General features: G+C 40.8%; 1 pseudogene; it reads right to left on the bottom strand.

Annotated features, from left to right (window-relative positions):
- Positions 1–29939: 29939 nt before the first annotated feature.
- Positions 29940–30822, bottom strand: LOC105722031 (PRELI domain containing protein 3B-like; annotated as a pseudogene).
- Between the last annotated feature and the right edge of the window lie 19897 nt (positions 30823–50719).

The following is a 50719-nucleotide window of genomic DNA, read 5'->3' as shown; positions in this document are numbered from 1 at the left end:
CATTCAAAAAACCTCCAGCATTTGCCAAAAGGAAAAAAGAGAAAAGGAAAATATTTTATCAGTAATTCAGATTTTACTTGAAGTCCCTGGCTTCATGAACATTCTTTATAAAAACTGCAAAATTCTCAGGACTAATACTTACATTCTGACTTACAATTCAGGCTAGGGAGGTATATTTGTTACCTATTACTATGTACCAAATAATCATAAACCTAGTGGCTTTTAACAACACATATTTATTATCTCACAGTTTCTGTGGACTGAGATCCAAGCGCAGCCTGTGCGGCTCCTCTGCTTTAGGATGTCTCCTAAGGCTGCAATCAAGGTGTCTGCCAGAGCTGGGGTCTTATATGAAGGCTCAGCTAGGGAAGAATCTGCTTCCAAGCTGATGAGGTCGTTGGCAGGATTCATTTCCTTGTTGGCTCTCACCATTCCTTACCATGCAGGCCTCTTTGACATGACAGTTTTCTGATTAAAGCCAGCAGAGAAGAGAGTCTTCTAGCAGGACAGAAGTTACTACGTTATGTAACCTAATCATAAAAATGACATCCCACCCCCTTTGCTTTCTCTGCTGGTTAGAAGTAGTCACAAGTTCCACGCACACTCAAGGATAGGGGATTAAATAAGGTCACGAATACCACAAAACAGGGCTCATTGAGGTCCCTCTTAGAGTTGCCCTGTCACAGGCAGCATTTCCCAAATGGGGTTCCCTGAAGCACTACTGTGCCTCTGGACATTAACTGACACTTTAGAAAACAAATTGACACATGCTAATTGTTTTTCATCTCAATATTTCCTCAGACAGGGAAATCCAAAATACACTCTTATGTAATGACCCCAGATATGCAATAATCTGCCATATTCAAGAACACTTCTCTTGTAAGATTATGACTTAATATGAGAATGCAAAATGTTTACCGTCTATAGTGATGCAAAACAGCATTGATTTCAGGTTGATCTATGTCATTTATTCAGTGTCTGCCACTGTGTGTTATCTATCTTGTCTTACAATTTCAACATAAATGAATATTTAATGTTTCTTTTATATTAAATATTTATGCTACACAAATTCATCCTCCACAGATCTGTGACTCAAAGAAGGACGTTTTCAAACAACAAAAAAAGAGTGTTGAGATTCTCAAACTGTGTCACAATCAAGCAAAAGTTGAAGTACATCAAAATGAGGGCTAAGGCTTTGCTTTCTAAATATGCCTGGAAGTAAGATGAATTATTCCAGAACAATCTAAGTCAATGGTACCAAGATTTTGCAAAATATATAATTTGGGCTCTGTCTTTCCTTGTAACACTCACCATCTTTACGACATGACAGTTTTTTAGCTGGGCATGATGGCTTATGCCTGTAATCCCAGCATTTTGGGAGGCTGAGGCGAGTGGATCACCTGAGGTCAGGAGTTTGAGACCAGCCTGGCCAACATGGCAAAACCCTGTCTCTACTAAAAATACAAAAATTAGTCAAGAGTGGTGGCAGGCGCACGTAGTCCCAGCTACTTGGAAGACTGAAGCAGGAGAATCACTTGAACCCAGGAGGCAGAGGTTGCAGTGAGCTGAGATTGTGCCACTGCACTCCAGCCTGAGCAACAAGAGCAAAACTCTGTCAAAAAAAAAAAAAAAAAGACATGGGATTTTTCATTTTACTTTGCAATGAAAGGAAAATGTAGAACATATTAAAGGCTGCACTTCAAATTTGGATTTTAATTCAACAATATATCATTTCCAAAATTAGACATAAAACATTGTTTTTGTTGAAAGGGTTTGTTATTTTTTGATGTCACATTTTACATTAGCATGTAAAATAAGATTTTTATGTTTTCTTTTAAAATATTCCACTTTTCTAATTTTTGTGTGACAATTTTATAAGGAAGACAACAACTGTTAAACCTTAAATACTATATCCTTTCTCTTGTCACTCCTTCTAAAGAATATCACGTTTTATATTTAGCTCCTTGTACCTTTGTGGTGCTGATGGGATAAAAAGGCAAATTAAAGGTTGAGAGAAACCACACAAACATCAATGAGCTCATAGAAAAAGATCACAAAGAATGATGCAAACTTAAAGACAGAGCGAGTCATCAAAGTTTCGGAAAGACAGAAAGAAACTGGAAGCAGTATCTGTGAATAATGCAATTTGGTATTGAGAAAGAGGAAAAACTGCTTGGTTTTTCTCTGTGCTTTTCAATATAATTCTCTCTTTTTCTGCTCACAGAAAAGCAGTAGTACCAAAATAATCTTCAGTAATAATCATTATTAGTCTCTAAGGCTTTGAAAGCCAGACTTGTGTTTCTTTTAGATGTGCCATGATGCTTGTGTGGGCCTTACCTGGGGCACTCAGAAAGTTGTCTCTCTCCACAGCATCCTCTATGGTTGTTCTGTGCTATGACAGTTCTTCTCCCGATTTCCATAATATAAAATCCACTCCACAGGGTATTAGTGTGCAAGGTAGATTTTACTGAAGATTTCATAGTGCATCATAGATGATTTCATTAAAAAATGTCCCTTGGGTAATTGCTCTCCAAGACTGGTCTACCGTGCCAGCTGCCAGGTCTGCGTATCCCTGTTTCCCCATCTGCCTTTCCCTCCTTCCCTCACTGATATAGCCTTCCAGTCCTCCAGCTCCTTGAGATCTACTTAAGTATATTCAACACCCACCCCCGACCCACCCCATTATTCCTCACATGGCAAACAAAATACTCTCTCTAGAAATCCATGAAAGATTAGGTAGAAATGTTTTTTCACTGTCATATAATGTTCAAAAAAAGAAAAAAAACTGATAAAATTTTAATCATTTATGATAGCATTGTTTTTGTCTGTCACTTTTCTGGCATAAATAGAAACCAAGTCTCTATCTCCTGACCTTTTGTCAATGCTCTGTCAGTACATTCTAATTTTAAAGGAATTTTGATGTCAAAATGGTTTGGGAAATTTTGCAGTGGAATATATGGTAGGGAGTGGTGTCTCTAAATCCAAATTAGGCAGGAGGATTCAAGCAAAACTTGGGTAAAGTGATCACTTCAAAAGAATGAAGGATATACCATATGTAGAGGGAGAGGCTGAATATTCATTCATTCACTGAGCATTTGCTGTACACCTACTGTGAGCCAGACACTAAGCTGAGGGCCAGTCTTACAATAGGAAACAAGGTGGACATGGTTCCCACCCTCATGAAGTCTGTGGTCTGGTGGGAGAACAAGTAAATGATTAAACAAGCAACTTGAATACAATGTGCATAAGTTGCAGGGGAAGTATAGAGTGAAATGGGACAATATTCCCAAATCCCCTAGCACATGTATTTGTTTATCTAGGATAACTAGGGAAGGGGTGGGAAGGTGAGAGTGGGGGTCTTTTGAGCAAGGGTAACAGCAAGTTCAGAGGTAAGGAAGTAGAGCAAGCATGGGCAGCTTGAGGAGTGTCGAGAAAGGAGCTTATTTTATCTGGGTGTGGGAGGGGCAGGGCAGGTATAGCCAAGAAGAGGCTGGAAAGGAAAGTCCCATATCCTCAGGTTTCTACCCTTCGGCAACAAATTCCGGTTTCCTTATGCTCAGCTGAAACCTAATCTCAGTCTATGCCTATAGTTTGACTGCATCTCTTTCTCCCTGGAAGAGCCCAGAGTTTCTGGGTCAGGGGGCTGCCCTGCAGCATTGCAGCATCCCAATGGCACCCCTCAGCCTCAACGTCAACTCTCTAAAGTTGGGACATGCAATCAAAGTGTGGTCAACTTTACATCCCTCACCTTAGTTACGCTGCCTATCAGAAAAAAAGGGGAATTTAACAAAATATGTTTTTTATTGATATCAAATAAATTAATTTTACTTTAAGAACTTTTCTGAGAATTTCTTGACCAATCTTCAAAATAATTGTAACATACTGGCATATTACATATTGGATTTGAAATTATTTTCACTAATCTGAATATTACACATTTTAGAGATGAAAATAATTAATTAACCCAGAATTCATTGGATAACTAGTAACAGCCATGTCCTAGGAGTTACATAAATAAGAAAATGTCTCTCCAAATTGTTCACAGTCTAGAAAACATACAAGGAAACTCTATAAATTCCTGTGGTAAAGAGAGATGTAAAGGGCATTATTACAACCCAGACCCAAGGCATGGAGTCCAAACAGTGAGTGGCTGGGTAAGACTCACTGAGGAGGCGATGATCATATCGGGGATGATACAGTTTGTCCTCTCCATATGTCACGTTGAAACGTGACCTCCAATGTTGGAGGCGGGGCCTAGTGGGAGATGTCTGGGTCATGGGGCAGATCTCTCATGAATGGCGTGATGGCCTTCTTACAGTAATGACTTCACATGAGAGCTGGTTTTTTGAGGGAGCCTGGCATCCCCTCTCTGCTCCCTTTCTTGCCATGCGATGCCTACTCCTGCTTTACCTTCCTCCATGAGTAAAAGGTTCCTGAGGCCCTCACCAGAAGCAGATGCTGGTGCCATGCTTTCTGTACAGCCTGCAGAACCATGAGTCAAATACATCTCTTTTCTTTGTAAATTACCCAGTCTCAGCTATTCCCTTACAGCAATGCAAAGTGGACTAATACAAGAAAGAACTGTTTCTCTTTGCCTTTTTCTTCTTTTCCTTTATTGCATGATTGCTGCTATTCACTCAGGCTTTCTGGAACCATATCCCCAATTACCACACCAATGTAGTAATTAAGTAAAAAGATTCCATAATGAAAGCATTTTGGACATATTAAGCTGGGGCTTGTTCTCTGTCTCAAGCCCCTCCTCACATTCATCCCTTCTCCATGAGTTGTTGGCCCATTTGACCAAGGAGGTCTTCTCTGATAAAGAGGCAGCTGGGGGCTAACTATGTTCCTAGATACCCCAGCACTCACCGCCCCAACCCAGGAATTAATGTCCAGAGCAGACAGAGCACCTAACTAGAAAACACCTGCAAAAACACATGGAGGCAGAGACCAAAAGATACAGAACTTAGCATACACGGGAAGGGAAGCCCACACAAATTATACGAGAGGAAATGTACAATGTCAAGAATAGTTTGTTCTAAAGTTCTCCACTAATTTTTTTTCAAAACTTGGACTCTTAATGGAAAATAACAATAAACACGTGGGGTAGCGAAGTAGAATCAAATGATGCTTGTTTTTTCTTCTCATGCACCCTGCAGTCAGTAGCTGAGGACCCACATTGAGAACAGATCACCCTTTGAGTGTTGAATAGGAATGTTTGAATATTAGAGGTATGCTTATTTATCAGTAGTAGTTATCTTTTCCACTCATTTCTTCGCTTATACAACAAAAGTAGATAGAACCCCCACTTCATGCCATATACTTTGGATCCAAAATATAAATAAGACCAAGTCAGTCTAATAATGAAAACAGACAAGCACAGCACAATGACTAGAGTGCAGTATATCAGAGAACAATGTACGTCTCCCAAAGAGCAGGGACTTTTTGGGAATTTTCATATTTGCCATTCAGAATTTCACCCCGAACACTTAAAGCAACACCTAACATATAACAGGTCTCTTTAAATATGTGCTAACTGATGTGTCTATGTGTCCAATGCACAGTGTGATATATAGCATGGAAGCAGGACACATAATCAGACAGGAGTGGTGGGTGAGGAAAGTTCAGCTGAGTTTGGTGTTCACACATAAAGTGATAGCATCTGCTTCATAATGTGATTTTCTGCAGCACTGCTCATCTGCTTGATTATAAGTGGAATCATTGGATGATTTGCATGATACAAAATAAGTTTCAGAAGTCAAAATATACAGGAGTAGAGAGGTAAGAGCCTTCCTGGAGAGTGACTGAAATAAATAACCATAAAATCTAGGAAGGATAGCTGGGCGTGGTGGCTCACGCCTGTAATCCCAGCACTTTGGGAGGCTGAGGCAGGCAGATTGTTTCAGCCCAGGAGTTCAAGACTGGCCAGGGCAACATAAGGAGACTCCATCTTTACAACAAATACAAAACGTAGCTGGGCATGGTGGTGTGTACCTCTTGTCCCAGCTACTCAGGAGGCCGAGATGGAAGGATTGGTTGAGCCCGTGAGGTTGAGGCTGCAGTGAGCTGTGATTGCACCACTTTACTCCAGTCTGGGCAACAGAGCAAAACTCTGTCTCAAGAAAGAAAAAAAATCTAGGTGGGCAGAGCAGAGAATAAAGAAGCTCCAAAGGGATGAAAACAGAGCAGTCAAAGCCCCAGAGGTCTCCATGAAATTTAAAGACTAGATAGTGGGGATAAGCATGAGGAAATAGGACCCATAGGTGAATATTAATGTACAAAGCTGAGATACTGATGTTTAAGATTTCCGAAATAGAGCTGTTTAGGGTAACGTTCTTTTCCAGTGGGGGATGCTGAAGTCAGGTGGAAGCCATTTAATTAGAGAAGATCAAAGCAGTCAGTAATTCTGGGTAGATGGATGGGGTCATCCTTGCTGTGTAGGAGAATGGCAGAGGAGGAGAAGAGCCAGAGGCCAAAGACCTCAATGGAGCAGTGGCGGGGACATCGGTGAATGACAGCATTAGAAGGGGGTGAGCTTCACCAGGGTTCCTCCAGAAAGCAGAGCCCGAGGCGATGGCTTGCATGCAGTCAGTTGATTTGAACACAAGATCCAGGTGAGTAGGAGTGAGGGAATGCGGAGGGTGAAACAGGAAGGCAAAAAAGTTAATGCAAGGGTATGTTCTTGAGTGAACTCTGCTGTGAGTAAATCGGGCTCTATCCTGCCTTCAGAAACTTCTGAGCCATGTAGAATGAACCTCAGAATTTGTCCACTTTCTTCTTCCCCTTTCAGTCAAACGATGTCTTAGTGGGGCTTGAACTCCCTCTTGTGAGGCTGCAGCAGTGTGAGTGCCAGGCAGGTTTCCACAAGCGTACCACCCTAAGGCCTCCGAGAAGCCCCAGGTAAAAATCAAATGATAACAAGCTGCAGCTGAAGGAGCATGCTGTCAGGTTTACACCTGCTTAGAGCTAGTTGTCACTACAGCAGCTGGAGTAAAAACTGGGCAGGGAGAATGTGAGATGGGGCACCAGAAGGGTCTGTTACAATGGGTAAAGGAGTCATTGTAAGCAGCACGTAGGAGCAAATGAAAGCCAGAGTAGGCACAGGCATGAAAGGTACTGCAGATGGATGGCTTTAATGACCACAGTCCAACTGGAGCCTTGTCCTAGAACTCCAAAAAAAAGTCATCTTGCAGGTGAGCAAGACTAAATTCTAAGGAAGGGGGCTAGATGGGAAGATCCATGCTCACTTGGGCTTCCCCTACCCCAAGTGTGTTTAACCAGATACAGAGCATGGTTGCTTGGAAAAGCAAGCTGTGGCCTACTCAATGGCATCAATATATCAGGAGATACAATATTTGAGCTCACAGAAGTCTGTTCTGAATATGGGGGGGAGAGAGAGAGAGTGAGAGACGAGAAAAAGAAATAAGGCGGCACTTAACTTGGCCTTGAATAACTGACATATAAAGATATAACTTATCTGTTCCACTTGGCAGTTTTATTTAGCAAAGTAAACTAACAAATTGGCATTCTGATTTAGATGTAGCTCTCTTGGGAGTTGGTTTAGCCAGTTAAGCTCCCTGAGCCTGAACAACCCTGGGCTTTCTAATAAATCAAGTGTAAGGATCTCTAAAGCAGAGGGTCACATCCTGGGATTCAGTGACCACAGCAAAGAACTGATGCCTATGCAGCATGCAGTCGTATGTTAGTATCAAGCTCATCCCCTTCTCTCATATTTTAAAATTCACTTTCTGACTTCAACACACTACTTCTGGTACACATCATTGTATGGAAATAAAATGATGTCTTTGTGGCATTAGTTACCTTTTGCTGCATAACAACTTATCTCCACACTTAAAACAACCCATATGTATTGTCTCACAGTTTCCATGAGTCAAGGGTCTGGGCAGACCTAGTAAGTTCTTGCATTCAGGGTCTCTCACAGACTTGCAGTCAAGGTGTCAGCTGGGATGTAGCGATCTTAAGGTTCAACTGGGCAAGGATCCATTTCTAGGCTCACATAGGGGTTGGCAAGATTGAGATCCCTGTGGACTGTCAGACTGAGGGTCTCAGTTTCTTGCTGGCTGTTGGCTGGAGGCCCCCTTCAATTTCATGCTACATAGGCAGCTCCAACATGGCAACTTGCATCATTAAAGTCAGCAAGGGAGAGAGTCTGTTAGCCAGAGGACATTACAACCTTTTGGAACCTAATCAGTGAAGTGGCATCCCATCATCTTTGCTATAATCTGTTGGTAGAAGAGAGTCACCAGGCAAGCCCACATTCAAGAGAATGAGATTATACAGAGGTATGGATACCATGAGGCAGGATCATTGGGGACCATCTGAGAGGCTATCCAGACCACTGTGTATCATCATAATGGGGACTGTGGTTCATTGAGGATACAAGCTAAGCTGTTTGGATATAGAAGTCCAAATACAGTGGCTTAAATGGGATAGAAGTTTCATTGTCTCTAATAACACCCTGATCTGCAAACAGTGCAGGGTGGAGCCGTAACTGTAGTTCCTTTTATCCTGTGGCTTATCCCTTCCCCAGAATGCTGTTTAAGTCCCTGTGAAGCTAAGTGGTTTACCACCTCGTTTTCATTCTAATCCCTGGGAATGAAAAAGAGGAAAATAAGAACTTAATCAAATTTCTTTTAAGGAGGTAATGCAACAGGGAAGTTGTGCAGATCACTTCTACTTGCATCTCGTTGGTGCGAACGTGGGCACATGGCCCCGTATAACTAAAAAGAAGCTCTTGCTGGTCAGCCATGGACCCTGTCAAAACTTGACAGGGGGTTCCTATTAAAGGAAGATAATGGGGAACAATCAGCAGACTCCACCACACTGGCCAAGGATGAAGGGAGAGTTAAACATTTAATTTGTTACTTTCAGGTCATGCAACAGATGTTTCTTTGTCTCAATTCTGACACTCTCTTCATACCCATCAAGGCCACCTAGAGAATACTATATGCTGTTAGACATGGCTGCCAATCCAAGATGAGCAATTTTCTGCTTGGTTAAAATATTAATTCCAGTCCTAATGAGGGTCAAACAAGTGAGACATTTTCCTAAACTAGGAAGAAAAAGAGCATTACAAATGACCTCAAGCTCTGTTACTAGCTGTACCTTCTACAGCTATACTTTGCTATTAAAACATCTTAAATGCTAAAATTCAAACTTATAAGTAAAGTATTCAAATTAGTGGACAATTCCTAAGAGAACTCTTCACTTTTTATATATTTCAACATCATAGTTATCAAATCAAGAGAACTCCTCATGCATTTACTTTAAGAGATTAATTTATTGAAAAAGAAAAACTCTTTATCTCTGTATTGATATAAAACAAACTGGTGCCTGACAAATTCTATTGGAAATATGAGCACTGGTAAGGCTGTGATTGCCATGTTGTCAGTACCTAAGAGGCATTTCCAGCCACTAATAGTAGCTAATCCCAGCTGACAGGAGAAGACTGAGGATAATGCCCAGTTTTTGAGTTCTTCTAACAAATGTGTTAACTCTCAGAAACACACTTACTTTACAGTGTGTAATTTCTTCTCTGTATAAGAAAGAAAGACTTGGATTTTCTAGGAGATTTCAGGGTATACTTATATCAAAAACATTCCTATGCTATGTCTTTTGATAGTGCCAGCATAGGTCACTCTACAGCTAAAGAATTCCCATGGGCCGGGCGCAGTGACTCACGCCTGTAATTCTTGCACTTTGGGAAGCTGCCGGGGGCAGATCATGAGGTCAGGAGTTCAAGACCAGCCTGGCCAATACGGTGAAACCCCGTCTCTACTAAAAATACAAAATTTAGCCAGGTGTGGTGGCATGTGCCTGTAGTCCCAGCTACTTGGGAGGCTGAGGGAGAAGAATCGCCTGAACCCAGAAGGCAGAGGTTGCAGTTGAGCTGAGATAGCGCCACTGCACTCCAGCCTGGGTGATAGAGTGAGACTCCATCTCAAAAAAAAAAAAAAGAGAATTCCCATGGACGTTATCCACCCCCAAACTTGTCACTAGAACCATTGACCAGGGATACAACTGTTGGGCAAATCAGATCCACCAGAAAGTTAGGATAAGTAAGTCACTGGGCTAAATTTTCAAACCTCTCCATTTTCTTCTTTAAATAGGTATCCTGGTTTGATGGTATTTTGCCAGAGGTATTAAGAAATGCAGATGCCATCTGTGATCTTTCACCAGGTGACTGACAATTCATAATTTATAATTTATATAAATTTATAATTATATAATTAAATTATATAATTTATAATTATACCATTTATAATTATATAATTATATAAATCGCAGATTTTTTTCCCAAAAGGCAAAATATAATTTGAATGGTAAGTCTTCCTTGCTTCTTCTACTTCCTAGCGTGAAGATTCTCAATATGGATTCCATGAAATTGCTTTGGGAGTTCTATAAAACTCTTGAAAGTGTCTGTAAAATTTGTATACATGTACAGACTCTTAAAAGGGTGTTTGATACTAGGAAGCTTCCAGTGATTGGATGGCACAATAGTGAAATAAAACCTAAAAACAAAAGAATGATGATTGTCATTTATTAACTCCTACATGCCAGGTATTATGCTAATTATTTCACCTAAAACACATCATTCTATCCTCACAATAACCCTGTTAAGTATGTAGTAATAGGCCTCATGCAGTGGCTCACACCTGTAATCTCAGCACTTTGGGAGGCCAAGGCAGGTGGATTGCCTGTGCTCAGGAGTTCAACACCAGCCTGGGCAAAAGGGCGAAACCTTGTCTCTAATAAAAGCACAAAAAATTAGCTAGGCATGGTGGCACACACCTGTTATCCCAGGTACTCGGAGGGCTGAGGCATGAGAATCACTTGAACTGGAGAGGTGAAGGGTGCAGTGAGCTAAGATTATGCCACTGAATTCCAGCCTGGCTGACAGAGGAAGACTCTGTCTCCCAAAAAAAAGTTGGGGAGAAGGCAAGGCATGTTTTAGCAGGTCACATGAATAAGGAGTTGGGCTGTACAGATGGACTGAAGAGGAATGAGATCACAAAGCCGAACTTAAGTTTGTACAAAATAGAAGCTCAAAAAGATTCACTGTCATGTGGCTAATAAATAGCAGAAGCCAGATTTTAACTCAGGGTGTTCTCATGCCAAAAGCAGTGCTCTAATTCTGTGACTCTCACCTCCTGCTGTATTGAGAGGTGCAGGAAGAATTTGCCTTATGTTGATGAGCAGTATCTACACTAAGAGCAAGGGAAAGGTGTGGGGGCTGGAGTTTGTCTGTCATTTGTTATTGATTGCTTCATTCATTCATACACGTATCAAATATTTACTGAGCACCTAGCTTGTGGTAAGCACAATACTAAGTACTAGGGAACTCAACATGAAAACGCATGTCCCTTTTCTCAAAGGGGCTGACAAGTTAGTATGGACATAGTCCTACTAACTCACAGCAACACTAGAATGAAAAGGAACCAAAGTGAATTTGTGAACATGCTACAGTAAGAACATAGGAAGAGGGGTGCTCCCCAGGTGAATCTGAGATTATTTAAAAGATGAGAAACTCTTGAAATGAAAATTTTAAAAAGAGGAGTGTTTAGGAAGATAAGTAGGGGAAGCTGCAGATGAGAGAGAGGGAAGAGAAAAAAGAGAAAACATGGCATGTTTAGGGAGTGTCACATGCCTTGACAGTATAAAAGCAGGAAGAATGAGGCGGATACAGAGGTGTGTTGAGGTAGAGTTATAAGGTTGCACTGCAAGATGTGCCTAAGAAAAGCCAGGCAACATGGATGATAAAGCCACTGACACCATTTGAGCAGCAGTGACCTGCTTTCACAAAAGTGTTAGAAGGATCACTCCGGCAGCACTGGGGAGGAAGGATGGAGGAGGCCTCAGACAGAAGGCTGTCTACTTACTAGAAAGCTACAGAATCATCTGGGTGACTAGATGGTGTTGCCTTGGACTAGGAAAGTGGCAGTGGGGATAGATTTAAAAGAAAATTGGGATGTAGACTCACTAGGCCCTGATGGCCAATAGGATATGGAAGATAGGAAGGAGGAGGAAAAAGGTTAGGATGACTCCCAAGCGTGTGGCTTATACAGGTGGTAGGTGATGGTGATAGTCACAGTTGGGAACACAGCAAGAGAAACAGATTTGGCAAGAGGAGTATCTGAGTTAAGTTTTGGGTCTGTTAAATATGAAGTGCCTGTAAACATCCCGCTGGAGAAATCCAAAAGGCAATTCCCTCCTGTGCCCCTGAGACTTCAGGCTACCTCAGCTCCATGGAGGTTTGTGGTAGACTCGGGAAAAGTCCTCCCCTCTGTTCTGTGTCTTCCTTTGCCTGTAGGCCACTAGAGCAAGGCTGCTTTTGCTCTAAGTCTCAGAGTATCGTGAAAATTAGCTCCTCTAGCATCTGATTCTTTCTAATTCCTTTTTTCCACAGTGGTTCAGAACCATTAATGGGACCCAGCAGAGCATTCCCCACGCCATATTCTCTATTGTCCTTTTCTCTTTCCCCTGGGTATCCATGTATATTCTCTTCTTTCTTCTTTCATCCAGAATGCTAAAGTCTCTGTGCACGTGGATAACAAAACACAAACATATGTCTGGCTGAGCGTAAGGAGATGTCCACGTACCCAGTCTTCATTAAGGAATTCCCCATCTCTGCTACACATATGTATGGAATAAAGTGTAGGAAATGAGTGAAGATGCTGACAGTGGTTTATCTCTTCATGTGGTGCGATGCTAAGTAGTTTTGATATATTTTTGCTTCCCTTTGTTTTTAAAGTCTTCTATTTGTTTAACAACAAAACATCAAAAAATACAGATTTTGTAATTTCCTCCCTTTTGTCCTCAGGGCCTGTGCCTGAGGTTGTCTCTGTGGTAATGAAGCAAACCTGCTCTGGATGCCAACCGTTGATTCTGCACACTCCAGTTTTTAATTTCTGCTCAGTGCCTGTTCTGTGATCAACTGGAAATCACATGTTCAGTGAAAGGCAGAACCCATATGAAAGAGAGCTGATTACTGCGAGCATTCGCTGTATTATAGTGAGTGTGAAAAGAGAAGTGTAGCAGGCTATAATCAGAGTGAAAAGGAAGCTCCATTCCTCATCAGCCGTGACGTCGTCGCACATCAACTGGAAACCATGGCAATGAGTTAGTAATACAAAACCGTAGTTGCCAGAATGCTGCAACTAAGACAGGGTGGAACAATGGAAAGGTAGCAGGAAGGAACAGTGTCACCCAGTACAAATGTCAAACACTGGATCCTGGTGTAATTAAAGCTGGGCCCTCAGGAGACGTGACAAAGGCTTACAATGGTGCCACCACCCTGTGGTGTCTGTCAGCTGACACCCCAGCCTGAACAGGAATATCACCTGACACCATAGAAACACTGTCCTCTGATTCAGGACTCACCAACGGAGAAGTTAAAAATTAACCGTGGCATTTATGCTACCCCTACGCACACCTTCAGACGTCAGAAATGGCTCCTGGCAGAGGCCTCCATGGCCTGCTGGTACTGTACCCTTCATATTGTTTTACTGTCTCTCAGCAAACAGCAACACTATTTCTGAACTGTGGCTGTTTCTACAGAAAGACTGACCAGGAGGGCCAAGGCTGTGTTTTTCCCAGTGTCGTGGGGCTCTAGGATATTGTGACAGCCCTGGAAAGTGAGCAGCCCTTCAGTGACTGGACTTCTAGAATCTGCCTCGCCTGCCTTCCAGCTTCCCTGGGCCCCTTCTGACCAGGGTATGTTTCCTTCCTCACAGCCATTTCCACTTGTAGCTGAGTGCTCTATATGCCTAGATTTGGGGACACCAGGAAAGGTTCTCTAAGTCTCCAGACACTTTAACCATGAACTAATTCAGGCTTCAAATTCCATAATGAGAGTCACCACTGTCTTTTGGCCATGGTTAAAATTCAATGAACTCTACAAGCAGAGTACAAAAAGGTGAGTGAAGGCAATGACATCCTCTTCTTCTTAATCCAGTTCCTGCAGGTGCATGGAATTCCCCCAGATATTTTCACTTACCATGGTCTTCCCCGCTTCTGAATTCCTATAGAGTCTTTGTGCACTAAGCACCTTAGTGCCTACCATATTGCATTGTTCTCTAGTCCACTGATTCTCTAGTTGGGACAATTCTGTCCTCCAGGGAATGTCTGGCAGTGTCTGGACACAGCCTGGGAAGGTGCTACCAGCATCTAGTAGGTAGAAAGCAGGATAGCCCCTGCAACACAGAATTAACCAGCCCAATACGTCAACAGTGCTGAGGCTGAGAAACCCTGCTCTAGTCAATGGATGTCGCCTCTGCATTTTCAGTCATATTAATAATATTTCAAAGAAAAAATTGCAATTAACCCTAAAATGAAAGTATTAATCCTTGTCAGTTATCTGACAAGTATGGTATGAATACCTTTAACAGATCTTTTGAGAGAACAGTTTTAATAAGTGGAGGAAAACTATTTGGATGCTGGTGTGAGGAAGTGAGAGTAGGTGGAAACCATTCCAAATTGAAACTTACAGAGGAAATGTCACTTCCCTGAGATCGATGCCAAAAGATTACTCTCTGATTACTTGGTTTCTTCTTCTAATGTAGTTGGCTAGTTTAGCAGCGTATACATCAAAATCCCCTGAGAAGCTTTTTCAAAATTAATACGCTTAGTCCCCATCCCCAAAATATGTTTAAGGACTGGGCATGTGCTTTCAAGGCACTCTGCAGGTGACGATGATGTACAGCCTTGGTTTCCAGCCACTGTGCTGAACACAATTAGCTAGTATGGCCACCGTGCTCTTTTCCTTTCCAAACATGGAAGTTCCATTTTAGAAGAACGAACCATGATTATTCTGCTGCACGCCCCCTGTAAATTAAGATGGAAAGACCCTTCCTGTCCGGGCTTCAATCCTCTTGTCTTGAGAAATAATACACCCCCCCATCCCCCCTGCCGCAGGGCCATCTCCATTAAGTTTCCATTACCAGGCCCTGCAGCAGAGGCAGTGCTACCTGACATATAACTTCTACTCCGAACAGTTTCTGAATCCTGAAGATTGAACACGCCTGAGAGAAGGAGCACCTCCCTGGGCTCTCAGTATCTTGTTCATTATGCAGGGTTTCAGAATTTCAAGACAACTCACTTGCCCTTTAAAAAATGTCCTCTTTTATTTATGTGCTCACTCATTCCATCAGTCAGCCAACAGCTGTATTTTAGACTGCTTGTACATAAAATTATGCCATGTGTATTTGAGATCATGATATTACAAAAATAGTTTCCTTGGAGGAACTCACAGTCTATTAGGGGCACAAAATGAAAGAAAAACCATGTGAAACTGAAGAAACAAACAGAATAAAAGAGAAACTATTTAGACCCTGTTCAACAAGTCATTTATCTTTTGGTCTCAATTTCCTTGTCTGTATGACAATAAGGTTGGATTAAATGGTCTTTAAAACCCCTTCCAGCTTTCAAATTCTCTAAATTTGTAATGCTGTATGTTTGACCTGAGTGTTTATGTATTTATTGATAGAGTTGTAGCCCCAAGAAGGATGTCAAATAAGGGAATGAAACCCCTCCAGGGAGAGACCTCCAAAGCTCACCTATAAATGTCAACCTCTGCCAGCCCTTTGGGATGAGGCCATGAATGCCCTTCTCTGATGGAAAGCTTTGCCTCTGCAGTTAGTGAGTCCGTTGAGACATGGACAGGATATAGTCCCTCAGCCTGAGCCCACTCACTGGTGGAATTTGGACTTATTCCATTCTGCTGCCTCAGACCCATGAGCCGTCATCATCCTAAGTGCCTGCACACCTCCCCAACCCTGACCTGCTTGCCCTGCCCAGGATTCACTCAGTCTGGAAGGCTTGACTTGGCTTTCACTTTGTTTTCTTCCATTTGTTCATCCATCAACTATTAGGTGCATGCATGTTCGTATCAGGCACTACTCTTGGCACCCAGATACAGACATAGACATAAAAGCAGGCCCTGCCTTGCAGAGCCCACAGTCCAGCTCTGCCTAGCCCTGGGCTTTGGGCAGGGCTCAAAGCCCACTTTGCTGGCTGTGATTCTGCTGTGGAGGAATGAATGTCCAGAATCTCATGGTCAAGGCTTTGGCTGACTCTCCTAATTTGTCAATTAGACCCCTGCTGATATGGATGCCTGACTATATCTCACACTAGTTTACCTTTCTCTTTTCTTCTGGACCCCCTGCCTGGGCCTCCCCAAATCCATGTGGTCAACTAACCTCTCCCCACCCTGGACCCGGTCCTGATTTCTTCCACTAATATGACACTCTGTTCTTGAAATGTCAGCTGTTGCCATTTCCACCTGAGTAATGACAGGATAGAAGAATCAAGTCACCCTCACTGCTCCAGTCCTTCATAACTAGGAACGCTTTTATTCAATATGTTCTTAAAGCATCTTGTTTGAGATGTATCACAATTAAAAACAGAAGCCTTTTAAACAGATGTAGTAATGGAGCATTAATGGCATTTAAGTGATTGCTAAGAGAGTTTCCCACCGCACACAAATGTCTAGAGCCATATTTTGCAAAAACTGAGTAATGGGAAATGTTCTGCCAAGACTCATCAGTTTGCTCTTTCTCTGCAGTCATGCTGCAAGTGCAGGGATGATGCTGGTGACAGACAAACCCAGCTTTCCTTGGAAATATCAATCCAAAGTTTCTGTTATCTGTCCCTCTGCATTCCTCTCCCCGACAACACCCCCATCCTAGAAGGAGTTTAATATGCAGCACATATGTGTTTCTCTTTTGCTGAGGTTGGGACTTTGCTCTGGAGCCTGTAAGGCTGCCTTGCAAACATATGGGCAAATCCTCTTTTTCCAGCCTCCTCTATGCCCAGAATCCCCTCCAGCATGGAGAGGGAAGGCAACACAAGCTCACGCCACAATATGGAGATGTTTATCCAGAGTCACTGGCTTAGTCTTCACTCTAAATCCCTAAACACACTGTCAGCAAAAGGTCAGTCTCAGTTTTCTTTAAGCAAGAAGACTTTGAAGCTGCTATTTCCCAATCCAAGGAATTCCAGAGGAAAGTTGCAATGGAAATTGCTGTGACCAACGCAGTGGGCTATTAATAACATTTTAAAGTCAACGAGCATGTCGTCATTTGCTCTCATATCATTTCTTTCAATCCCCATGGTCCCATACACTGCCAGATGGGTAGAATCTCAAGTCCTGGGCTGGTAACCCATGGTTCCCTCCTCAACACTGAAAGTTACAACAAAGACACAAGGAACTATTAAAGAACCTCTACATAATCACCTCCCTCAAACTCCTAAAGTATATGCTAAATTCCAAGTCATCACTGTCCAGCCTAGAGAAAGAAGAAAGCCAACTGTTAACTGTAGCTAAATAGCTAGATTTCCAAATAGTCTTTAGCCAATTGTGTCTGTCTTTCTCCTCTCATTTTTCCCCATTGGCAAAATGAGGATAATACTTTAGCTGCCTAGTCATATAACTAAGATTTGAGAAGCGCTTTGAGATCCACAGATAGGCAAGAGCTAACACTTTGGAGCCCTCCCGTGGGTGGGTCTTCACTGGCATTCCTCACACCTGCTTTGTGAATTAGATGTCATCTCCAGTTTTCAAATGAGGAAATCCCATTCCCAAGAGCTCAAGAATTTGACCCAGGTCACACAATTGGTAAACTGAGCTGGGAATCTAACCCAGAATCTCGTCACTCCAAAGGCTAATAGCTAAAATAATTTAATTTCCCCTAAAATCGGCATATGTACTTATTATAAATTTGTTTATTCAACAAAGTAATTATTGAGCATCTATTATGTGCCAGATGTTTGCAATAAGTCAATGAACAAATTAAAAAAAATTCTTGGCCTCATAGAGGTTATCCTCTAGTGAGCAGAAAAAAAGGAAGCTATTTCAGGGTTCTTTTTGCTTAAAACTCCAAAATGTGTATTGCTATTGAAAACACAAGTAGACACTATAAAAAATGCTGCATGAAGAATGCAATATTCCTAAATGAAGCTAAACTGATTACAATGACCAAACCAAGGAAATTTGACCATTAAAATAAGAAACCATAATAGTGAAGAAATGGATTTCCATTCTTACAGTAGATGGCTGACAACTGTTGAAATTCTCTATCATCAGTCAGCTTTGTATACCAAACCACTTATAAGGATGAAGTGTCTGTCAATTGATGACTTCTTGCCATAACGTTCAAAGATTTATACTTCTACACATATTTCATGAATAAAGACAAAAGTACTCCAGGGGATAAATTGCTCAAAGTCACTCGAGATCATTTCTATAATGGCAAAGTACAGTCCTGAGTAGAAAATTAAATGACAGATTTACCAGTGGAGATGTGAGAAAAATTTGACGAATGCTACAAGACATGCTCTTTTTTTAAAATTTCATTTTAAGTTTCTGGGTACATGTGCAGAATGTGCAGGTTTGTTATATAGGTAAGCATGTGCCATGGTGGTTTGCTACACCTATCAACCCATCACCTAGGTATTAAGCCCCACATGCATTAGCTATTTATCCTGATGCTCTCCCTCTCCCCACCCCGCCCCCAAACAGACCCCAGTGTTTTATTCTCCTCCCTGTGTCTATGTGTTCACATTGTTCAGCTCCCTCTTATAAGTGAAAACATGGTGTTTGGTTTTCTGTTCCTGCATTAGTCTGCCAAGGATAATGGCTTCCAGCTCCAACCATGTCCCTGCAAAGGACATGATCTCATTCCTTTTTATGACTGCGTAGTATTCCATGATGTATATGTACCACATTTTCTTTATCTGATGGGCCTTTGGGTTGATTCCATGTCCTTGTTATTGTGAATAGTGCTGCAATGAACATATGCATGGTTACATCCTTACAATAGAATGATTTCTATTCCTTTGGGTATACACCCAGTAATGGGATTGCTGTGTCAAATGGTATTTCTGATTCTAGGTCTTTGAGGAATGGCCACACTGTCTGTCAAAATGGCTGTACTAATTTACATTTCTACCAACAGTGTAAAAGTGTTCCTATTTCTCTGCAACTTCGCCAGCATCTGTTGTTTCTTGACTTTTTATTAATTGCCATTCTGACTAGCATGAGGTGGTTTTGATTTGCATTTCTCTAATGACCAGTGATGTTGAGCTTTTTTTCATATGTTTCTTGGCCACATATATGTCTCCTTTTGAGAAGTATCTGTTCGTGTACTTTGCTCAACTTTTAATGGGGTTGTTTTTTTCTTCTAAATTTGTTTTCTTCTAAATTTGTTTAAGTTCCTTGTAGATTCTGGATGTTAGACCTTTGTCAGATGAACAGATTGCAAACATTTTCTCCCATTCTGTAGGTTGTCTGTTCACTCTAATGATAGTTTCTTTTGCAATACAGAAGCTCTTTAGTTTAATTTGATTCCATTTGTCAGTTTTTGCTTTTGTTGCAATTATTTTTGATGTTTTCATCATGAAATCTTTGCCCCTACATATATAAGACATGCACTTAACTTTCCCTGCTTCAAGCAATAGGAGTGAGCATTAAGCGACACCTATGTGACAATCCTACAGAAGACAGACTTTCCCTCTTAAAAGCTCTGGCTTCTCCTTTAGAATGGATAGTTCTGATAATAGGAGTCCCAGAAGGTGGGCCACCTAGTATTTCTCTACTGCTCAGCATAGAAAAGACAAACGACTCAGCCTCCCGAATGTGACATTGTAGACCACCTTCTAGGACTCCTATTAACACAACTTTCCATTCTAGAGGAGAGGCTATAGCTTTAAGAGGGAAAGTCTGACTTCTGAAGGATCTTCACCTAGGCATCACTTATCCTCACTCCTATTGCTTGAAACAGACAAAGTTAAGAAAATGTCTTGTAACAGTCACTAAATTTTTCTCACACCTCTGCTGGATCATGTAATTTTACTTTATCAGAGCATGTTAAGATCCAAAAGATGTTAGGTGATTGTTTTGATGATCACTTTACTTTTGGCTGTTGTCATGAGTGTTTACCAGCAAGTGGTACCACTAGCGGTTCAAATTCTGACTCTGCCACTTAGCAGTTGTGTCATTTTGGATATATTATTTAACTTCTGTATGTCTTGGTTTCTTCATCTAAAAAGTTGGAATAAAAATGGTACCTACCGGCCAGGCACAGTGGCTCATGCCTATAATCCCAGCACTTTGGGAGGCCAAGGCAGGTGGATCATGAGGTCAGGAGTTTGAGACCAGCCTGGCTAATACTGTGAAACCCCATCTCTAATAAAAATACAAAAATTAGCTGGGTATGGTGGCACGTGCCTGTAGTCCCAGCTACTCGAGGGGCTGAGGCAGGAGAACTGTTTGAACCTGGGAGGCAGAGGTTGCAGTGAGCTGAGATTGTGCTACTGCACTCCAGCCTGGGCAACAGTGAGACTCCGTCTAAAAATAAAATAGTACCTAACTACCTCATAGGGCATTGTAAGGGTTCACTGAGTCAATACATGTGGAAGCACTGAGTTAATTCATGTCTGGCACCAGAGTAAGTACCCCATAATGAAAGAAGTTATTATTATTTAGGATTGTGCATCAAAGTGGAGTAACAGGGCAACATTCTGACTTAGCCCGTTTGCTCTGATAGCATTTGAAATTCTTTTTCTTCAATGGTGGTTGAAGACATGTAGAAACAACTTCCTGGCATGTTTGAAAGATTGTGAGATAACTAATAGAGTTTTTTTGTCTATCTCAACCAAAAAATAGGAATAAACTATCACGTAGTCCATCAGGTTATCAGGCACAGAGGCATCCACACAGATGACTGAATACTGAATTTCCTTTGGCTGGTTTGATTGCCCTGTGTAGACCTGACCTGAGAGTGCTGACATCTATCAAGGCACAGACCAGGCAGTCACGATGCTTCAAAAAGAGCAAAAGAACTAAGTGTTGCTGAGCAGAACGCTATGCCAACCTGGAAATAACAGTTAAGAATCCTTTTCTATTTATATATGGGGTAAATTTCAGAGGCTGAGTTAAGAAAGGACATTACACCAAATTGCAATGATCCAGTTTCAGCTTGGGAAGAAAGCACTCAGATGAAATATTTGTTTTCTCATGAGAGATGATTATCTCGGGCAGCCTTCTGAGTGATTTGTTAAAATGGAACACAAACCAAAAGATGAATCTGATGAGACTTCATAGTTGTCACAAGTGGGGCAAGGTATAAATTGTGAGGCTGACTGGCTCTTTTCACATGTACTTGGGCAACAGCATGGGTGTCCTACGGGCAAAGAAGGAAATAGATGGCTGTTGAAGGAATATCTTTTTTTATTTTTTAATATCACAGCCTGAGTTCCAAATAATGACCTTGATGTGCCCCTGACAAAAAAAAAAAAAAAAAAAAGGAGACAAATGTCTTGAGCACCTTGAGTTTTCGGTTCTGAAACAAAGTTTTCACTTGCCTCTGAGAAAGACCTTCCCTTTCTAGATGGAAATCTGTGCAGACACCTAGTTGATCAAGATGCTTTCTTGTAGCTTCAAAAAATGATCAGGCACAGAAAGATAAACTTCACATGTTCTCACTCATTTGTGGGAGCTGAAAATTAAAACAATTGAACTCATGCAGATAGTGGAATGATGGCTACCAGAGACTGGGAAGGGTAGTGGAGAGGGGAAATGGGATATGGGGATAGTTAATGGGTACAAAAATATAGTTAGATACAATGAGTATGATCTAGTATTTGACAGCACGACAGAGTGACCACAGTCAGCAATAATTTGCTGGACATTTTAGAATAACTGATGGAGTACAACTGGAATGTTTGCAACACAAAGAAATAATGAATTCTTGAGGTGATGGAAACCCCATTTACCTTGATGTGATTATTACACACTGTATGTCTGTATCAAAATATCTAGGGTACCCCATACATAGAGATATCTACTATGTACCCATTACAATTAAAAAGTAAAAAAAAAATGATTAAAACATGCTAGGAAAAAGAGTTGGCAGCCCCACTACCTCCACAGAAAAAAGAAAACAAATTTTCACTCCCTCAGCTCACCACAGAAAGAGTCTTTCCAAGAGTTTATGATAGTTAGCATCTTATTGAAAGACTCATTAACTGAGTAAATGTCCAACAGTAAAACTGAGTAGACAATAAAAGTTTATGTACATGCTATTGTATAAATTAAAAATTAAAACAACCTACTGATTTCAGCAAAATGCATATGTTTCCTTGGGCATCAGGGTATTTCAGTTCAAAATATTTGAGGGCCTGCAATGTCTACAAAGTATCTTCAACTAGCATCTTCAATTTGCTAAGAGAAAGCCTAGTTTTAACATATATATAAAACTTTCTAGATTTATTTCCATTGTTTTGCTATATATTTACTCACAACTTGCTTGGTTGCCAAAGAAACTTAAAAATCCCTTGTGGGCGCCAGGTGCTGTGGCTCACGCCTGTAATCTCAGCTCTTAGGGAGGCAGAGGCGGGAGGATAGCTTGAGCCCAGGAGTTCAAGACCTGCCTGGGCAATATAACGAGACCCCGTTCTCCACAAAAAGACAAAAAAATAATAAGCATAAAAAATCCCTTGTGGCTTTGTATTAATTTAATAATCAAAAGACAACTACAGGTTTTATTAAATGTCTCACTGTATACTACTTGGCTATAGTTTTTTTTTTTTTTTTTTTAAGTACAAGGACTGAGCCTGAATGTAAAAATAAGAATTATGATTACTACTACTAATGCTAATATTATCAGTAGGAAAAGTCTCCATATTTATTTAATCAAATATATTTTCAGGGGGTAAATTTTACCCTAAAAAATGGCTGAATATTATGGAAAATGGTGTGCTCCTACTATAAAGCATGAATAGATTTCATCACTGTCAGTGAATGGACCTAAGAGGAGCACGGCAGGACTCAAGCTGGGAGAATCAACCAGAAAAGTAGGACTATAGCAGATCTAGAAGCAAAAGGACACAAAGAGTAGGCACTGAGAAAGATGCAAACCTACTCACAGGTATTAGAGAGCTCCCCAGCACAGTGTCAGGCCCTGCCCCCAGTGCTTCACTGAATGTGTAGGGTGAGATTTGTACCAGCACAGATACATCTTCTGGACCTGGCTGTCAGAGATGCAGGGGCTGGGCATGGCTGAAGCAAGGCACGAACTGATGGCCACTGATTCAGGAAGTATCTGCTTGTCACCAGGATGGCAGGTCAAGTAAGTTGGTTTGACCAAATAACCAGTTAATTTGATATAAAAGTGTCAAACTGGCGGTTTGAAATTCTTAAGTCTATATTCGAAGCAAATAAAACTATAGCCTGTATAAAATTACAAATAGGATTTAGGCCCCACAATCAGGGTAAAAGAGCTGCAAAATACATCTGAAAAGTAATAAAGCATATACAAATATCAAATATTATCACTATGCCATTATTTTCCTGTACCTCCATTATTAGATTCATTTATCGTAAGTATCACACTTCCAGTCTGGGCATGAAAGCTAAATTACAGTATTGTAGAAAATGTACATTTTGGGACCTACCCTGGGCTGTTTTAGCATGCAAATAAAACCATATTAATTGCCATTGTTGGCAGTCATGGATTTCTTAGGACTTTTTATCTGCAACCAAACTAATTGGTTTTGAATCCATTCTGACAACATTTTAATTATTCACTCGTTAATAATTCCTAAAAGCAACTTCAATATTAAAATGTCTTTAAAAGCATGTACAGAGCTCTTCAATTCCAAATAATTTTATACAATATTCATATCAACCTAAATATTCTCTGAGATCTTTATAAATGTATGTAACATATTTCTCTATTCAGAAAATAACTTTAAAATTATATGACTGTCTATAACACCCTTTGCATGATATGTATGCATATTCCCCAAACACCTTGTTTTTTCACATAGTTTAAGTTTCTCTGATGTTATTTTTTAAAAAAATTGAGAAAGCAATTTTTTTAAAGCCCAGTTCCTACTATTTGTACAACTATACCATGGAGAGTATGAAGAAACACAAGTACTACACTCTGTTGTAGCTCTGCTCATATCCCCTAAAGAAACCTTTCTAACAATTCAACATAGGAAAACAATTGAAAGCAAATATATGTGTATATATATATAGCACTAGACAATACAGATTTGTTTCCTGACTTAAGTTGGGCTCCCCAGATGACGATTTGTGTGAAAGTGATTTCAGGAGCAGGGAAGTGGGGCCAGGAAGAGAAATCCCATGAAGGGTAACCTCGGCTTAGTCTTGCAGTCTTTGGAGACCATGTTCTGGTCAGGGGCCAGGGAGCTGGGGTAATTATTCTTCCCATCCATCAGCCCCTAATATGAGGCACCCTGGGTTGTGGGTGTGGTGGGCAGTTATATTAAATAAATTTCCAGGCATGTGGCTGTCTGCACTAGGGTTATCACTGCTTAAAAGCAGCCTTACAACAGTGAGATGTGGGTGCTTTCTCTAGAGAGCGGAAGCTCACCAGTGTGCATGTCAATGTGATCAGTGTGCCTGGAAATGGCCAAGCGTGCTAATGGGACATGAGTAGAGCTCTGAGAGCGTCTGACCACCTCTACTATGGTGGATTGAGGCTGGATATGATCTTGCCAAATTAATTATATAGGCAAATATTGCTGTAACAGATCAGAGAACGAAGAGATCTGATCACAGAGGCATGTGCCCAGGTCCCCTTACTATACATTTCACAGGGACAGAGTTGCCTAGTTCATTGCCACCTGAGACTGAATAAGTCCACCTACTTCTGGGGTTTGGTGTAAAGAAGACACTTGCCCAGAGATATCAATCACATTCGACAATAATGTATTATCAGTATAAAAAAAAGGTAAATTTTGATCTCCATCTACTTTACTCTCTATATATTTCTTAATTACTTCAGTACTCAGGTGAGGAAATGGAGTGTTATTTATTGGACCTTCATGAACCTCAATAAATAATAATAGTTAACATTTATTGAGAGCTATGTGCCAGGAACAAGTCTAAGTACTTTACAGAAATGGTCTTATTGCATCTTTTCAACAGACCTATGACATAGGTCCTGTTTGCACTTTTTTAATTGTGGAGAGTGAGGCACAGAGAGGTTAATTATCTTGCCCAAGGTTACACTGCTGTAATAGGAAATCAGGATTTTAACACAAAGTCAATCTAGGTATGAAGTCTATTCTTTAACCACGAGGTTAAAGACAATTGAAGTGAGAACAAGAAGATGTACAAGGGCTTCTGTAGCCAGAGGATAATGACTGTACCACAGAAGGCACAGGATAGGTTTTTTAGTGAGGACCATGATGGAGAATTAGAATGTAAAGGTCAGTGAGACCTAGGGCAGGCTGAGATCACAATGAGAACCACAGGCTTTTAACCCAGCTGAAAGAACAAACCAGAAGTTCGCTAGCCACACCTCAGTGGACACTAGTATAAAGAGACACACAGACCTGACCGACCAGAAATCTATTACCTGGGACCAGAGAAGTCTGAGAGGTGAGTTCCAAGGATAATCAAAAGGCACCCACTTATCTTCCTCCAATCCCACAAGGTCACACAGGGACTCACCACTCCCAATAAATCCAGATTTCGCATTGGTTATTTTACAATATGTCTCAAAATAACTGTTCATTCTGCTTTGGATTCACAGGGCTTCTCAAATTGGTGGATTGATGCCTTTCATCAGTTTTGGAATACAGTCATACATCAATGAATGATGGGGATACATTCTGAGAAACATGACCTTAGAAAATATTGTCATTGTGTGAACAGCATAGAGCATACTTACACAAAGCTAGATGGCATATAACCTACTACACACCTAGGCTATATGGTATAGCCTATTGCTCCTAGGCTACAAACCTGTGCAGCATGTTACTGTACTGAATATCGTAGGCAATTGTAACACAATGCTAAGTATTTGTGTATCTAAATATAGAAAAGGCACAGTAAGAATATGGTATTATAATCTTTTTGGACAACTTTTGTATTTGTGGTCTGTTGCTAACTGAAACATTTTTATGTGGTGCATGGCTGTATTCTCAGCTACTATCTCCTCAAATGTTGCGTATTACTCATTCTCACTCTCCTGCCCTTCTGGAACTCAAATTAAAATATTTTAAGTTTTCCTTCATATAAATATTTTCATTTATTGTTAATTACTTTTTAAACATATTGTAATATTTGGGGATTTTCTTCCATTATAGCTCTAGGTGATTGTGGTTTCTGTATCTGATATGTATTGGTTTTTTTATATTAATATTGTGCCCTTCTACCTTGCTGAATTATTTTATTGTTTGTAATAGTTTTGCAATTGATTCACCTAGGTCTTCATGTTATCTGAAAATAGTAATAGCTCCATCGATAGATAAATGGATAAAGAAAATATGGTATATATATATACACACACACACACACACACACACACAATGGGTGTGATTCAGTCATAAAATATAATGAACTCGTGTCATTTGCAGCAACCATGGATGGAACTGGAGGTTATGTTAAGTGAAATAAGTCAGGCATAGAAAGACAGATGCCACATGTCCTCACTCACACATGAGAACTAAAAAATAATTGACCTCATGGAGATAGAGAATAGAATGATAGATATTGGAGGCTGGTAGGAGTGTTTGGTGGGAGGGAAGATAAAGAGAGGTTAATTAGTGGGTACAAACATACAGTTAGGTAGAACAAATAAGCCCTGATATACAACAGCAGAGTAGGGTAACCATAGTTAGCAACATTGCATAGTATTTTTGTTAGCAACATTGCAAAGCATTTTTCAAAGTAGCTAGAAAAGAGGACTTGAAATGTTGACAACATATAGAAATGATACTCAAGGTGCCAGCTACCCAAACACCCTGACTTAATCATTACACATTCTATGCATATTTTGTATCTATTTAAAAAATAATAATAGCATTACCTCTTCCTTTCCAATTTCATACTTCTGTTTTTTTCCTTTTTGCTAATTGCATTGACTAGTACCTCCTGCACAGTATGAAGTGATGATAGTGGGTATCCCTGTCATGTTTCTGATATCAAAGGAAATAATCTCAGTTTGGGGCCAAAAAAAAAAAAAAAAAAAGCTTTACCTCATTGTTTTAAGGATCTGTCTTTTCCTGTCACACTGAGTTTTGTTTCAAGTCAAGAATGGTTGTTGACTTTTGCCAAATGCTTTTCAACATTTATAGAGATGATCAATAGTTTATCTTCTAAAAACTATTAATTTGATGAATTATATTAATAGATTTTCTAGGGCCAGGCATGGTTGTTCCCATCTATAATCGCAGCACTTTGGGAGGCTGAGGTGGGCAGATTACCTGAGGTCAGGAGTTTGAATCCAGCCTGGCCAACATAGTGAAACTCCATCTCTACTAAAAATAACAAAATTAGCCAGGCGTGGTAGCTACTTGGGAGGCTGAAGCAGAAGAATCACTTGAACCCAAGAGGCAGAGATTGCAGTGAGCCGAGACCATGCCATTTCACTCCAGCCTGGGCAAAAAAAGAACAAAACTCCTTCCAAAAAAAAAATTTCTGAACTATTCTTGCCCTCCTGAACTAAAATTTTACTTGGCCATAATATTAATTTAATAATTTTATGGATTATATTCTCCAGTATTTTATTCAGGATTATTGCATTGACATTTATAAGTGGATCTGATCTTTAGTTACACTTGTTTCTTTTTTAAAAAGAAAGTTTTTATTAACAAAAGTTTTTCTTAATTCACATTTCAATTTTAATATTAAATAGTTGAAGATTTTCATTTATGAACATTTTATTCCAGTTTAGTCCTCTTAAATTCATTTGCTTGCTGCGCATTTATATTTAACAAGTAAAAGCTATGAATTACCAGCTATTTTTTCAAAAAGGTAATTAACTGCACTAGAAAATAAAAATTTGTAAAATTGTAACATTAGATCAGAGTTTTAAAAATCAAACAAAGGATAAGGATTTGTTTTAAAATCTTTTATCATTAGTGCATTACACATTTTTCAGAACAAGGAAAATTTGCAGAAATTATACAAGGTAACTTTTTATCAAATATCAATATTTAGCAAGGTTTTATTTAGCTGAAATGTGATTTCACTGGTGAAAACTATCTCCAGTTACAAAAAAAATTCAGAAAGCTTATTAAATTTAACCTGCTTTTATAAATGTCCTAAGCAGTCTTAAGCTAAATAATATTTTAAGTAAAAAAACAATAATTTTAAAATATTATCTATTAAAATAGTTTTTTATGCTGCTTCTGTGGCTTATGTACAGATATTAACTGATCTCTTTGATAGGAAACATGACTAAAGTTTATCACATTAAGCACTCTAAAATAAAGGCGAGAGCTAATCATCTTCTAGCAAAAATACTTTGTATGCGACCACTGCAAATGTCAAAGCTATTATTTAGTGGCTGATTATTGCCTGCTACAAAATATGAAACAAAGTACATTTACTGGATTGTTTTTCAGTTTGTAGCTGCCCTCTAACCTCCCAAACAAGGGGTACCCATAAATAAAAGCTGCAGTGCAATTCACTTAGTGGTTAGTTTTCAAATGATGTACAGCTCCTTCATGTAAAAAAGATGTTTTGTGGTTACAATTACTTCAAAAAGTAATTATATTCAAATGACCTAACATATCATGCCTTAGCAATCACAAGCCATGATTTCGACATATGCCAATTTTTTTTTTTTTTTTTTTTTGAGACGGAGTTTCGCTCGTTACCCAGGCTGGAGTGCAATGGCGTGATCTCGGCTCACTGCAACCTCCGCCTCCTGGGTTCAGGCAATTCTCCTGCCTCAGCCTCCTGAGTAGCTGGGATTACAGGCACGCGCCACCATGCCCAGCTAATTTTTTGTATTAGTAGAGATGGGGTTTCACCATATTGACCAGGATGGTCGCCAATTTTTAAGTTAGGTAAATGTGAAGTGCTAAAAGATACGAACAGCTGTTCTTCTGTTTAAGTTAGAGTGCTGCAAAACTCAGGTAATTACTTTATTTTTTCAATTAGCATAACCAGCCCATGGTCAAGCAGACTAAATCATAAAGTACAAATCCAAGTAAGATAATACCTTTACTAAGTTACAAAACTTTGGCAAATCAATATAGTACTCTTCAATATAATGAAACCATACTTTTGGCTTGGCGCAGTGGGTCACGCCTGTAGTCCTAGCACTTTGGGAGGCTGAGGCGAACAGATCACCTTAGGCCAGGAGTTCAAGACCAGCCTGGCCAATGTGGTGAAACCTCATCTCTACGGAAAGTATAAGGATTAGCCAGGAGTGGTGGTGCGCACTGGTAGTCCCAGCTACTCAGGAGGCCGAGGAACAAGAATCACCTGGGAGGAGGTTGCAATGAGCCGAGATCACTCCACTGCACTCCAGCTTGGAGGACAGAGCAAGACATTGCTTCAAAACTAAACAAAACACAAAACTATACTTTTGTTGGAGTCATATGTTACTTTAACGATAATTTTCACTCCCAAAATATTTAAGTGCCAAATCAAAACACTGGTTTTTAATGGTGGTTTATAGCAGAGCAAGTTACTTTACACAAAATATAGTTGAAAACTACACAATTTCTCCTTTTAAGCGTGTTCCCCTGTGCAAGCTGTTGAAGTGTACAGCAGCAGAGCAATGGGCATCCATAGGAAATGGCTCTGCTCTGTTCTGGAATTGGTCCAAAGGCAGGTGGAGTTCCAATGTATTTAAAGCTTTAAAATTCTACCTTAAGGAGATTTAATGCCCATACCAATTTCCAAGGACTTCTTGTTAATTTTTTCCATAAATACTGGAACCCTCAAAATCAGATAGTAATTTCAAACAATGTTAATTTCAGATGATCCCTTTTATTTAGAAGCCCTTCTGTTTTGATCAAAAGTCACGTAGCCAGCTTATCAAAAAAAATTCTACCTAAAATATAATTGTAATTTTAAAATGACAAATAAATATATAGTCAGCTTTGAGAGACCTGGGGTATCCAATGTTGTCTACCAACTTTCATGATCACTTCTCTGCAAATGCTGCTGCTGCCACTGGAGTCCTTGTGCTTCTTCTTGCTGAGGCTGTCAATTCTTCAATCTCAGCTTTTTTTTTTTTTTTTTTTTCGCTCTTGTCACCCAGGCTGGAGTGCAATGGTGCAATCTCTGCTCACTACAAGCTCAGCCTCCCGGGTTCAAGCCATTCTCCTGCCTCTGCCTCCCAAGTAGCCGGATTACAGGTGCCCACAACCACACCCAGCTAATTTTTTTTATTTTTTAGCAGAGATGGGGTTTCATTATGTTGGCCAGGCTGGTCTCGAACTCCTGACCTCAGGGATCCACTTGCCTTGGCCTCCCAAAGTGCTGGGATTACAGGCATGAGCCATTGTGCCCAGCCCAGTCTCAGCATTTAATTTGTATATTACCCATTCCATTGCTTCACCATCTTTACTAGCACTTGAGGATATCGTACTTGCCATCAGTCCTTCAAGGTAACTGCAGAGGCTAACTCCTTTCAAGGTGATTATGGCTTCTTAGGTCAAAATGATTATTTCTGGATCCTGAGGATGTGGTTTGTACATAAGTCTCTCATCTACTGAAACCATATTTGTAAATGAAATGTTAGTAGATTTAAGTTCCATCGCTTTCTCTACAGGATCAACAGAATGTTCTTGCACATATGTTTTGGTTCTTGCTGCACCAATAAGACATTTCACAATGGACAGCAGTCCCTACTCTGTGCTGAGAAGTCTGTGGCTGTGCAACTTTCCAGAGGGATCTACGTGTCTGTTCAACACATTAACTCCAACCACACTTGGGTTCATAGGGTTTGGGTATTTCTGCATTACAGCTGTCATAACAGTTTCCCATGAGTGGTCAAAGACATGCTCTGAAGTCCAGGTCTTCATGGTGCTGGCAGCTTGAGCAATGTCCGGTGGCACCAGGGGACAATGAGGCACAGAGGTTATACCTGCCCCCACCCTGACCCCAGCACCCCAGCCAGCCCACAGAATACAGGTGCCCTCAGGCCAAACACCAGGGATCTCCTGACATGTGGCCCAGTTATATTTGTCTCATAAAGAGAATATGGAGGTTTTGATATAGGAGTGCTGGGAACGGAACAGTGTGGGCCCTTTAAATGATAGGGAAAGGGGGAAGGGAAGTGCTGGGTAGAGAAAGGCGGGTCTCTGGCTAGGGCTCCACCCCCATGGACCTAGGTGAGGACAGGCATTTCCTGCCCAAATGTTGCAATTCCTAAGACCACCTTCGACTGCCATGCCCCCATCCTGGCCCTATAAAAACCTGAGACCCTAGCAGGCAGACACAGAAACAGGTAGGCGTCATGAGGAACACATCAGTGGAAGAAGACACACACAAGCTCTGGTTACTGAGAACCCGCTGGCAGAAGACGGAAGAGCAGCAGCAGGCCATCAACTGGCAGAATAGGTGGTTTAGCCAGAGCAGTCAGAGAAGAGTCAAGCTGCTGCATGGTCTGACTGCAGGGGAAAATCATCTCCCTTCTGGATCCTCCATCTGCTGAGAGCTACTTCTGCTCAATAAAACCTTGTATTTGTTCTCCAAGCCCATGTTTGATCTGATTCTTCGGGTTTACCAAGGCAAGAACCGAAGGATACAGAAAACCCTCCATCTTTGCAATAAGGCAGGGGCCTAATTGAGCTGAGTAACACAAGCTGCCTACGGATGGGTAAACTAAAAGAGCACACTGTAACACACACCCACTGGGCCTTCGGCTTTAGACATTCACCCCTAGACACTGCCAGGGGGTCAGAGCCCCACGGCCTGCCTGTCTGTATGCTCCCCTAGAGGTTTGAGTAGCAGGGCACTCAAGAAGTGAGCCATACCCCATCACACATCCTGCAAGAAGGACAAGGGAACCTTTCCCATATCAACGGGGAGCTCGTCCAAGATAGCAGAAGGTGAGTGTAAGCGAATGTGAAACTGTCCTGTCTGCCTCTCTTCCAAAACGCTGACACCTCTCTCTTTCCTTCGAGTAAGAGGCTCTGTTTCTCTTCACGGAGTTTTAAACCACCTAACCAGTCAGTCAAAACCCCCAGACTTTTCTTGCTCTCACATGGTTTGAAATGGCTCTTTTACCTTCCTTTATAATGTTAAGAGTTTTGCTACAGGCTGCAGCAATGTTACTAAGTAAAATGAGCATTAGGCTCAGCTGTCAAACGTGCAAATCAGACCACCTATTCCTGGAGGTGGCATGTATGCCTCAACAGCAGCATGCCCGCACAGCTCAGGGCATCTCTCCTTACCCTCTCCCCTCCCAGCTCAAGCACCTAGGTGGGTGGGAGAAAGCTGTGATGGTAGCTATGATCCTACAGCCACAAGGCGGGTGGGAGAAAGCCGTGATGGTAGCTATGATCCTACAGGGCCAACAGACAAGCACTTCTCACCGATAGAACTTTTTGTCCCTGGCCAAGGAATTCAAGCCAGTTTGGGAGAAAAGATGTAAGGATTAGAAAGGCTCACTTGCACTAAGCAAGCGGTTCCCCCAGAATCTCCCCCTTTCCCCCCTTAAACTATTTTTCTCTTTTTTCCTTTTCTAAGTGAGAGCCCCACCCCACCCCCCCAACACACACACACACACACACACACACTCTCTGTTTTTGATAGGGAAGTTAATGAAGGAATGGCCCCTGCTGGCTGTGAACTGCAAATTCGATGGCACATTTGAGACACTCTAAACAGATACAAACAGCCTCTAAAATGTCTTTTCAGTCCCAAACTCAATTCCAACCTTCAGGCAGAGGCCTTAGACAGAAAAACCAGGTCTGAGGGATCCAAAGCCAAGCAACAGGTACAACGTAAATGGGCAGGACCAATTCCTGCTGACCGAACCCTCCATCCTACAGAAGGAGACCATGCTTCGTGGCATAAACAGGCCCAGGGAACTCAAGTTTGCGAACAGCAGGGAGATATGGAGGCATAGGTGAGGGTGGTTAATTCCTATTCCTCAGGTTTTCCCTCCTCTCTGGGTACATACTGCATTGGTACCTATGGCCAGCACTTGACAAAGTCTCCGGGGCTCAGGGATAAGGGGTGGAGAATGAAGGGAGGACTCCCGCTTTCTCTCTCCATCACACCCTGAGTTTTTGCTGAAAGAAGGAAGGGAATGAGGGACACCTCTATTCCCCATCTTTCAGAATGGGCAACCAGTTCTCTTCACCACCCCCAGCTTTATACGCCTCTCGAGTGTATCCTGAACCATTGGGACTGCTTTGACCCTCGGAATCTGGAGGAGGAATGTCTCAGTCCTCTGCACAAAGGTTTGGCCAAATTATGGAGGACTGAGTTAACCCCAGAAAGCAACAATTCATGTTAATACCATCCAGCAGTTGGAACTTTTCTGTAGACGTGAGGACTGAGCCCCCATATATGCAGGCTTTCCATATCTTGCAAGGCAATCCAGACCTTTGCCAACAAGGTAAGATTGATCCAGCCCTCCTCTTTGCTATCTTAGGGAAGACTGCAAGGGGCAAGCCCAGGGAATTAAAGATATGAATCCCAGAGGCACCCCCAGCAGAGGAGCCAGCTCCCTCAAGCACTGCTCCTCCAGGTCCACCCCTACCTCCCTATCCAGCTTCAGCCTCTCAGTAGCCCCCTCCTAAAAATTCTCAATCTAAACAAGTCCCAGTCTCATGCTTGCCCCTCCAACACATGCCCAATGAATTTGGGCCCAGTAAAGTCCAGGTCCCTTCTCCTTACAGGACTCAAAGCAAATTAAAGGGGATCTTGGCAAGTTTTCAGATGACCCTGATAGATACATAGAGGCCTTCCAAAATTTCACTCAAATATTTGAACTCTCCCGGAGAGGCGTTATGTTACTTTTGAATCAGACCCTGACAGACACAGGCTGCTCTGCAATCAGCAGAGAGATTTGGGGATGAGCTTTGTATCAAATACAGCATCAGGAAGGGGGAGAACATCCAACCAAAAGAGAAATACCAGTGAATTACCCTAAATGGGATCCCAATGATGAGATGGAAGACTAGACGGAGACACTTTCAGGTGTGCTTAATATAAGGCTTAGGAAGGACTAGAACCAAGCCTCTCAATTATATTAAGTTGTCCCTGATCAACCAGGGATTTGATGAAAACCTCACTGCCTTCCTGGAAAGGCTAAGAGAGGCCTTGGTAAAGTACACCTCTCTACCTCCTGATTCAGTCGAGGGACAGTTAATCCTAAAGGATAAATTTATTACTCAGGCTTCCCCCTGATATCAGGAGGAAGTTGCCGAAATGGGCCCTGGGACCAGAAAGTACATTGGAGGACCTCCTGAAAGTGGCCATCTCGGCCTTTTATAATAGAGACAGGAAGGCCTGGGAAAGAGAGAGAAGATACAGGTATTCCCAGGCTGCACCTGTTAACTGCTACAAGATATGGCAAGAATAGTTATCTCTCTTCTAAAAGTTTAACCGCTCCCATACAAGGTTTAATTTCTTTCACCAGGGTGAAATAGCTCAGGGTACAATGTCGTCGTTAGTATATTTCACTTCTTATTGCTGTAATCTTTGGCACTTAATTCTTGTATAATACACATGTTTTTATAAAAGTTTGCTCTTATAAGGTTAAGTATGCATGGGTTAAACATGTGAGCCGAGATCGCGCCATTGCACTCCAGCTTGGGTGACAGAGTGAGACTGCGTCTCAAAACAACAACAAGAACAACAATAAAAACTTACCTTTTTTCTCTCACACTTAGAAGCCATTAAACTGCAAACGTTGTTTGGAGCCTCAGTGAAGAGAACCGGAGTGTCGGATGATGGCTCCCCTTTGCTAGGAACCCTTAGATAGACCTCTGGGAGGAGTTTGACTGCCTTTTTCCTCCAAAACAACACCCCTCGTCAGTAGGAAGCAGCTAAGACTGGTCATCAAACATATTCTAGCGACAGTTAGATGTTCCTCTTCAGAGTGGGGAAATGATACGGGAGTGCTGAGAAGGAAAGAGTGTGGCCCCTTTAAATGATACAGAATGGGGGAAGGGAAGCGCTAGGTAGAGAAAGACGGGTCCCTGGCTAGGGATCCACCCCCATGGACCTAGGTGAGGGCAGGGATTTCCTGCCTAAATGTTGCATTTCCCAAGACCACCCTGGCCTGCCACGCCCCCATCCTGGGCCTATAAAAACCTAAGCTCCTAGTAGGCAGATACGGAAGTGGTTGGATGTTGTGAGGATCGCGTCGGTGGAAGAAGACGCAAAGGGCTGGTTGTTGAGAGCCTGGCCTGTGGAAGAGCTTGCCGACAGGCACGACAGGCACGGCAGGCCGGCAGGCCATTGACCAGCGGAAAGACACAGACTTTGGCTGGAGTGGTCAGAGAAGTCACGCCGCTAAGCAGCCCGACTCCAGGGGAAAACCATCTCTCCTCTGGCTCCCCCATCGGCTGAGAGCTACTACTACTCAATAAAACGTTGCAATAGTTCTCGAAGCCCACATGTGATCCTATTCTTCTGCTACACCAAGGCAAAAACCTTGGGATACAGAAATCTCTGTCCCTGTGATAAGAAAGGGGGTCTAATTGAGCTGGTTTACCCAAGCCACCTACAGACAGCAACCTAAAAGAGCACCCGCCCACTGGGGCTTCAGCTGTAAACATTTATCCCTAGACACTGCCATAGGTTCAGAGCCCCACACCCTGCCCTAGAGGTTTGAGCAGTAGGGTACTGAAGAAGCCAGCCACACACCCCTTGCACGCCCTGCAAGGGGGACCTTTCCCATTTCAGTTTCATTTCTTTTTCAAGGTGATAGAATTGTTTAAAAGCCACCGGAGGCTGGGCACAGTGGCTCATGCCTATAATCCCAGCACTTTGGGAGGCCAAGGTAAATGGATCACTTGAGGTCAGAAGTTCAAGACCAGCCTGGCCAACATGGTGAAACACCATCTCTACTAAAAATACAAAAATTAGCCAAGTGTAGTGGCATAGGCCTGTAATCCCAGCTACTGGGAAGGCTGAGGCAGGATAATTGCTTGAACCCAGGAGGCAGAGGTTGCAATGAGCTGAGATTGTGTCACTGCACTCCAGCCTGGGCAACAGAGCAAGACTCCATCTCAAAAAAAAAAGCCATTGAATTATTTGCCCTTTAATGCCTTTGTCAAATTCATCTGTAACACAATCTGGTCTTGTTGCCTTGATGGGGGTGTAACTATTTGAAAGTTTTCCCTATTTTTTCTATAAAAATCAGACTGTTTAGATTTTCCAACTCTTCTGGAGTCATTTTTGAAAAATGTGGTAAATTTCTAGAAAGTTATTCATTTGTATCCAGGTTTTAAAATTCATTTGCATGGAGTTCAGCCACCTTAAATGGTTCTTCTAATGTGATTATTTCCCCTTTATCGTTTTGTATTTTGTGAATCTGTACTTACTGTGTTTTTTTTTAAAGTTTCCTAGGCTGTTTCTCAATGTTGAATGTTATGTGCCAAATCTTCTGGAAGCTGGAATTCCAAACCAATGTCTAGGTACAGACCCAGGTATGTTTTAAAAGTTAGTTTAGGATAAAAGTGACATTTTAAGTCAGCTGAAGAAATTTACCAAATTGCATTAAGAGAAATAATAATTAATATATATTTGGGGAAAAAATAGACTCCATACCTAATAGCACTTGCTGAAAGAAACTCCAAATAAATTTAGAAGTTATTCCTGAAATGTATGTGAGAAGAAAATATAGTAGGATATTTTTCTAACTTTGGAAAAAGGAAATCATTTCTAAACAAGGCAAAAAAAAAAAAAGGCCATAAAAATAATTGAAGATTGGATCAATTAAAATTTCAATACAGTAAAAGACATCATATGTAAAATTAAGTTACATTACAGGGAGAAAATTTTGCAAGATACTTAACCAATAGTTAATAATCTAGCATACATTGAATTCTTACAGATTAATAAGGAAATGCCGAATAGCCTATTTAAAACATGGACAAAGAATGGAAAGAAAATTTTACAGAAAAAAGTATAAACAGAGAATAAATAAAAGGATATCCAATTTAATGTCATCTGAAAAGTACAAATTAGAACAGTGTACCAATTTTGCCTATCAGAATGATATCAATTAAAATAATTGAAAATATTAAATGTTTGAGCAGAAATGGATAGGAAATATAAAATATAGAAGGGGTGAATCTGAAAGATCACTTTAGAAAAATGTATATACCCTGTCATTCAGCAATTACTCCATTCTAAAGAAATAAGGTAGCTTCACAAAGATGAATATACAAGAACATTCATTATTGGTTATATAGGGAAATGGTCAAACAATACATATTATATGCATAATACGAAATACTGGTTGTAATTATAAGAAGGAACTAGAGCTGCCTGCAGTGATGTGTGAAGCTCTAAAGACCTATTGTTAAATGAAAAAACAGTTTGAATAATAATCTATATATTATTATCACATGTGTAAAACAAATAGCAAAACTGTGTGTGTGCAGTGCATAGTGTATATGCATAAATGCATTTTTTTAAAAAGACCAAAGACCGAAACATGCTGTCTTAGTCTGTTTAGGCTGAAATACCTTAGGCTAGGTAATTTAAAAGAAAATAGAAATTTGTTGCTCATAATTCTAGGCTGGGAAGTCCAAGATCGAAGAACCAAAGTGTTAGGGATTTCTCGGGTGTTAATTTCTCTGACTGGAAACCTCTGTGGCCATGGTGCCTTTGCCCAAGTTCTTGTCCTGCATCCAGACAAGTGAAGGATGAAGAAGAGTTTTATTTAGTGATAGAACAGCTCAGAGGAGTGGGTAGCTCCTCTCTGTAGGCAGGTCATCCAGTCGAGTGTTCAGCTCTCAGCAGAGAGGAGGCCCTGGAGAGGATGGCTCCTCTCTGCTGGCAGGTCATCTCTGCAGCTCTCAGTGGAGAGGGTACTCCTCTCTGCAGCTGATCAGCCTATCTCTCTGCACTCTTCGTCCTCAGCGATCCTCTGCTCAACTCTGGCTGAGACCAGGGCTTTTACAGACCTCAGAGGGAAAGAAGTGTGTGCCCATTAGTCCATGGGCGGAGATGGGTAGGCAGAAGCGGAACCCTGAGTCCCCACTCTGGTGGGAGAAACTAGCAGTCTAGCCCCCAGCCTTCAGGCCCTCCATGGCCTTAGGGTGGGGCCTTACTGGGGACCCCTGCTCCCTTCTGCCCAGGACTCTGTCTGCTTCCTGCTGCCATTCATGGCCCCAGGGCTTGGCTCCCAGATCAGAGAGGGTGCTGGGAGCCAAGAGAGGCCAGACAGTGGGAGCAGACACTCCTGAGCCTGTAGGGACGGGGGTGAAGGGGGCCTTCCTGGGGGGCCCAAGGATGCCGAAGGGTGCAGGCTACAGAGATGCCCAGGTCCTGCGCCTGGGAGAGCAGCGACAGCTGCACTGGCAGCTCCCGCCTTGCCAACTTGGAAGGGGCAGGGCTCCAGCTTGTTCCGGCTCCTGCCTGCTTCCTGGAGCCGGAGGCCCAGGTCTGCAGCCACAGGCGCCGCAGCTGCAGCTACACCTGCGAGGGCAGATCCTGCCTGTTCCCAGCTTCCCCAAGAGCACAGGGAGGCTTGGATCCACAGTTGCAGTCTGGGCTACTCTAGCCCCGAGTGGGGCTCCTGCCTGCTCCGTAGAGCAGAAGGCCTGGGTCTGCGGCTGTGGTTTGGGGAGCTGGAGCAGCACGGGGAGGTCCCATCCCAACTCAGAAAGGGCGGGGCTCCCACTTGCTCCATGGAGAATGCAGCAGCCACTGCCATCAAAAGGATTCAGTGTCTGTGAGGGCCTGTTCCTCATGAGTAGCACCTTCTTGCTGTGTCTTCACAGAAGAGGCAGACAGGTTCCCTCAAGTCTTTTATAAGGGCACTAATCCCATCTCTTAAAGGGCCCTACCTTCTAATACCATTACCTTGGTGATTAGATTTCTTTCTTTCTTTCTTTCTTTTTTGAGACAGAGTCTTGCTCTGTCGCCAGACTGGAGTGCAGTGGCGCAATCTCGGCTCACTGCAACCTCCGCCTCCCGGGTTCAAGCGATTCTTCCGCCTCAGCCTCCCAAGTAGCTGGGACTACAGGCATGTGCCACCACGCCCAGCTAATTTTTGTATTTTTAGTAGAGACGGGGTTTTACCATGTTGGCCAGGATGATCTCCATCTCTTGACCTCGTGATCCGCCCGCCTTGGCCTCCCACAGTGCTGGGATTACAGGCGTGAGCCACCGCGCCCGGCCGGTTAAGTTTCAACATATAAATTTTGGGGTATACAAACATTTAGACCATAGCAGATGTTTGGCAAAACGTTGACATTCTCCCCTCTAGATAGATACGGCAGTGTGGGAAGAATGAAGATATTCACATTTCTGTCTATATATTTCTTGTATTTGATATTATTTGAATAATTTATAACAAGAATGGATTTAAATATTACTAATACCATTTTTTTTAAAGGCAGTAAATATAAACCAAAAATATAACTGATGGTATGAATCTGCCATCAGGGTTGTTGACCCTCTGGCTCCAGCTCCTCTTCCATACTACTTAACAAAAGACAACTAGAGAGCATATAAATATATATACAAGGCAGGTTTGGTGAGAACCAGTACATATGACCCATTGTCATTCAACCAGGAGACACTTCCATGTTTCAGTCAAACACATTGTAGTACAAAACTGGTCCTTCAGTAAGGAACAAATATAGTTAAATCCTCCCTGTCTATCTCACGTACACATGCACACAAAGACACATATTCATTTATTCCCCAGGTGTTTGTTGACTATGGATCTAATTATAATGCTGTTGTAAGTGTGAGTGGTAACACTTTCTCATCACCCTGTATAGGTAAAAATGTGCATTTTATCAAACTTGCTGGGTCACCATGCCAGCTATTAATACAGCATGGGTCTGCTGCTATTGGTGATGATGGATGATTTTAGGAAATTTAAGATGAGCTGTTCTTCCTCACCCCACACCTGCCTCAGGCTCCAACTGCTTATGCAGAGCTGAAGGAAGCTAGTGTTAGGGTGAGAGAGAGCTTAGGAATGATCTATACAAAGGTGTGTTTCATGTAGCCATCCTGCTTCAGCTATAGATAAGAACTAGTCTAGATCAGTGTTTATGAATTCATTTGTTTGGGAGGTAATGGGTTGTCACAAGAAGGAAATGGAACATAGGGTCAACAGATTTTACAGGGGTGTCTGTAGCTTCTATAGATAGGGCAGTGGAAGTGACACCAGAAAGAGGCAAAAATTGAGAGCAGTGAGAAAAGCCGAATCTGAGAAAACAGCAGCAGAGGCTGGGTCAGTTGCCTCGAGTTAAAAGAAAAGAGACTAGTTTAAGAAAATGTGGGTGTATGATCCAGAGAAAAGATGATAAAGCATGTTAGGGTTGGGGTGGGAGCCAAACAAAGACTTTTGCAGGCCTTAAGCACTGAAGAAGATTATGAGGTGCTCCAGCATTCTTCCCATACGAAATTCCTAATAAAAAAAAAAACTAATACTAATGCAAAGCTAAGTAAAATATAGAAAATAGCAAAGTTTTAACAAATATTTTGAAAAACATTTTGCCTTACTTTTTCTGGTACATCCAGCATTTTCTTAGGCTGCCTACTGGGTCGTCTGTAATATTAGCTTCAACTGTGAGGCTGGAGCTGGGTATTAGCCCGAGAAGACTCTTGTCCTCAGGAACAAGAACACCGATAGTCCACCTAGCTGGCTTGAGGCCTAAAGAAAGAAACTTATCTTAAAGGACGGTAAAGTTACAATGGACCACTTAAGGTAGGGGTGGGATAAGTATTGGTTAATTTTGGAGAACAAACACGAAGGAGCCGAGAGAACAGTTGGTGAGAAATATTTATTCATTAGTGGAAATCTGAGGTGGCCACAACCAAAGGTAATCTCAAATCTGCCATGAAAGGTGCTTGGATCGCCTTCCCCTAACTATGAAAGAAGTTAAATAAGTCATCTGGAATGAGGGATGCCATCTGGTTCCAAAAATCTGTGCTTTATTGCCTACCTTTAATTGCTTTCTTCTGCAGGTCTTCAGGAGGCTCCAAGACCAGCAAGCATATAAGCAAATTGGAATGTAGACACTAGAAGCAATTTTCCCTTGTTAGTAAGCTCAGCAGCATCCTCATACCATGTGACTTTCCAACAGTTGCTGCCCTATCCTCAGAGCCTCTGCCCGGCATGCACTGATGCACCCAGAATGGTATCCCTTGATGCAATGCATATACAACTGCACTGTCTTACCACCTCCTCATGCGTACACATTTCTCATTTTGCAGGCTTAGAATTTCAAAATTGTTTCTACGGTACTGAACTCTCAGTTTTCTAAACCCCAACATGTTTCTTTCTTGATCACACATCATCTTTTCAGATGACAGCATCCTGGCTTGAATCTAGGCCCAAAACCGTTGAAGTCAAATTAAAACACACTTTTATGATGATAAATTTATGGAAGTGAATAATTCAACTTACTGTTTGCTTGTATTTGTAACTTCAAAAAATTATTTTTGAGGCTTTGAAATTCATAATCCTCATATAAGTTCTACTTGTTTAATGGGACCAATCTGATGAATTTTAGCTCTGAAGCAAGCCACATCTTTGCACTGGGACAGTCCTATTCCCTAAACACAAATGGATTATTCCATTCTCAAGTGGGTGCTGTTTCTGAAAATGCACCTCATCTTTGTGGGATGGTCATGTATTTCTTGAATTTCAGAGATAAAAGCCATCCTACCATCACTTTCATTCAACTATATTGGATGTTTAAAAAGAACATTTAATTACAGAAAAAGACTTAATAATCCTGTATCTTCGAGGTCAAAATTTCAAGGTAGTCCTTATCAAAGAAATATACTTTTGCAGTAATCTGCCTTTGGCACTCTAACTAGAGGTAAGATAAACTAAATTCTGGCAAGTAAGGTGGAAAAATGAAAGTATTTCCATTTACCAGTTATGCATTTTTAGAAGAGGTCTGTTGTTTTTCTGTGGTATTAGACATGCAAATGAAGCAAGCCTCTCTCTGCCTCTACCTTGGTTTGGTTTATATGTACCAGATTATCTCAGAGGAGTTATAATGGACCCATGTGATGTGAAATGAACCATATCTAATAGGCCTAAGATAACGCATGGTGAAATGGGCCTGACCAGAAGTCTGGATTAGAAAACTAAGATGACATACTATTAGGAAAAACTTGAAGTTCAGAATGATTGATGGATCATTCTATGGGAAGACAAATAGCGAACTTCCTAACACACTGTAATTTATTTAGGGGGTGTAGGTAATTGCATTATTTATACTCTTCCATTGGTAACACATCATCATCCATGGTCTGTGGAACTCTTCTTCCTTTATCTTTTATTTCATTTATTCAACACATATTTATGAAATATTAATATATGCCACATGCCAAGTATTGTTCTAGGAAGCAGGGATACAACATTGAACAAAACAAAGATCTTTGCTCTTATGGAGTTTACATTCCAGCAGGGTCATACAGGCCATAAATAATATAATGAATAAGTAAATTAAAAAGCATGTTAGAAAATGATGTGTGCTATGGAAAATCTGATAAATTCCTTCCAAATAAGATGCAAACAAATGCAGATTTTAAAAATCAGAATGTTGGAGAACAGGAATCATACCTTTCAACTGGAACCACAGAATTGGCTACATTAAAAAAGTTACTTCATTCTGAAGCCCCAGGGCAAACGTACATAAAAGAGAACACATGAGGACAAAGAGAGAAACTTGGAAAGACATGCTCTGTTTCAGCAATTCTTAGAGTTCCAATATATTTTAACGGTACACTTAAATAAGCCCTTGGATAATTTTAGAGGGACATTGCTTAATCATTGACTACAGTTACTGTCTTTTATGCCATAATGTAATTTTTTCTCTTCAAATTGAAATCAGGCAATTTTAACCAGATCTTAAGTTTAAATTTTAGACCACTCCAAGCACAAAAAGGCCCATTTCAACTGTTGTTAGATGCAACATTGACAGAAATACAGATAGAAAAGCCCTTTTGCTCACACCCCGTAGTCTATTTAATCAAGTGCACTCCGTGACCCTGCAAACCCAGTAACCAGCATTCATGCCACAGTCCTATCTTTTCTGTTTTCCCCAATAGCTGCAAAGCCCTTGAAAGCAGGAACTGTTTTATTTTTTTAATTCTTGGACTCTAGCTCAGTGCCTAGCATATAATAATTAATTTAGAAATATTTGAAGAATGAATAAATGCTCTGTAATTATATGAGTGAGAGAATTGAAGGGGTTGATAAGGAGTTGGAATTTCTTATTTAAATAGAAATATAATTTATATGGCCTCCACATTTCAGATCTATACATCTCTGGTTCTTAATGGTAATTTTTTTTGCTCTCTGGAGTCTATGCCTGCCTTCTGTCTTCGGCTCAGCTGCAGATAGCGATGTAGAACTTTGCTCCTTAGTTCAGCTAAAACTGGGTTCTTGTCACATGACCAGGAAGAATTAAGAACATGGACACACTGAAGGGTGAGGAGAATGAAATGTATTGGGTGAAAAAGGAAAAGAAGAAAAAAACTTGCAGCAAAGCAAGAGTGGGTCCTGCTAACAAGGCCTCCCACCTCACAAATTGATTCCAGGCCACACGCGGGAACTGAAGAGGCCGGGCTTCTAACCCCTGCACAGGGCATGGACTTCCCGTGGCTCCACCCCATTCTCCCAGTGTGCAGGCCGGTCAGAGATTCTTCGGGGACCTTTCTTCTTTATCTGCCTCCTGCGTCTATTAACAGGAAAGATCTGCATCCTCAACATTTAACCCTACCTAGTTACTGAGGTGGCATAAACTAAACCTGGTCTTCTAGGGAGGAGGCCTGCTTGCCAAGCAGAGCCCAACTCATTAAATGCTACCTTCTTTTACCCATGCATCTTTGAGGATCATCCAAATTATTTTTCTAGGTCTTCTTGGCTTCTGCTGCTTCCAAAGCACAGAGCCAAGGGAATGCCAAACACAGCACTGGAAGTAAAGTCAGAATCTGAATGCAACCAATGTGTCTAGCCACAAGGCTGCACAGCGAGACAGAAGCCAAACATGGAAACCAGAGTTACCCAGGCAGACAAGCTTACTTAATATAGTGTGTAGGAGGCAGACCCTGGAGAAATTCCAAGGTTCTGGAGCATTTTCCCAGAGACATCTTCACATGGTTATCTAAGGTTTGGGGATAACAATATATCAAAACAGCTCATAGAGATTTTGTGAGGTTCCAATGAGTTAATGTCTGGCATCACTTATGAATGAAGAGAAAACTACTAATGGGAAGTGATGATCTTCCAGGAATCTTTATCTTTGTATTTCCCCCTCTCTTTCAAGCTCATCTTCTCCCCTCACCTGCTTGTCAAGATCCTCTTTTACCCTTTTACCCTTCCAAACCAGACTTAAATATAATCTTCTCTTTGAAGCTTTGCTTGATTCTCCCCGGCAGACGGATGTTTCCTCCTCTGAGTTCACAAAGTACTTTGTACATAATCTTATAGCCAAAGAAACCATCTTTTCCAAACCAGAAATTGGTGCATATATTTTGACAAGTATGAGGGACAGTATTTTAAATGGATACTGTTTAGGAAAATCAGGTTCATGAGCTTACCGTATTTATTGCATTCTATCATGGCATATAGTGTCTTGGTTTCACGTGTTTCTGCCTGACTTAGTTTCACATTTCTGAAGTAAAGGAATTATATTCATTTACCTTTCTAGCTGTTCTCATATTAGCAACATGCTTGACAGATGATAGCTTCTTGGCTTATTGGTCAATAAATATTTATGGAACACATAATCTGTTTTTCACAGTATTCCATGTCTTAGTTTGTGTTTAATAGAATATCTAGTCTACAAAATAAAACTTATTTTTAATGAAAAATAATAACTTAAAATCTATTTTATCACATGGGTGTTTTAAACCATTTTGTTTTCAAACTCCATTCACCAAGTGTGAATTATTTTATTTTTTCTTTAAGAAGAATCAAAGCATGCAAACAATTGCACCCTTATATCTACCTCTGCCTTTAAAAAAAAGAGTGTCAACCTCTGCTAATCAGCAAAGTTACCTTTCAGGAGGCAGAGCTAGGATGGGAAAAGAAACTAAGATAAATTGGCCAAATTATATTAGAGGGGAACCAAGGTCAGAGCTCTAGAAATGGATCTCAGTGTGAGCTGCAAATACAAGAGGCGAGAGAGGAAAACAAACAGCAGGGGTTGACAGCAGGATTAGGGTAAGGAACAGGATCTGGTCGAATGAAAGAACCTAGCTGAGGGAGATGATTCAGAAATTAATGCCACCCCGCTCCAATACTGTGCTGAATGTCCCCGCTTCTCAGGTGCTTAATGTGTGGTGAGGGAAAGGGAGTGTGTGACATAAAGCAGCTCATCATCTTTAGGGTGTTCTTCTCCTTCATAGAGCCTAAAGGATGCACCAAGCTGTGCCTCAGTAATTATTGCTCTGCCATCTCCATCATTAGAGGCCATTGTGGTTACTATCCTTTTGGCATTTCTTTAATGATATCAGGAATCAAATCCTGGAATACCATTGCATTAGTCTGAATACTAGCTCAGCAGCTGAAACAAAAGACTGGGAAAAAAAGTAGTTAAAATAAGAGAGAGGCTTCCTTCTGTCTCAGGAACAGTCTGAGAGTGAGCAGCCCAGTCTGGACATGGAGGTCCCATGGTGGCAGGGACCCAGGCTATTTTGATCTCTGTTGCTCTTCCTCCTCAACATACAGCTTCTATCTCATGGTCAAAGGTGGCTGCTCTAGTTCCCCACACTGAATTCACATTCCACCTGCGGGAACATGAGAAGGAAAAGAGAGTGCCGTTCTTTCTTTCTTCTTTCTTTCTTTCAAAGGAGAATTTGTATTATTTTAACTATTTTTATTTACAGAAAACTCAACAGTGTACATTTTACCCAATTTGGTAGCAAGTTCTTTAGCCTTTGCCTTTCAAGCTTGGCAGTGCAAGCCACAGACTTGGGACCCAGGATGTTGCCTCCCCAGTGATGGTGGATCTCCTCGTATCAGTCATAATTGGTCAGTCATAAATGGCTTCCACCAGTTTAGCCAAAGCTCTTTTGTTTCTGAGTTAACCTGTGTGAAGGCAACAGTGGTGCAGGTCTTCCTGTGGACTAGATGTCTCAGTCTTGCCTTCCTCTTGATAATGCAGTAAGAGACCCCCATTTTGTGACACAGGACAGGCAGAAAGACAACCAGCTTGATGAGATCCACGTCCTCTGCAGTCACCACTACCTGAGCATGCTTCTTTCATTTTAAGGGCAAAACCTAGAGGTTGCACACATGACTTCTACTGACATCCCATCTAGTCACATGCTCTGCCCACTTTCAGAAAGACTGAAAAATGTGGTCTTAAGCAGAATGACCACAGAAAGTGAAAACAGATAACAGACTTATTTCTGTCACAGAGACATTCAGGCTCTCTGCTGTGTGTAATATGGCCCTTTTCTATTCAGAGCTAAAGGCGCTTTGGAGAGTGAAGAAAGAAACCAGAACAGTGCAGAGGTCTTGCCTAAGGAGGGCTGAGGATTTCCTGAAGTATATACCATAGACCAGGAATAAAGAGAGGTCAACGAATTTGGAGAAAGGCCAGATTAAACAAAATAAGAAAGATTGGTTCACCGCACAGATTCTTAAGCTCTAAACTGCTTTTAAACTTTACAAACATCCAATAGGGATAGTAACTGACCTTAGTGTCATCTTTTCTAGAGTCTATATTTTGCTGAAGACCATCTCATGAGAGTGATCCATCTCCACAGAACATAAATAGATAGGTACTACTCTAACTATTTATTAGTCCTTTGTTCCGCCTTCACTTTTTCTGGGGTCCAGTCCTTATTTCTGCTTTACCAATATTTGCATAAAGAACTGTGTACCTGGTCCCTGTGTACCTGTTCTGCTTCACAGACTCAGAAGCTCTGCTTCATTTTTTGACCAACTCACCCTCACCGTTCTCATCACCATCCAACTCCCTCCTCCATCACCTCCTCAGAATATTTAAAATTTCCTGGACCAAGAATGGTTTTTTTATGCCCCTGTGTGAATTTGGTCAGTGGCTGTTGGCCCTCTCTCTCAGGTCATTGCTCCTGTTCCCTTTTGCCCACTCTCCTTAAGGTAGAACACAGAAATACAGATGTGGGCTTCTAATGCAAATATATGTATATATTTAGGCCAATTCTGTACCTGAAAAAAATGAGTAAGCAATTGGAGCTACCAAGCTTCATGTTTTGAGAAAACAAAACAATTGTTTGATTAATGGAAGTTCCTACTTTTTCTGTTACTGCAGCATCAAATCAACAAACAGTCATCATTTATTAAAACATAATAATAGGATTTGAAAGGACTAAAAAATTTATAAAATAAGGTTTCTAGAATTCAGGAAGTTGTGGTCTAAATAAGGAGAAAGAGAATGAAAAGATCTCATACTGACTCTTGAGATCCCACAACAAAGAAACCAGCTCACCTGATCATCCTCTAACAAAGCCCACCAAAAGACAAGCCCTACCCCTGCCATTGTGCTTTCAATCAAGATTTTAGTACCTTACTTGTAAATACCAGTGGTCACAAGCCATTCAGGACAATTTCTAACATCAAAGAAAGAACCCAAGATAAACAAATAGGTAGAACAAATATATAGAAATTCTGAGGAACACAGGAGGAAATGTCAAAAACCATTTAAAAGGTTAGAGTATATTGCTTTCCTAAAACAAGAATACAATGTTACGAAAAGAAACAATCAGAACACTCTCAAGAGTTCTTGAAAAGTAAATCGTGAGGCTAATTTTTCTGAAACTCAATAGAAGAGTTGTATGATATAAATCAAGTAAGTTTTCCATAAAGTAGATCGGAAAAGAGAAAAACCTAAAAAATAGGAGAAAAAATAAACCTAAAACCAGAAGTCAGAGGGAGGGAATAGAGAAAAATGAAAGAGAGGAAATTATCTAAGAAATAGTTCAAGAAAAATTTCCCCAAACAGGCCCTAGCAAATGCCCATCAAAATGAAGAAAGAAAGAAAGAAAGAAGAAAGAAAGAAAGAAAGAAAGAAAGAAAGAAAGAAAGAAAGAAAGACAGACAGACATACAAAGACACGTTGTCACAAAAATTCCCACCACTAGGTTAAAATCTTCCAAAAAATTTAAATAGATATGTCACTTCTAAATTAGCAAGAATCAGAATGTCAGCAAGTTTCACAATGGAAACACTGGTAGTTAAAAGATGGTAGAGTATATATGACCAATTTCTTTTCTTTATTTTGAGACAGGCTTTCTATATGTTACCCAAGCTGGCCTTGAACTCCTGGGCTTAAGTGATCCTCCTGCCTCAGCCTCCTGTGTCGCTGAGACTATAGGTGTGTACCACCATGCCAGGCTTGATCAATTGATTTTTAACAAGGATGTCAAGACCATTCAATGAAAAAATGATGTATTTTCAATAAATTGTGCTGAGAAAAATAGGTGTTCACATACAAAGTAATGAACTTGAATCCTTACTTTGTAATATATGCAAAATGAACACAAAATAGATCAAAGACCTAAGTGTAAGAGTTAAAGGTATAAAACTCTTACAAGAAAACAGGGAATAATTTCTGACATTGGATTTGGCAAAATTTCATGAATATGACACCAAAAACACTGGCAACAAAATAAAAAAATAGATAGAATAGTCAAATTAAAGATTTTTGTGCATCAAACGTCACTATCAATAGAGTGAGAAGCCACAGAACAGGAGAAAATGTTTGCAGATCATATATCTGAAATGGGGTTGATATCTAGAAATATATAAAGAACTCCTACAACAAAACAATAACAAAAACAAATTTAAAAATGGGCAATGGACTTGAATAGACATTTTTCCAAAGAAGATATACACATGACCAATAAGTACATGAAAGAATGGTCAGAATCACTTTTCTCCAGGAAAATGCAAATCAAAACCACAATGAGATACCACTTTGGATTTATTAGGATGGCTACTATAAAAAAAAAAAAAGAAAATAACAAATGTCAATGAGGATGTGGAAAAATTAGAACCTTAGTACATTGAGGGTAGAAATGTAAAATGGCACAGCTGCTGTGGAAGTTCTTCAAAAAGTTAAACATCAAATTACTATATGATTCAGCAATTCCACTTCTAGGTATATCCCCAAAGTAATTAAAAGCAAGGACTCAAACAGATGTTTTTGTTCTAGTATTCATAGCAGCATTATTCACAATAGCCAAAACAGGGAATCAACTCAAGTGCCCACTGATGAATGAATGAATAAATGAAATGTGGTATATACATACAATAAAATATTGTTCTGTCTTAGGAATGAAATTCTAATATATGCTACAACATGTATGATCCTTGAAAACATTACGTTAGGTGAAATAAGTCAGACACCAAAAGATAAGTATTGTATGATTCTATTTATGTGAGGTACCTAGAATAGGTAAATGCATAGGGACATAGTAGAATGATGGTTACCACAGGACAAAGGGAGAGAGGAAGTGGTGAGTTATTATATAACAAGGATAGAGTTTCTGTTTGGGATGACGAAAATGTTCTGGAAATGGATAGTAGTGATGGTTGCACAGCAATGTGAATGTACTTAGTGACAGTGATTTATACACTTAAAATTGTTAAAATGGTGGATTTCATGTTATGTATATTTTAACAGAATAAATAAAATTTTTAATTAGAAAAATGCCTTCATATTTCTAAAAACAAATGACTGTCAAAATAACATTTTATCATTCAAATCAAACTAACATTCAAAGATTAATGTAAAGACATCTCTAGTCATGCCAATATTTGAAAAATGGATGTCCCACCAACTCTTTCCTGGGAAGCTTCTGAAAGGTGTGTTGGCACAGATGAGCTCTGTTCCTTCTTTCCTATATAGAAGGAAACAAAGACAAGTAGTTTGATCAGACATGTGATATGAAAAGCAGCCGGGATGCAGACAGCCAAAATAAACATAAAATAGATTCTAGAGGTAGCATAGATAATTCATGAAACACAAAAGAACTAGCAACAAAAACCTTTCTATTTAATATATTCAGAGAGATTTGAAATGATATTATATAATATTTATGAAAAATAAGAAGACTATATAATTTTTTCAACAAAGAACTGCAAATAAAATCAAGAAGATCTCTTTAGGACAATGGAAAGACCATCTAAAAGATCTGGTCAGATGAATATGAATCTTAGGAAGAAACCAATAGAGAAAATAAAAGGAAGAAAATCTTTAAAGAAGCAATAAATTTAAAATTTTAAAGGTAAAGAAAGATATAATTTTTTTTTTTTGAGATGAAGTGTCACTCTTGTCACTCAGGCTGGAGTGCAATGGTGTGATCTCCACTCACTGCAACCTCCACCTCCCAGGTTCAAACGATTCTCCTGCCTAAGCATCACAAGTAGCTGAAATTACAGGCACCCATCACCACACCTGGCTAATTTTTATATTTTTAGTAGAGACAGGGTTTCACTATATTGGCCAGGCTGGTCTTGAACTCCTGACCTCAGGTGATCCACCTGCTTTGGCCTCCTAAAGTGCTATGATTACAGGTGTGAGCCACCACACCTGGCCAAAAGATACAGTTTTCTAGAGGGAAAGGGCAAACTGAGTGTCAATATAATTAATGAAAACAATACAAATCCTCATGCTTCAACCCTTTTATATGAAGTTTCAAGGCACCAAAGACAAAAGAGAGCTATTAAAGCTTTTAGAGAAAATGAAATAAGTCACCTGGAAAAGAATAAGAATTCGTCTGCCATCAAGTTTCTCCAGCAACATTGGATATTCA

The sequence above is a fragment of the Aotus nancymaae genome, unplaced genomic scaffold, assembly GCF_030222135.1.
Source record: "Aotus nancymaae isolate 86718 unplaced genomic scaffold, 86718_ANA_hifiasm-v0.15.2.pri h1tg000032l_0, whole genome shotgun sequence".
In the NCBI taxonomy this organism is placed as follows: Eukaryota; Metazoa; Chordata; class Mammalia; order Primates; family Aotidae; genus Aotus; species Aotus nancymaae.
The sequence above is the reverse complement of the archived record's forward strand: the minus strand, read 5'-3'. Positions and strand labels throughout refer to the sequence as shown.